Source organism: Cibotium barometz, chromosome 20 (genome assembly GCF_041138505.1).
Source record: "Cibotium barometz isolate CiBa-2024 chromosome 20, ASM4113850v1, whole genome shotgun sequence".
In the NCBI taxonomy this organism is placed as follows: Eukaryota; Viridiplantae; Streptophyta; class Polypodiopsida; order Cyatheales; family Cibotiaceae; genus Cibotium; species Cibotium barometz.
Genome location: NC_141065.1, coordinates 51921453 through 51993541, shown reverse-complemented (window position 1 = coordinate 51993541; position 72089 = coordinate 51921453). Strand labels below are relative to the sequence as shown.

General features: G+C 39.6%; 1 protein-coding gene across 2 annotated transcripts; it reads right to left on the bottom strand.

Moving 5' to 3' along the window:
• Positions 1 to 58285: 58285 nt before the first annotated feature.
• Positions 58286 to 63525, bottom strand: LOC147628010 (uncharacterized). Of its 2 annotated transcripts, XM_086814981.1 has the most exons (5): positions 63122 to 63525; positions 62635 to 62723; positions 62399 to 62537; positions 59208 to 59271; positions 58286 to 58824 (listed from the first exon to the last, which is right to left on the bottom strand). In XM_086814981.1, the coding sequence occupies exons 1-5, from the start codon at positions 63267 to 63269 to the stop codon at positions 58713 to 58715; spliced, it is 552 nt and encodes a 183-aa protein (XP_086671107.1). In that variant the 5' UTR covers positions 63270 to 63525; the 3' UTR covers positions 58286 to 58712. The 2 variants fall into 2 exon arrangements, with proteins under 2 accessions (XP_086671107.1, XP_086671106.1); XM_086814980.1 differs by having other exon boundaries at positions 58286 to 59271.
• Between the last annotated feature and the right edge of the window lie 8564 nt (positions 63526 to 72089).

Sequence of the window (72089 nt, the reverse complement as noted above, 5' to 3'; positions counted from 1 at the left end):
TAAATTAAGGTTCCTATGGGCCAATAGGATCAATCCATGTGTGGGGAGGAGATAAATCCAATTTGTAAAAGAAAATAACCAAAAATGAGTAAATGCCCACATAAGGTGAAGAGTTGACTATGTACAAGGTTTATTAGTAAAAAACTATGAGTATTACTAAAATAATGAGATATTTTAGGTATAATGATTCCATTTTGACACATGTGTAGGAAAGGGGATCCCTTCAAGGAGGCGCCTACTTCACATGCTTGAATGAGTTTTAAACTAAAAAATAATGTGATTTTAGAAAGTTAAAAATTGAAACCGAATCAAAAAGGAACCAAACTAGGTCCAATTCTAGTCCAAATTCAACCAAACTAAATCTAGAAAATTCTAGAAATCAGTTGGTCTTGGTTAGAGCCTCCCTCTCCTATAGATAGAACCTGAGTCCTTTGTAAAAAAATAGGAGAATTATACTATGCCAGAATTATGCTGAAATAATGATAATTTTTACTATTCTCTAAAATTCTCTCCAAATTGAAGAAATTGGAGCTTCCCTCCTTCTTCAATCTCCATTGGTGGCTCCATCAACACACCAAACCAATTGATTGGTTGGGGGCCTCTACCGTGATCAAAGAATCAAGAAATTTGTAAGGTAAAGTATGAATTTTGATCTTTTTCCATAAAATTTTCGCAATGTTTCTCTCTTCTCAACTCCTCTCAAGCTTGAGAAGATTAATTGGAATGGCTATTTAATGCTATTGAAGTTAATTGATGAATGGTAGTAAGGAAATACATAAATTCCCATTTATGCTTAATTTTAATGATTTTTATGATTTTTTTCTTCTTTAAAATGAAAATGATGTTATGCCTCATTGAAAAAGGCATTCCCCTCTCTTCTTTAGTAAATCCAACCATTCTTTATCCTAGATAAATGATTAATGGATAAAATCAAGTTTTTCATAATGTTTCTCTTAAATTAGCAAAAATTGTTTACATTAGAAAGAATTAAATACTCTTGGTGAAATTCTAGTGATTTTAGAAAGTTAAAAATTGAAAAATGGTCAGCCATACAAAGGAGGTTATGGCAAAATTTTCTAAAATTGTGTAAAGATAAGTTTTACTTTTTTATTCTAAAAGTGTAATTCCTAATAAATTGGATTTATGCATGGATAGATGCATAAAGAATTTAAATTAATCCAAAAAGTGTTATTTTTATCAATTTTTATTTTATGCATCAAAAGATGCATAAAGAGTTTTATTTTTAATTCAAAAGAGTGATTTTCATCATAAATGATTTTATGCATAAATTAGATGCATAAAAGAAATTCTTTTATATTAAAAGAGTAATTTTCATCATAAATGATTTGTATGCATAAACCTATGTATAAAAGATATTTTTATATTAAAAGTGTGATTTTTATCATAAATAATTTTATGCATAAATTAGATGCATAAAAGAAATTCTTTTATATTAAAAGAGTGATTTTCATTATAAATGATTTGTATGCATAAACATATGTATAAAAGATATATTTTTTATATTAAAAGAGTGATTTTCATCATAAATGATTCATATGCATAAACATATGCATAAATGATACTTTTTTATATTAAAAGTGTGATTTTCATCATAAATGATTTTATGCATAAATTAGATGCATAAGAGAAATTCTTTTATTCTAAAAGTGTATTTCCTACTAAATTGGATTTATGCATGGAAAGATGCATAAAGAATTTATTTTAACCCAAAAGTGTTATTCTCATCAATTTAAAGAAATCTATTTTTAGTTCAAAAGAGTTATTTTTATCAATTTTGATTTTATGCATGAGAAGATGCATAAAAGATTGAATTTTAATTCAAAAGTGTCATTCTCATTTAAAATGAATTTATGCATAGGAAGATGCATAAAAGATTGATTTTTATTTCGAAAGTGTTATTCTCCTTAAAATGGAATTTTTGCATAAATAGATGCGTAAAGAAATCTTATATCAAAAATAAGAATTCTCTTGTATTCTATAAATAGATATGAGGATGTGAAATGAATCAGATAGATGAAAAAGAACGAAGAATGGATGGAGATGTATGTATGTGAAAGAATGGATGTAGATATATGTATGTGAAAGAATGGATGTATGCATGTGTGGAAGTGGATGCATGGATGTGGATATGGATATGTATGTATGAATGCGGATGTGGAAGCGGATGGATGGATGTGGAAGTACGAATGTGGATGTGTATGTGGAATAATGAATGCGAATGTGTATGTGAAATGATGTGACGTCGATATGAGTGACTGGATGAGATGTGATGGCATGTAAATTTGGATGTGAATAAATGATATGTGATGTGAATGAATCTGATGTGATGAGATGGATAATGATGTGATTGGACAAGAATAAGTACACACATGAATGGAATGTGGAATAAGTAATGTGGACTGATGAGAGATAATGTGGAAAGATGAGAGTTTATTATAGAAACTGTATTTGTAAACTGTTTGTAATTGACTGTATTATGTCAAGAATGCTGGGGAAGCATTTTGATCGTCTTGTGATTAAGGTCGTGGCTGATAAAGTTGCAACTGTTGATGACGGAGAGTCAATGGAGGACGTCTCGCGTAGCAAGGTCGTCGGCCGAGGTCTTGACCTACCTCGGTTCGATTTAAATGGTGAGCTTCCGGTACGGTGGATGAGGGACCAAGGAAGCGGCCTATGAGTGAAGCGCTAGGTGACCTGCGAAGGATCCTAGAGGGTGCTGACCATACGGTGCTCGGGCTTTGGGTCGCCGAAGATACCCACACATGCGTCGTGGAAGATATTGAATCAAGGAGTAAGAGTTGTTTTCTGAAACCGGGCATGGATCTGGTTGATTGACCTTGCTGGTCCTCAATAGATGAGTCCATGGCTCTTTTATATGGATCTATTGGTTGATCTTGCTGATCTTCAACGGAGATTCCATTTGATTTTTATAAGTGATTATATTGCCGGGTACTATGAGCTAGGAACTATTGAAAAGGCCCTTGAGTGGACAAGTGGTGAGCGTTCTGGTTGCCAATGATGTCATAGATACTCCGATGAAGGAATGATTGGAAATAAGGATTCAACCAGGGATTTTGAGGATTGTGATCAGTGACACAATGGTTTCTTTAATGGATTGTTTTAAAGATAGCTGATGTTAAGAAAAAAGGTAATTTCATATTGGGCGTGTAAGTGGTGTGACTAGTTTTATGTTTGCATGAACATCCAGCTAGGGGCCTGGGAACTCTTTTCCCTGGTACCTGGGACAAAACCTAGCCAGATTCTAAATTGGATCCCATCATTCTGCCTGTCTGCATTTTGAGACAAGTCCTTGAGATCTTGTCATGGCCATAACTTCTGATGGCTTCTCCTATTCTTTCCTTGCCTCATTGTCTATTTTCACCATATTCACAGCCGCATCATTTCTTATTGTGTTTTCCTCCCTTATTGGCCTTTCCTCCTACAATTACTACTGATGGTGCTGAAATATGGGATAGTCATTCTGTCTATGCCCTAGATCATTACGATAGAAGCAGGCTCCCCTTGGACCGAACCTTCCACCTCCCCCAAATCTTTCACCTCCTCTTCCATATGGTCTGTTGATTTGAGGTCATGTGGCAACTTGCTTAATGACAGGTGCTTGTTGTGTTGTTGCCTTTCCACCACCCTTGGGTTCTTATTCTGCGAGTTATAGTAACACGTCTCTACAGAGTGATTGTCCCTTCCACAGATGGTGCACACTTTCTGTGTGCCTCTTAATTAGCACCTGTGCCCTTGATTGTTGCACCTCATGCAGTAGACATCTGGTCTGAGTTTGGATCTTGCGTGTTCTCTAGCAATCTTGGCTAGGGCGGCGGCCCTTAGTTCTTCCTAAACTTTCTCTGCTTGCTTCCTACCTTTCTTTTTCCGAGGCTTCCGCTCTTTGGCATCCGAGTCCTGACTGGATTCTGACTTATCTTCTTCGGAATCCAATTCCGAGGTTTCATCCTCTTTCTCCTTCCTCTTGTCCTTCTTTTTATTCTTCTGAGAGTCTTTGCTTGTTTGCTTTAGGACTCCTTTTGCTCTAGCAACTACCACTTGTTTGAAGGTCACGACTTCTAGATCATATGAGGCTAGTTCCATCTCGATCTTCTCCCTCTTACAAACCACTCGCTCAGTGTGGCTGGAGTGGGTTGGTTGGGCTGGTCCACGCGCATCAACATTGCTCTAAATTCAACTGCCTAGTCTTCTGTTGGCCTCTTTTTCTGTGTCATGCTCTGCAGCATTTCTAATACCTGTGTTATGGTCTTTGCTTTCCTAAATCTTTTTAGGAAAGCCTTTTTTAGCTCTTCAAACGTGTGGAAGTGTTCCAGACCATACTGGGCATACCAGCTGTCTCTGGTGGTGGCTTTGCCACCCAATGTTGTGGAAAAATACTCCATCTTTTATCCCACTAGAGATCTATTTGCCTAGAACGTGGTTTCAAAGGTGAAGATGTGGGTGTCTGGATCCTCCTCACTCTCACCTTTGAATTTCATGTACTTGAGAGACATCCTGGCCCAGATGTCAGTTCTTCCCCCTTCTTGAGCTTCCTAACTCTTGTTTGGTAGTTCTCCGGAATCAATCATTCCTAGTGTGGAATTAGTCCTTTTCCTATTGTGGAATTCTATCTGGTTCCTGGTGATCTTCTTCCTGATTCCTTAGTTATTCTGGAATCAGTCTTTCTAGTTGCTATGGAATCCCGTTTGCTAATCTTCTTGGATGGTGTGGTGGTCGGTGCAGTGGTGCTTCTTGTTCTACAGCTTTAGTCTGCCTACGACAGTACTGCATTTCCCTATTTGAGCATCCTTCGTTCTCCATGCCTGCTCCATTGTGATCTTATGACTCTTTATTTAGCATTCCTGATACTAGTTAGTGTGTGCTTTCTTTTTGGGCCTCTTTGACTTGTTTACTCTATTGACGTGTGCAAGACTTAGCCTATACTAGCCTCTATCTCTCTACTCCCCTAACTGGCATACAATTCCCTAGCACGATCACCAAAAGTCTTGGTGTCCAGTCAAGACCTGGCACTTGAGTGGTTCCAAAGTACCTAGTTGACTCCGGAGGAGGCGCAACTAATGCCATTGTGCCCAACACGATAAGCCAATGCTAGCGAGTTGCACTGTTGATTTGCCTATGCTAAGGGAGTTAGTTACGACAATGTAAAGGTTAGTTTCTGCATCTGATGATATTCTTGACGTAGCTTCTAATTTTGTTTACAGATATGAGTCACGTCTAGACAGGAATGACGTTGAACCTAGATTCCAGCTAGAAGACATATCCAAAAAGAAAGCACGAATGCAAACTAAGAATTAGACAGACTTGTATAATACAAAGAATGGATAATCACACCAACAATCATTGTATATTAGAGTGAAGGCTTAGCCCAAAATACAATGCAATAGCCCATAATTGACACTCCCTACTCCCTTCTCTCTCTCGCATCCTACATAGTTCCCCTTTTCCCTTTTACATTTGCCCAGGTCTACCCGTTGGTGGTGGGCAAGATTCAGTTATTACAAGGTTGTTACAAGAAAGTTGTTGAGCACTCAACGGATATACAAGGCGATAAAACTGGCAGCAAGACTGGGCATCGGCCACCACGGTTGGATGACCCCTAACACCAGCCTTTTGTTTGAAAAAAATAGCTCAGGTACCCCTCTCCCTTGCACTTTTGCCTTCTTGTTTTTTTTCTTGCTTACGTTTCTCCGTACTTTTGTTCTTCTTTCTTGCTTACATTTCTCCTTATTTTTGTTCTTCTTGAGAGTTTCAAAGATGGCTCACACAAAGTCTACTGCTTGTATGGTCGACAATCAAAGGAATAGCAAATTTAGAAGGGAGCAGCAAATCGACAAGCATGATGATGCAAGCACACAGACAGAGGAAGCTGTAGAAGTATACCTCTGTCCTTAGAGAGATCAAGTGGGCACAGAAGTACATGCAATCGGCTATTGCAAAATTTCCATTGAAGAGGGTCGTGAGAAAAATCTACGAGGATGCCAGTCTAAACGTTAAATGGAAGGTGTTGGCGGAACGACTGAAGATTGAAGACTTTTTTGTAGAGTTTTTTCTAGACCTTGCTTACATGGCAGCACATGCACACCATGTGATTGTTTTTGATAGGAACTTAAGGTCCATAAGGCAAATTAGGTATAGGTACAATCAGGTCCCCGACATTCTTTCAATTTGAGACCTAAAAATGAAGAGTATCTTTGAGCTGTCACCTCTTTCAAAAAGGCCTTGCAAAATGACGTTATAGTTGAGGAAGTTTTTGAAGGACCCGTTGCCCCGCATGGAAGGGACACTTGTCTCAATTCTTCCAGGGAAGCGAGCCCCAACAGTCAAGCCGGTGAAGTCGGTCCTAGAGCAATAGGCAAAGGAGGAGTGTGAGAGTGCATGTCAAGCAGAGGCGTACTACCAGCGAAGGTTATTCTTGTGGGCCGCTATGAGGCTTGTGTAGAGAAACATAGATCTAACTGTCGGGAGATTACTATTTTTGGCCCCGTTTGGTACGCTGCCTTCACAATGTATCAGGAAAGGCGGTGGTTCAAGCTTGATGCCAGCGACAATATAGTGTTTTTGATTTCTTTGAGGGAGGTGAATGACATTATCATACTTGTGGTAAGTTGGCTTTTTTTTTTGAGTTGTAAGGGATTTTTTTGTTATTGTGTAGGGTGTTGATCTGTTTTTTTTGTTATTGTGTAGTCGACATGTCATTACCACAATAGAATGAAGTTTATATTGTAGATTCCCTATTGTCGAGAAAACTCTTCTTTCTGTGACAATTTCTACCTCGGCATACTTTAGTGGTTTTGATGGGTGAATTTAGACTCTCCGCTTGACTCATTATATTGGGTTACAACGAGGGGTAAGTGTCAATTAATAAATACCATATGAGTAATGTAATGTTTTAGGTTTAGTGATGGGTCTTAGATATTAACTCAAACTTATAGGAGCCATTCGAGTCTCGTGATTGTGGACATGATGCAGATGAAATTCCTACTAGCCAACTCAACTGAAGGGTGCAATGGAACAATACAAAAGTAAGTGTTTGTTTAATTTAGTTCATCTTTAGAATAAACTTTGTAGGTATGTTGACCTATTGTATATTTAGGTGCCTAGAGAAATTGGCCATGGGACTCCAGGTGTTTACATAGGATGTACTCATGGATTACGAAATCGAGGAAATTCGAGTACCTCTACAACCAAATAGCCACACATGTGGATGGAGGGTTTGTCAGAATGCCAAGATACTGGTTCATAGGCTACTGAGGTTACCAAGACATGTATGTGTTCTACAAAGTTGCAATATTCTTACATCATTAAGATACTTTTTATGCAGACTTAACTTATGCCTTGTTGATTCCGTGTAGGTTCCAAACCTAGACTATGAACTAGTGGCATTCCGGGTTTAGGCAATTGAGAGCCTAATCAACAACATAGTCTAGGTTCCAAACCTAGACTATGAACCAGTGGGGACGTAGAGGCATTCCGGGTTTAGGCAATTGAGAGCCTAATCAACAACATGGCAATTGAGAGCCTAATCAACAACATGGCAGAACCCCTAGCCCTAGCCCCACCCCAACTCCATCACCTCCACCTTCACCATTTAATCTCGATGATATGTAGAGTTTGTAATATGGACATGTAGAGTTTATGGATATGAGCTTGTAATTGGGTTTTGATGTAAAGATGTTTTTGGGATTATATATATATATATATAGCTATTGTTCCCAAAAAAAAATCTATTGCTAGTTGAAATGATTGAAATACAATGTAATGTGTCTTTTATTTTGCATATCTCTGTGCTTACATTGAGTTTAAAATTTTAATTTTAACAAAGTAAGTATCAGATTAATCCCCGACTCATCATGATGTGTGCGTGACTCACTACAATGCGAGGAGGCACCTCAGCACACGAAGGGGACGCGTGCTCCTCGTGTTGTTGTGAGTCGGGGGTGTGAATTAGGGGATACATGGAGGGAGTAGGATATTGACATTGTATATTGAAATTAACTGTATATCAAGAAAAGTGAGCTACTAGTTAGTGTGAAGAGTCAACTTCTCAAAATCTAGAGTAGTAGTAGTAGTAGTAGTAGTAGTAGTAGTAGTAGTAGTAGTAGTAGTAGTAGTAGTAGTAGTAGTAGTAGTAGTAGTAGTAGTAGTAGTAGTGTATGCCAAGTTTCAAAAAGATCTTGAAATTCACTATAGATCAAGAAAAGTGAGCTGCTGGTTAGAAGAGTCAACTTCTCAGAATCTAGAGAACCATAGTAGTAGTAGTGTATGCCAAGTTACAAAAAGAGCTTAAAGTTAAAAAAAAGCAAACAGAGGGGCGGTTTGAGGAAGATGTCATGTTGATGAAAGGGATGAAGGACGGGAGAGACTAAACCTGTGAATGTACGAAAGTTGTTAGCTAGGGTTTCGTTAGTTTTCTCCTCCCTCTCCTCATGCCTAGTCCGGTTTGGTTAAAATCTGAGAAGCGAGGAGGGGCCTTCCCATGCCTTGATGGCTACATGGCCAGGGGGACCTCGGTCGGTTCTATTGGGAGCCCTGAAACCAAGCACTGGCTCAAAACCCTCTTCCTTGAGAACCATATGAATGCAAACCAACATCATCAAGGAGTAGCAAGCTAGTCTCATCAACACCGTTCAGTTAACTCTGCACAATCCAGAGCGTCACTTATCAAGCTAATTACATGGATATGCTGCCCCACTCCTTGCCCATCATGAGGAAGAAAGGCTGTAGCACACCAGACATCGGGATTCCTTTTCTCGCATCATGTGAACCACGCGATGGACATCTAAACCGCCCCCCTTTTTAACCTCCGTCTCAACCCACACATTTGTTGCCTATCTCTTTGCATGAGAATAGTCTCTTATCTCCTCTTCCATACGCTATCATCGCACCATAACCAGCCAGAGCTCTAGCGGTGCCATGGAGCATCAAGATGGACCCAGCCAAATCTCCAAAACCAACCAGAGCCCCAAAAGAAGTAGAACCATGGAGAATGCCACATGCCCTTTTTTCAATCTGATGGAGAGAGAAATGCTGCCAGCAGCTGAAGGGAGTCCTCCTCCTGAAGAAGCTTGGCATAGCCCGAGTTGACCTAGACCCCAACATCACCAGACCGAAGGCATTGGAATAGTTGGAGGAGAAACTTCAGCACACCAAAATGGTAAGCTCTCTGTCACTCTACCTGCAAACTCAGTTCAAGAGTGGTAGCAAAATTACCACACCATAGCTCTCATTGGTCTATGCTATGGTCCAAGACCTCCAGTAGAGGCGTTGAAGTCCTTTATTAGGAGTAACTCGAGGCCTCATTGTTGATCACACACAATATTTACTGAATAAGTACTTCTGCTTTTTGTTTAGAGAGGAAGGGCTGGCTCTTGCTCCTTGATTCTCATCTAGTAGTACCCGGATTTGAGATCTATCTTTGTGAACATTTGGGTCCCCAAAGACATCATTCAATACTCGCTATGGGCATTTTTAGTTCACAGTCATGCCGTTTGGATTGACTAATGCCTCGGCGACATTCAATCGTCTTATGCAAGATATTCTTAGAGAATATCTTGCATGATTTTGTTCTTGTCTTCTTTGATGATATCTTGGTATACTCAAAGAATGCTACAGACCATGAAGATCATGTGCGCAAGGTCCTGGAAATCCTAAGAAAACACCAACTCTTTGCAAAGAAGAGCAAATGTTCTTTCTCTATTGACCAGGTGGAATACTTGGGATTCATAGTGTCAAAGGATGGGACTTCTCCTGACCCCCCCGAAAGATCCAAGAAGTAGTTGAATGGCCAGAACCCAAGTCAGTAAAGGAAGTCAGAGGATTCCTAGCGTTAACCGGATGATATAGGATCTTTATACCTACGTTTACTCAGATAGCGTCCCCTTTGACTAACCTTCTCAACAAAAGTACACTTTTTCAGTGGACTGCAATGTGTCAAAGTGCCTTTGACAAGCTAAAGATAGCCTTAGTAACCAACCCTATTCTTAAATTACCAGATTTTACCAATGGTAGTTATTGATGCCAGTGGATTTGCCTTAGGCGGTGCTGTAATGCAGGAAGGTCATGCAGTGGCCTATGAATCCAAAAAACTCAGAACACATGAGAGAAATTATGCCGTCCATGACTTGGAGTTACTCTCAGTAGTGTATGCTTTGAAGTTGTGGAGACATTATCTTTTGGGGGACAAAGGTTCACCTTGATGACAGATCCAAAGTCTAAAGTGGATCTTCACCCAAAGGGATCTCAACATGCGTCAAAGGAGATGGATGCAGGCCTATTCAGGAATTTGATTTTGAAATAAAGTATCGGCCAGGGAAAGAAAATGTGGTTGCAGATGCGCTCAGCAGAAAAGCCTCCTTGCTTGCAACAGTGGTGTCAAATCCATTGATCCAATGAAGCAAAGGAGAAAATCTTGCAGGACAAATTCTTTGCCCCTATTGCTACCCTTCTGATGTAGGAAATCAAGACTCCTCAAGAAATGAGTTGAGTTCTTGGGTACAAATTGGATGAAGGATGCATGTATTATAATAATCGGCTATATGTATCCCCAATAATGAGGGAATAAAGGAAAGAGTTCTGAGAGAAGCCCATGATAGCCTGATAGCTGGACATCCAGGGTTTATAAAAAGCTATATGTCTGTGAAGAAAAGCTTCTTCTGGCCAAGACTCAAAAAGGATGTACTTGATCGTGTGGAAATGCTTGATGTGCCAAAGAGTCAAGGCGGCAGAGAGAGTCAAGATGCCAGGAAAACTACAGCCTTTAGACATTCCACAGATGAAGTGGGAATGCATCAGTATGGACTTTGTCACTTGATTACCTTCAGTGCAATCACGTTACAACTCCATTTTTGTGGTAGTTGACAGGCTAACCAAAGTTGCCCATCTGGTTCCTATGGACCAATAAGATTAATCCAAGTGTTGGGACAAGATAAATCCAAAGAATAAAAAAAATACCCAAAAATGAGTAAATGCCCACATAAGATGAAGAGTTGAGTAAGTACTAGGTTTATTAGTTAAAAATTATGAAGTATTAAACAAAAAATGAGATATTTTGGAATAATCATTCATTTTTGACACATGGGTAAGGAAAAGGGGGCCCTTCAAGGAGGCGCCTATTTCACATGTGTGGATGAGTTTTAAAATAACAAAAAGGATATTTTTATCTCGCCTCTCAAAAAAAAAACCAAATAAAAAAGGGAGCCAAACTGGTCCAAAACTTGTCCAAATTCAGCCAAACTTGTCCAAAACTTGTCCAAAACTTGTCCAAAACTTGTCCAAATTCAGCCAAACTGAAGCTAGAAAATTCTAGAACTCAGTTGGACTCAGTTAGTGGCCTCCCTCACCTACTATAAATAGACCCTTATTCCTTTGTATTCTCATCTGTGAACTAAACTATGCCGGTATTACTCTAAGTTAAGCTTATTTTCTATTATCCTCTAAAAACTCTCTAAAAACCCTCTACAAATTGAAGAGATTGGAGCTTCTCTCTCTCCTCAATCTTCCTTGGAGACTCCAACAACATCTTAAATATCTAAATGTTTCTCTTCTCAACCCCTCTCAAGCTTGAGAAGCATTAATTTGAATGGCTTTTGAATACTACTGAAGCTCTTTAATGTATTGTAATGAAGAAACACATAAATTTTCATTTATGCTTAATTTATAATGGTTTTTAAGCATTTCTCTCTCTCCCCCAAAGAATGGTCATTCCTATGACCTATTCTCAGTTTGAATGAAGCTTCTCATGAAGCATTTCTCTAATCTAAAAGTAATTACTATACTTGTCTAATTGGAGGCCAAAATAATGGCTTTTTAATACTTTTATGCTATTTGACTTATGGTAAAATTAAGAATCAATCCATAATTGGATAATGATCCAATTAATAGTTATTCTAATCACATGAATAATACTAAACTTTATTCTTTCAATTTTATTGAGAATTATCAGTAATAGTAGCGGAGCTATGGTAAAATTTTTGAATAATATACACAAATTATTTTTATTTATATTATGAAAAGAGGACTTCCTACTATATTCTAGTATTAATCATCCTAGATTAATTGAATGATTCTCATTATAATCATGAAAAATTAATTTTTATGTTTATGCATAAATAGTTTATTACAAAAAAGAGGAATTTCTAGTAATCCATTTTTATGTTAAAAGAGTGATTCCCATGACAATGGAAATCCATGTATTCAAATGAAGTAAGAGAAAAATTGTGATGCTAAAATAATGTATATTTTATTTAAAAATTAAAGAAGGATTAGGGTTAAATTTATCTTTTTGCATAGACAAATTTAAAATGATAAAAGAGGAATTCCCACTATATTGGAATTCAAATATTTAAATGAGGAAAGTGTAATTCCTAGTGTAAAGGAATTAATGAAGATTTTTATTTAAATTTTAAGAGAAAATTTAGTTAAATTTATCTTTTTGTATAGATAAGATTAAATGATGAAAGAGGAATTCCCACCATATTGGAATTCAAATGTTTAAATGAGAAAAGTGGAATTTTTAGCTTAATGGAATTAATGGATATTTTTATGTAATTTTTAAGAAGAATTTTAAATAGATTTAATTTATGGTAAAAGAGGAATTCCCACGATAATTGGATTGCTTTCATTGAAATGAGAAAAAGAAGGATTTCAAGTTTATTCAAAAAAAAATAGGTATTGATATTTTAGTTTGAAGAAGAATTTTTATAATATTTAAGAAAAGATGGATTTGAATTAAATTTTAGTGTCAAAAGATGAATTTCCACCATAACTCTACCTAATGAATTAAGGCTGAGAAATTATGTGGCATAAAGAATATCTTTGGATATTTTAATTGGTAAAATCACTAAATTGATATTTACCTAAAATCTAGATGTTTATCTGAAGGGAATCCTTGTAGAACTAGACCGAATGAATTTGGTTAGACTATGTGAGGGACGCACAGTAAACCTAATTGTCCTTCTCTTGATCTGAATCAAACGAAAACTTCGTGACCAATTCCAGTTACTAAATCCAAAGAATAGACTACTGGAACTAAACTTGTTTTTCCTAACCGAACTCACCAAGAATCTAGTTGGACAATCAGACTGAATGATGGGTAGATTACCCTGATGAGAGATCAAGGATCCTCATTATGAAACTGGGAATTATGGAAAAAGGGTTTTTGGAACGAATCTCAAATTGGAATTTTACTTGATTGGAACCTCTGTTTTTTTCATTCAAAAGACTGCTTTATGCTAGAATGGTGGAGGAAGCATTTGGCTTAGGTTTTTCTAAGAGGAGGTTCGTTGGAACAGCTAGCGGGGAGTCGTCAAAGGGGTCGTTGTTTGCCTTGGCAAAGCCTGTCGAGGTCTTTACCAGCCTCGGTACGATTAAAATTGTGCGCTTTCGGTACGATGGACGAAGCGGTCCCTCTCAGTGAAGTGCTAGGAGACCTAAGACCTAAGGAGGATCCTAGAGGGTTCTGACCAGGTGATGCACGGGCTTGCGGTTGCTAGGACACCCATGCGTACGTCGAGGAAGATTTTGGATGGACAAAAAGGAAAGATTTTTGGGAACCAAATTTTGATACTAGATCTCGTTTGGTTGGCCAGCTAGTCTTCAACGGAGAGTTCAGAGGATACATTGTTATAATACAATGGACTCGGAATTTTGGAAAATGATGATTAGAAATATTATGATTTCTATTGAAGGATTGTTTTTAAAGCCAGTCGAATCTGTTATAAATGGCAAGTTCATATTGGGTGTGTACATGGTATGCCTACCTTGATTTTTGCATGAATCGCCGGCTAGGGGGCCTGGGAACTCTCTTCCTCGGTACCCGGGCAAAAACCCAACCAAATCTTTATAAAGGAATCCCACCAATTCAGTGGTCGGCGGGTGGTTGACCCATGGGCCAGATGGGGTTAGGCTAGATCGGAGGATTCGTGAGAAACAACTAGATACGATTAGTTACGATTAGTTAGTTTTAAATCCTGAGAAGACCTTGTTCTGTGGGAGGGGATCATTGATTGTGCCTCGTAAATGAGGAAAAAAGCAGTGATTCCATGGACCAAGTGCAAGTCTCTTCTTGATCTAACCATGTGACTTCAGGTTTGGTCAAATCAGTTTTTCTAGTTAAGACTTGACTTGTTAGAGTAATTTCCCCATTAGAAGATTTTTCCCAATCGGCGGAATCGCCCGTGCCTTCTAAGTGAGGGGAGTCTTCCGGGCCCGGGCCTCAAAAGAGGCTGCCCGGGCTAGCTTCTCGTTCTCAGACATCTACGGGCGAGGCCCCGAGTGTGTGGACCCCGCTCCGCATTGGAAGCCGACGCCGCTTCCGTCTGGCAGGAGCCTCAGAGTGGGCGGGGGACCTCACAGAGCTGGTATATCAGAGCTGTGGCCCCGACAGCCAGACCCTCTCTCTGAAGATGATGAGCTTGTCCCTCTCTCTGAAGATGATGAGCTTGACCTGACATTTGCAAGGCTCTTCATAGAACTCAGACCAGGACCCTTCAAAGGAGAAGGGGAGAACCTCGGCGAGGCTGTGGAGAAATGGGTGGAAGCCATGGAAGAATATTTTGACGTCATCGGCTACAATGAGGAGCGAAGCAAAATGGCTCCTGCCAGGCTGAAGATAGTGGAAACAGCCAGGGTGGCATGGAGGAACCATTGTGACACCAACTGTCTAGACAAAAATACTCAGTCATTTCAAGGAACAACTTTAAAACCTATTTAAGGAAGAGATTTTGTCCCCCTGGATTTTTGGAAACCAAAATGAACCAATTCTTAGAGCTGAAGCAGGGATGCAAAACCATCGAGGAATATCATCAGGCCTTCCCTCTTCTATTCAAATATTCACCACCTCTAGATGAAGAGCAACTCATGGGGCCAAATTCATTCCGGGAATGAACGAACCCTTGGACACACTGGTCAAAAATGCCAAGCCAGTGTCCATGGCAGCTCAAGTTGTCAGAATGGCGGAGGACTTTGCCAAAGCCTTCATCGTAAAAGTCCCGCCGAAGCCAGCTCCCTCATCCTTCAAGAGATTTTAGACTCTGGGAAGTTCTTTCGACTTTCCGCCTCCAAAGAGACACCAAGGTCCTAACCAGAATGTGGAGACGGGAAGCTTCAGAAATGAAGGAAGACCTTTCCCCCACCAAAGTACATTCTTAGGAACTCCGGCTCTCTCCAGAATGCAAAGGGAAGAGCTTCGAAGCAAGAACAGATGCTTCAGATGTCAGGGACTTGGACACAAGCTCAAGGATTGCCCATCTCACTATATTAGAGCAGGGATTTGTGAGACCCAGTGTCTCACCTTGGGGTGCACCCGTTCTCTTTCAAAAAGAAAAAAGATGGAAGTTCGTTAAGACTCTATATTGACTATAGAGGATTGAATCAATTAACAATTAAGAATAAGTATCCTATTCCTAGGATTGATGAACTTTTAGATCGGTTAAGTGGGACGACCCAAATGTTCACAAAGATAGATCTCAAATCGGGGTACTACCAGATCACAATCAAGGAGCAAGACATCCCAAAGACAGCATTCAATACTCACTATGGGCATTATTAGTTCACAGTCATGCCGTTTGGATTGACTAATGCCCCGACGACATTCAATCATCTTATGTAAGATATTCTCAGAGAATACTTGGATGATTTTGTTCTTGTCTTCTTTGATGATATCTTGGTATACTCAAAGAATGCTGCAGACCATGAAGATCATGTGTGCAAAGTCCTGGAAATCCTAAGGAAACACCAACTCTTTGCAAAGAAGAGCAAATGTTCTTTCTCTATTGACCAGGTAGAATACTTGGGATTCATAGTGTCAAAGGATGGGATTTCTCCTGACCCCGCAAAGATCCAAGCAGTAGTTGATTGGCCAGAACCCAAGTCAGTAATGGAAGTTAGAGGATTCTTGCGTTAACCGGATGGTATCGGATCTTTATACCTAGGTATGCTCAGATAGCGTCCCCTTTGACTAACCTTCTCAAGAAAAGTACACTTTTTTAGTGGACTGCAATGTGTCAAAGTGCCTTTGACAAGCTAAAGACAGCCTTGTCAAAGTGCCTTTGACAAGCTAAAGACAGCCTTAGTAACCAACCCTGTTCTTAAATTACCAGATTTTACCAAAACCTTTGAGGTAGTTACTGATGCCAGTGCATTTGCCTTAGGCGGTGGTCTAATGCAAGAAGGTCATGCAGTGGCCTATGAATCCCAAAAACTCAAAACACATGAGATAAATCATGTCGTCCACCATGACTTGGAGTTACTCTTAGTAGTGTATGCTCTGAAGTTGTGGAGACATTATCTTTTGGGACAAAGGTTCACCTTGATGACAGATCATCAAAGTTTGAAGTGGATCTTCACCTAAAGGGATCTCAACATGCATCAAAGGAGATGGATGCAGACCCTATAGGAATTTGATTTTGAAATAAAGTATTGACCAGGGAAAAAAAAATGTGGTTGCAGATGCGCTCAGCAGAAAAGCCTCCTTGCTACAATAACAGTGGAATCCATTGATCAATGAAGCAAAGGAGAAAATCTTGCAGGACAAATTCTTTGCCCCTATTACTACCCTTCTGATGCAGGAAAGCAAGACTCCTCTCAAGAAATGAGTCAAGTTCTTGGGTACAAAAAATTGGATGAAGGATGCATGTATTATAATAATCGGCTATGTATCTCCAATAATGAGGGAATAAAGGGAAGAATTCTGAGAGAAGCCCATGATAGCCTGATAGCTGGACATCCAGGGTTTATAAAAACCTATATGTCTGTGAAGAAAAGCTTCTTCTGACCAGGACTCAAAAAGGATGTACTTGATCATGTGCGGAAATGCTTGATGTGCCAAAGAGTCAAGGCAGAGAGAGTCAAGATGCCAAGGAAACTGCAGTCTCTAGACATTCCACAGATGAAGTGGGAATGCATTAGTATGGACTTTGTCACTTGATTACCTTCAGTGCAATCAGGTTACAACTCCATTTTTGTGGTAGTTGACAAGCTAACCAAAGTTGCCCATCTGATTCTAGTGAAAGAAACATACTCTGCAGTGGATGTTCTTCAAATTGCATGGTTTACCCAGGAGGATAGTAAGTGACAAAGATCCCAAATTCACATCGAAATTTTAGATTGCGTTCTTTGTTGAAGCACTAGGAACTTTCTTGGATCTCAACACAGCTTATCAACCTGAAACAGATGGCTAGACGGAAAGTGTGAATGAAGTAATTGAAGATATCCTTCGGTCATGCTGCAAGGGGGGGGGGAACCCAAGAAGTGGTTAAGTCATCTGCATTTGGTCGAATTTGCTTATAATGCTTCTTATCATCGGAGCATTGGGATGAGCCCTTTCAAAGCTTTGTATGGACAAAATTGGGGGGGGAACCCAAGAAGTGGTTAAGTCATCTGCATTTGGTCGAATTTGCTTACAATGCTTCTTATCATCGGAGCATTGGGATGAGTCCTTTCAAAGCTTTGTATGGACAAAATTGCCTTACACCCGGTGACGTGGTCTGACCCATTGATCAGAGTCGAAATGTCCAGACAAATGCTTGATGACATGGACCAGCAGATGCAATCAATCCGTAAAGATATAAAGGCAGCCCAAGACAGGCAAAAGTAGTATGCAGATTAAAAGAGATGTGAGAGAGAGTTCGAAGAATCAAATATGGTCTTCATTCGAGTACGACCAAAAAGAATTTCCTTATCCTTAGGGAAGTACAAGAAGCTCTCTCCCAGATACTGTGGGCCGTATGCTGTCATAAAGAAAGTGGGCGATCTAGCCTACAAACTTCTTCTGCCTCCCCATCTTAAGGTACATGATGTATTCCATGTCAGTTTGCTTAAGAAGTATGTACCTAGCCCCCCGAGTCACATGCTTGATGATGAACAATTGATCTCTTCAACTCAAGGCTAGATGGTACTCCAACCTGAGGAATTCCTTGACGTTCGGGAGAAGATTCTCAGGAGCTGAGTCCTCAAAGAATTCTTAGAAAAGTGGATGTTCTTCCCTCTAGAAGACGCCACTTGGGAGAAAGAAGAAGAGTTGGCGAAGGATTATCCCCGCCTTGCGAGATGAGGACATCTCGCATTTTTCAAGTGTAAGATTCCTCCTCGGGCTGAATATTGATTAAGCCTCTACTTCAATCCCTTGTAATCATTCTATGTTTCTGAATACAAGAAAATATTTTTTTCCTTGTTTTCCTTAGTGAGATAAAAAATTTCTAGAGAGTGGTAAATCAATATTGAGATATTTTTGGATAAATAAATTCTGCAGATATCAAAAAAATGTTTCCTTGAAATAGAAAATCAAAATAGATTTTCCAAGGTGCAATTGGAATTAATTAAAGATGATTTAGAAGACCGTAGCCTAAGGTTCAAGATTTTTGAATTTTTTTAAATTATGGTTCAATTAAGGTTCCTATGGACCAATAAGATTAATCCAAGTGTTGGGACAATATAAATCCAAAGAATAAAAGAAAATACGTGTGGATTATTATCTTCTTTTTCTTAAATCTCCAAATGTTTCTCTTCTCAACCCCTCTCAAGCTTGAGAAGAGCATTAATTTGAATGGCTTTTGAATACTACTGAAGCTCTTTAATGTATTGTAATGAAGAAACACATAAATTTCCATTTATGCTCAATTTATAATGGTTTTTAAGCATTTCTCTTTCTCCCCGAAAGAATGGTCATTCCTATGACCTATTCTCAATTCGAATAACGCTTCACATGAAGCATTTCTCTAATCTAAAAGTAATTTCTATGCTTGTCTGATTGGAGGCCAAAATAATGGCTTTTTAAAACTTTTATGCTATTTAACTTATGGTAAAATTAAGAATCAATCCATAATTGGATAATGATCCAATTATTGGTTATTGTAATCACATGAATAATACTAAACTTTATTCTTTCAAATTTATTGAGAATTATCAGTAATAGGAGTGGAGCTATGGTAAAATTTCTCAAAAATAAACACATAAATACTCACTTAACCACTCTCGTTCTTTAGCCTTGCATTTTATGTCTATTGGATTCATTTTAACGACATACACAGCTTGCCTCTTTTTGAGCCCTTTTAATAATTTGGAAGCCTTGACTAATTGCAGCACTGGGGATCCGGAAATTCCAATTCCTTGAACTTTATTCCTGTGAAGGTCAAGGAAAGAGATGGTTCCTTTGTGATAATGAATGTCAGCCTGATTCTTTTGGAGCCAATCCATTCCAAGAATTCCATCATATATTCCTAGGGGTAGAAACTTGAAATCCTTCTTCTTCACATTTCAATGAGTGCAATCCAATAATCATGGGAATTCCTCTTTTACCATAAATTAAATCTATTTAAAATTCTTCTTAAAAGTGACATAAAAAATATCCAGTAATCATGGAAAAATGATTTTTATGTTTATGCAGAAATAGTTAATTACAAAAAAGAGAAATTTCTAGTAATCCACCACATGACAATGGAAATCCATGTATTCAAATGAAGTAAGAGAAAAATTGTGATGCTAAAATTATGTATATTTTATTTAAAAATAAAGAAGGATTAGGGTTAAATTTATCTTTTTGCATAGATAATTTTTAAATGATGAAAGAGGAATTTCCAATATATTGGAATTCAAATATTTAAATGATGAAAGTGTATTTCCTGGTGTAAAGTAATTAATGAAGATTTTTATTTAAATTTTAAGAGAAAATTTAGTTAAATTTATCTTTTTGTATAGATAAGATTGAATGATGACAGAGGAATTCAAATGTTTAAATGAGAAAAGTGGAATTTTTAGCTTAATGGATGCAGATGTATTTCCTGATGAGATGCCTCCGTCTCCTGAAGTAGATCATGAGATCGAATTAACCCCCCCCCCCCCCCCCCGAGCTCAGCCAGTAGCCCAGCATGCATACAAAATGCCAGTCCCTGAAGCCATAGAACTTAAGGAACAGTTAAAACAACTATTAGAGCAGGGATTCGTCAGACCCAGTGTCTCACCTTGGGGTGCGCCCGTTCTCTTTCAAAAAGAAGAAAGATGGAACGTTAAGACTCTATATTGACTACAAAGGATTGAATCAATTACCAATGAAGAATAAGTATCCTATTCCTAGGATTGATGAACTTTGGATCGGTTAAGTGGGACCCAAATGTTCACAAAGATAGATCTCAAATCTGGGTACTACCAGATCAGCATTAAGGAGCAGGACATCCCAAAGACAACATTCAATACTCGCTATGGGCATTATTAGTTCACAGTCATGCCGTTTGGATTGACTAATGCCCCGGTGACATTCAATCATCTTATACAAGATATTCTCAGAGAATACTTGGATGATTTTGTTCTTGTCTTCTTTGATGATATCTTGGTATACTCAAAGAATGCTGTAGACCATGAAGATCATGTACGCAAGGTCCTAGAAATCCTAAGGAAACACCAACTCTTTGCAAAGAAGAGCAAATGTTCTTTCTCTATTGACCAGGTGGAATACTTGGGATTCATAGTGTCAAAGGATGGGATTTCTCCTGACCCCGCAAAGATCCAAGCAGTATAGTTAGTAAAGGAAGTCAGAGGATTCCTAGCGTTAACCGGATGGTATAGGATCTTTATACCTAGGTATGCTCAGATAGCATCCCCTTTGACTAACCTTCTCAAGAAAAGTACACTTTTTCAGTGGACTACAATGTGTCAGAGTGACAAGCTAAAGACAGCCTTAGTAACCAACACTGTTCTTAAATTACCAGATTTTACCAAACCCTTTGAGGTAGTTACTGATGCCAATGGATTTGCCTTAGGCGGTGCTCTAATGCAGGAAGGTCATCAAGGTTCACCTTGATGTGACAGATCATCAAAGTTTGAAGTGGATCTTCACCTAAAGGGATCTCAACATGCGTCAAAGGAGATGGATGCAGACCCTGCAGGAATTTGATTTTGAAATGAAGTATCGGCCGGGGAAAGAAAATGTGGTTAGAGATGCGCTTAGCAGAAAAGCCTCCTTGCTTGCAATACATTAGGAAATTTTTGACGTCATTTTGGGGCCCTGTAAGGAAGTTTGATCGGAATATTCCCTCCAAAAAGGGGCACCGGATAAAATTTTTGCAAACGAGCTCCAAATTTGTCGGACCTCACATATTTAGATTCTACTCTTCAAAAGCTATCCATTGATATATAACACGATAGGGTTCGGAGAAGGGACAAGATAGATACCTAGAAGATTCCTTTTTGCCTGGGAAAGATTCACGTTACGTGGGAAAGATTCCTTTTTGCCTGGGAAAGATTCCTTTTTGCCTGGGAAAGATTCACGTTACGTGAATCTTTCCCAGGCAAAAAGGAATCTTCTAGGTATCTATCTTGTCCCTTCTCCGAACCCTATCGTGTTATATATCAATGGATAGCTTTTGAAGAGTAGAATCGTAACGTGAATCTTTCCCAGGCAAAAAGGAATCTTCTAGGTATCTATCTTGTCCCTTCTCCGAACCCTATCGTGTTATATATCAATGGATAGCTTTTGAAGAGTAGAATCTAAATATGTGAGGTCCGACAAATTTGGAGCTCGTTTGCAAAAATTTTATCCGGTGTCCCTTTTTGGAGGGAATATTCCGGTCAAACTTCCTTACAGGGTCCCAAAATGACCTCAAAAATTTCCTAATGACAGTGGTGTCAAATCCATTGATCAATGAAGCAAAGGAGAAAATCTTGCAGGACAAATTCTTTGCCCCTACTATTGCTACCCTTCTGATGTAGGAAAGCAAGACTCCTCAAGAAATGAGTCGAGTTCTTGGGTACAAAAAATTGGATGAAGGATGCATGTATTATAATAATCGGCTATGTATCCCCAATAATGAGGGAATAAAGGGAAGAATTCTGAGAGAAGCCCATGATAGCTTGATATTAGCTGGAAATCCACCAGGGTTTATAAAAACCTATATGTCTGTGAAGAAAAGCTTCTTCTAGCCAGGACTCAAAAAGGATGTACTTGATCATGTGCGGAAATGCTTGATGTGCCAAAGAGTCAAGGCAGAGAGAGTCAAGATGCCAAGGAAACTGCAGCCTCTAGACATTCCACAGATGAAGTGGGAATGCATTAGCATGGACTTTGTCACTTGATTACCTTCAGTGCAATCAGGTTACATGTTGAAATTTGAGCATAATGATGAGCTATGGTGGATCAAACACTAGAATCAACATCATTAACAAAGTGATTAGCAAATGATTAAGACGTAATTAGTGAATAATTAGCAAATAGATTAATGTAGGCATGGATACTCAAAAACCAGCAAATTCTCATTAGGGCTATGCCTCAATTTATAGTGTTTACATCAAGCATCAAATCCCATTGATTTCTCCATGATTTACTCCCAAAATATCTCCACCTCTTGCCTGATTCTCTCCACCTCTTCTCTTTTCCCTGAATATCTCCCAGAATAACTCCACACTCCTAAATTCTCTCATGCTACCCTTTATTCTCTCCCAGTAGATTCTTCTAACCTTTTCACAGGTTCTTTCACAATTACATCTTCTCTTTTACAGCCTCTGTCCAAGAGCTTGTTCCCACACACACCCTATTCACTTGTATTTTCAACACCTCCCCTCAAGTGAATACTCCTAGTACACCTAGACCCTATACCAAGTTTGCCTCCCCTTACTTGGTAGTCCGCGACCAGTGTCTACTCCTCCCCTCAAGTTATCTCAGCACACCTGGACCCTGTATCAAGTTTCTCTCTTACTTGACAGTCCGCGACCAGTGCCTCAAGTCCCTAAACTCCATAGTCCTTGACACTCTCTCTCTCTCTATGTGTCCAAGACTACTATAAGTGCCCGCGACCTTGACTAAAGTGCTCTACCACGTGGCCTACATCATCGGTGGCGCAGAGGTGGTTTTACTTTATTAGGGCAGGTTACATTGGGTTGTGGGGTCTCTCTCTCTCTCTCTCAGAGATTTTCACATGGCTCCTCACTCTTTGGAGCCTCACATCTTCTCTTTTTTTCAGTCTTCTTGTCGTGGGGCAGCTTCTCTCCACACGTCCGTCTCTTCTTTCAGTCTTCTTGGGGCAGCTTCTCTTCTCGTGTCCATGTCTTCCTTTTGATCTTCTTCTCGGTGTGGATCCTCTTCTTGGAAAGAGATATTCTTCTTCTTTCATGGCTGGGGCCATGAGCTCGTCCGTCAGGTCATTTTGCTCCATGTGAGCAACATGTTTCAATGTTTTGTTGATAGTTCCTTTGGGTTTTTGATGTTTATATTTTGTCATTATGCAATGCAAACCCAAAATTATGCGGGAGGTCTTACCTCTTGCCTTATTCTGGACAAGGGCAGTGTCTGTTCCCATTTTTACAATGATGCAATGTGCCCAATACATAATGCGTATAGCATCCATTCTTATGCACATTCCAAATGCAACTCTGGCTGTGAATAATCTTGAATTTGAGTGAGATTTACAGGCATTAACCAAAGGTTAAATGCAAAATGATGATTTTCACAATTTTATCAGCACAATTTTTCCAGAAATTACATTAAATCAAGGGTAACCAATTTGTATGGGATGGTTGGAGTATCAAACCAACTCCGATTTGAAATCTGAAGTTATAGGGATCTGTATCAGATACCTAATGGTTAATTTGAACCCTCAATTGCACCAAAGTATAGTGATTAGCACTGATTAATCATTGATTAGCAAATTAATGCTCTGGTTTGTGTGCAAAAAACAGAGTATGCGGGGAGCCCAGATCTGGTGCCTTCCACTTCAAATGAGCTCAAATGCTTTCAAAGGCATCAATAGCAATGAGTCTAGTAGAGGATTAAGACAAGAAACACAAGATTTGATGAAATAATGAAAGCTTAATCTCTGTTTTACCAAAGTCACCTGCAGATTTGATGAAGAGCTTTGATCTCAATGTAGACTGATGAAATTGAATTCTGTCTTCACCAGCTTGTAGAGCATGCTTGATTACCCCTTGGGCTAAGAGGAATTAGAGACCTTTGATCTGTGGAAGTAGAAATCACCAAATCATCTCAGAAAAACGTAGCTTTTTAGTCAGGGTGTGTGTGGGAACAAGCTCTTGGATAGAGGCTGTAAAAGAGAAGATGTAATTGTGAAAGAACCTGTGAAAAGGTTAGAAGAATCTACTGGGAGAGAATAAAGGGTAGCATGAGAAAATTTAGGAGTGTGGAGTTATTCTGGGAGATATTCAGGGAAAAGAGAAGAGGTGGAGAGAATCAGGCAAGAGGTGGAGATATTTTGGGAGTAAATCATGGAGAAATCAATGGGATTTGATGCTTGATGTAAACACTATAAATTGAGGCATAGCCCTAATGAGAATTTGCTGGTTTTTGAGTATCCATGCCTACATTAATCTATTTGCTAATTATTCACTAATTACGTCTTAATCATTTGCTAATCACTTTGTTAATGATGTTGATTCTAGTGTTTGATCCACCATAGCTCATCATTATGCTCAAATTTCAACATGGTATCAGAGCCATGCCTAGAATCAATTAGATTTATGAGCCCATTAGTTAATTAATTAGGATTAGTAGATAATTAGCAAAAAATCAAATTTTTAGTGAGTTTTCACTTCTCCCCTTCACCCCCAGCCAGTGGAGGATCTCTAGCACCTTGCACACATAGAATTAGGGCATAAGCTTCTAACACAAGCTAGCTAACCCATAGGAGCTCCAGTCCATCGAATCAGAAGCGCAAACCGCCCACGGAAGCTCTCGATCACTTGTATTTTCAACATTACAACTCCATTTTTGTGGTAGTTGACAAGCTAACCAAAGTTGCCCATTTGATTCCAGTGAAAGAAACATACTCTGCAGTGGATGTTGCCAGAATTTTCCTTAAGGAGACCTTCAAATTGCATGGTTTACCCAGGAGGATAGTAAGTGACAGAGATCCCAAATTCACATCGAAATTTTGGATTACGTTCTTTGAAGCAGTAGGAACTTTCTTGGATCTTAACACAGCCTATCACCCCAAATCTGATGGCCAGATAGAAAAGGTGAATCAAGTAATTGAAGATATCCTTCGGTCATTGCTGCGGGGAACCCAAGAAGTGGTTAAGTCATCTGCATTTGGTTAAATTCGCTTACAATGCTTCTTATCATCGGAGCATTGGGATGAGTCCTTTCAAAGCTTTGTATGGACAAGATTGCCTTACACCGTTGACTTGGTCTGACCCATTGATCAGAGTCGAAATGTCCAGACAAATGCTTGACGACATGGACCAGCAGATGCAATCAATCCGTAAAGATATAAAGGCAGCCCAAGATAGGCAAAAGCAGTATGTAGATTGAAAGAGATCTGAGAGAGAGTTCGAAGAAGCAGATATGGTCTTCATTCGAGTACGACCAAAAAGAATTTCCTTATCCTTAGTAGGGAAGTACAAGAAGCTCTCTCCCAAATACTATGGGTCATATGCTATCATAAAGAAAGTGAGCAATCTAGCCTACAAACTTCTTCTGCCTCCCCATCTCAAGGTACATGATGTATTCCATGTCAGTTTACTTAAGAAGTATGTACCTAGCCCGAGTCACATGCTTGATGATGAACAATTGATCTCTCTGACTCAAGGCCAGATGGTACTCCAACCTGAGGAAATCCTTGACGTTCGAGAGAAGATTTTCAGGAGCAGAGTCCTCAGAGAATTCTTAGTAAAGTGGAAGTTCTTCCCTCTAGAAGATGCCACTTGGGAGAAAGAAGAAGAGTTGGCGAAGGATTACCCCCACTTTGCGAGATGAGGACATCTCGCGTTTTTCAACAAGTGGGAGAGGATGTAAGATTCCTCCTTGGGCTGAATATTGATTAAGCCTCTACTTCAATCCCTTGTAATCATTATATGTTTTTGAGTACAATAAAATATTATTTTTCCTTATTTTACCTAGTGAGATAAAAAAATTCTAGAGAGTGGTAAATCAATATTGGGATATTTTTGGATAAATAAATTCTGTAGATATCAAAAAAATGTTTCCTTGAAACAGAAAATCAAAATAGATTTTTCAAGGTGCAATTGGAATTAATTAAAAATAATTTAGAAGACCTTAGCCTAAGGGTCAAGATTTTTGAAATTTTTTTAATTATGGCCCAATTAAGGTTCCTATGGACCAATAAGATTAATCCAAGTGTTGGGACAAGATAAATCCAAAGAATAAAAGAAAATACCCAAAAATGAGTAAATACCCACATAAGATGAAGAGTTGACTAAGTACTAGGTTTATTAGTTAAAAATTATGAAGTATTAATAAAAAAATGAGATATTTTGGAGTAATCACATTCATTTTTGACACATGGGTAAGGAAAAGGGGGCCCTTCAAGGAGGCGCCTATTTCACATGTGTGGATGAGTTTTAAACTAACAAAAAGGATATTTTTATCTCTCCTCTCTCCTAAATCAAACCAAATAAAAAAGGGAGCCAAACTGGTCCAAAACTTTGGAGTTTGAGTAGGCAATAGCCATCCTGCTTGGTTGACAACTCTAGGAGTAGCCACGTACTCGTGTCGTGGGCCGCCTTGATGTCCACTTTCTTTTTCCATACCTTGACGTGAAGCATAAGCAGTGGTAGTGCGACCACCCATCCCGAACTTGCAGCGGCAACTAGCCACTTGTCGTTGCTCGCCCCATCACGTTTGATCTCACGGGCGAGCAGCCAGACTAGCGATAGCCATTCCTAGCCAAACCCTTCATATGGGAGACATACTGTTACATGCCACGCGCATTGAGAATCACACCTGACTATCTCCCCATTCGCTTGACTATCTCCCCATTCGCCTCCGATGGGCCTGGAGTACCTTTCACGTGCGGAGCAGCTGAAGAGACCTAAGATCTAGTTCAACTTCCTGTGGTTTTTGCCCCCATCCACGCAGCATCTCTGCGTCGAAGAGAATATGGTTAGGTCAACTTCCTGTGGTTTTTGCCCCCATCCACGCAGCATCTCTGCATCGAAGAGCATATGGTTAGGTGCTTCAACGAATTTATTTGCTCCGCTCTACGACGACTAGGTTCCCGACCCAACAGTGATCACCACCATCCGATTCTACAACCTTATTATCACACTGCTAGAGTCGCCCCCCAACTAGAACCACTACTACGAAGACGACCAAGGCCTTGCATTTGGCATCAACAAAGGGCCTACACTCAAGCAGCTCCTCGGATATTATAAGTGCGTCATGTGGATGCCTGCTTGGTCGCTTCGAACTTTTGAAGACATGATGGAGACCACTTTTTGGACCAGTTTTACCGGGTCTTCAATCGGGCCCCTCCTGCTCCTACATCCCGTTGAGATTTTGTCCAAACCTACTCCATCTATTATCGATAGATCCAACTAGTTCTGAGGATAGACCTGCTTTAGGGAGGGGGTATGTTAACCACTCTGGTTAACACGACCTTCGTGCGGCTACTACACCCTTTTGTAACTCATCTTTTCGTAATCGTGCAATGCGCTAATTGTAAATGAGACATGGGAGGACCAACGACATGTGTAACACTGGTGATGAGCTAGTAAAACTAGGAAGACTAGTTTTGGCCCCCCACTTATAATTGGGCGGCCAGACATTGTAAATATAAGCTCAAGTATATGACATTTTATGAAATATGAAAAGGGACAATCCCATTTGTCTTAATTGAGTTTGACTTCTCTCTCTTTCTCTCTCTCTCTCTCTCTCTAATTTGAGCTTATGGTTTCTTGCTTGCTTGCTTGCTTTGATTGCTGGTGTATGTGAGTTGGAATGGTAGTGCTCTCCCTTTTCCTCTCTTGTACCTTCTCATTTCTATCTACCATGTTCCATTTGCATATGATTAGTATGAGGTAGAGCTTGAGCTCTCCATAGCTCCTTCCCTCTTGCTCACTACCTTCCATTGAATCTCTCCTTGGTTTACAGAAGGAGAGTGTGGAGTGAGCCCCCCCTAGCAGCTTCACATCGACAAGTTAACCCGTGATTCTATTCTTACTTTGATTCAACACACAACCAAGGCATCTGCTGTGGCTTGGAACATACTAAGAAATCAGTATGAGACTCGAAATCAAACCAAGATTCAAAACCTAGAAAATCAGTTGATGCTGAAAAGTCTGTTGAAGGAGAGGCTGCAAAAGCATTTATCTCTCGTATCAAAAACCTATGAGACTAGATGGCTATTGTGGGAATCATGAAGACTAGCTACAGAAGTATGATGGCTTGGCTATGGCACTAAAAACCTAAGTTAGAGTATCACCTCTTTATTTTAAAGAGTTTAATGCTATGCTATTTGAGGAGGAGATGTGGCTAAAGACCCGTGATGGTGGTGATACCGTATTTATGGCCAATATAAAAGGAAAAGGTGGGGATACTTCTAAAGATAAGAAGAAGAAGTTTTCTAGTGCATGCTACTACTATGACAAGAAGGGTTATGCTATCGCAAAGACTGAAGAAAGAAGCAGGCTGATGAGAAGAACGACACCATGAAGACTTCATGGAAGGGAAAGGAGTCAGCCAACAACGTCCAAGCTGATCTAGAACTCTGGGTCGCTAGAAGAGGTATGCTTATCCGCTCATGCTCCAGTCATCGATTTCTCATGGATTTTGGATACTGGGACATCCCGACATATTACCAACAAAAAGGATTGGTATAGTTCCTAGTAGCCTTTATATGAATCCATTAATGTTATTGTCAAGAATAATGCTAACTGGCTAGCTAAAGGGTCTGGAACCATCTCGTTTGTGGTAGCTATAGGTGAAGAAAAGAAGATGTCTAATGTGATATATGTGTCTCAAGTAAAGAGGAACATGTTCTAAGTTGTTGCAATAATAGATCATGGCCTTGAAGTACACATCAAGAAAATAGTAGCAGAGATTCTAGATGTTAACGGGAAGACATTTGGCAAAGCTATGAGGAATAACAATTTGTACGAGCTCAGTGTAGAAAAGGGCACTGAGAAAACTTTGGCATGAGCAATTTGGTCACATCGTTGTGTTGAAGGAGATGCAAAAAATGGGGATGGTAGAAAATTTACCTACACTTGCAGAATTGCAAGAACCATGTGAAGCTTGTATGATGGGCAAGCAACAATGGGGAAGGCATTTCCATAAGAGAGCAGCATCGAGCAAAGTCTCCTCTAGAACTGGTACATGATGATCTTTGTGGTAAGATGTTTACTACTGCATTGGGAGGATCTTCTTACTTTATGCTATTAGTTAACAATTAGAGTAGGATGCTTTGGGTTTATTTCCTCTGTGATAAGGCTGAAGCTTTTGGAAAGTTTAAATAATGGCATAAATTTGCAGAGAATGATATAGGACAGATGTCAAAGAAGTTATAGATAGATTGAGGAGGAGATTTCACTTTGGGTGAATTTAATGAATACTGCAAGAAGCATGGCATCAAGCGCCAGCTCACTACTGCACAAACACCTCACATTAGGGCCAAAACATTAAAAAAAGGACCACATTTTAATCACTTGTACTAGATTTGGATTAAGCTTTGGACCAATAGAAACGTGACATTCGACCATAAATATGACATTGGGTGTCATATTCACTTTTGGCTATTTTAGTGGTTTATCACCACTTTAATGTGATACAGCGCACAGCTATTTCAACGTCACTTTAGTGGGCTCCAACTTCAAGGGCCTGTCCTCACGTGCCAAATGTCAATACTTCAAAAAGTAAAAATTTGAAATTTAGGTTCCCCCCAAAATGAGTAAATACGTTTGAATTCCCTAATCTACCCGAGGCATCTTTTTGCATCATCCTCTCCTCTATTCATTATCTAACAATGTCAAGACAACAATCTAACCCGAGGTACACTCCTAATGCCATTTCATCATACATTCTTCATAGTGTTAAAAATGATCAGGGTGTGTGGAATGGTATAAACTTTAAATTAAACGATTGGGTGACTATGCAACCATCATGCAAAGGTCCTCATAGGATAAAAAGGCAAAGAAGAGGCTTAGTACAATACCATTGGAAGGGACGTATCTTGGAATTCAAGATAGGAAAAGGTGGATGGAAGGCAAAGGTGTAGCATGTGTACATGACAAGAGAGATGCACCTACATCCTTCTACTCCAGCATCTGCGCATTGCAAGATCATTGTTGTAAGATATTTTTTCGTGTGTTGTATATATAGTAGATGTTTATCCATTAACAAGAATTGAGTGGCAACTTGTAGAGTCATGCACCCAGGACTTTCGAAGTCATGCATGCTGATCTTGGGAAAGTATTATTTTCCTATCAACCATCTTCTTTTCTCAGTAATGAAATAGATATTTTTATACAATGCTAAGTATATTGTCCCTACAAGACCATAAGCTTATGGAAGACTAGACAGTTTGGCTTTACTAATCCTAAATTCATTAGATTGGGACTTTCCAAAAAAAGGTACTCTATTAGCATTTAAATCCAAGATTGTCTTGGATACTCAAAAGTCTATGAAAGCAGTCCTGAAGGATTTTTAAGAGGATTAGGCTATCATGGTTTATAACTCTTCATGTATTTGTGGCATGTTTTCGAGAAGCAAACATGAAGAGGATAAAAGCAATGTGGCTATCTACACATATAGGTGAAAGCATGTGGACTGAAAACCTGGGTCCTGAACAATGGTTTACAACTGGTTGTAAAACACTTTTATGCAGAGTTATAGAATTAAAACATGGTTGTTTAATCTTGTTTCACATTTATTATATCTAAAAGGCACTAGATAAATTGCAAAATATATCTTATGATGATATTAAATACACTAATATTGGTTGTCTTCAAGTGTGGTAGTGTGACACAAAGTTGGGGTTTTGACTTTGGTCACTTCTTAGAATCATAACACACTTGTATGAAACCTCACAGCCTCCTCACCTCCCTTTCTCTCCCTAGGTTAAGATAAAGATAAACACATCAAAGGTGAGATCATAATTCATGGAAGGAAAGATGAAAGGCTCAGGAGAAGCAAGAATTTTTGCCAGTCTTGCAGCTCCAAACAAGAGGGCAATTCTTTTTTGGAAGAAAATCTTCCGACTCAGGATTATGTGAACGGAAACATACAGGGAATGTTGGTAAGGTTCATCCGTTTGAATTGGGTAATTTGGACGGAACATCTTAAAGTAAAAGAATATAACAATCACTTACAAGAGGATACGATACATGGGATTTGCTTTTTGATAAGAGATTAAGAGGAATTAATCATTATTAAGAAGAAATAATGGCCAAAAGCCTATAAAAATAGAGATACACAGAGAATTGCAATTTTAAATCCATATAGACTGTACAAAAGAGGATAACATAGGTATGTAGAGCTTGAGAGCTTCGTGCCTATATAAAAACTTTCAAAAATGGACAACCGAGCGAAAAGTTATGAGCATTCTACTACAAGACTATAAAGCTGCCAAAATTCGCCTAAAAGTTAGCAACTTTGGGAGAAATTATGATCATCAATGAAGTAAAGGATTAAGAAATTAGTTACATGACTGAAAAGAGTATATAAAAAGCTTCCTAGCCATATGATCAATTTTAGAAACCAATACCCGAGTGATGAGTAATTACCGGTTAAAATTTGGGTATTAGACCACAAAAACTGCACTTCCCTCTCTTTGCATGAAACCTCAATTTTCACATAACCTCTTGCCTTTCATCTCCTTCATGATTCAAGCTAGAGGGTAAGGGTTAACACTGCTCAGCGGACAATCGTAAAGATTTACCTATGGTCCCCAAAGTCTTTCCACATGCTCATTACCTCTAAAACCATTGTTACCTGCAAAGGAGGGCGGCAATAAGGCAAGGGCTACCTTGAGAAGTCAAAGGCCCACCAAGATAATAACTCCTTATCCCACTTATCATGAATCATCAAAGAGGTCCAAAATTGGGTGAAGCATGAGGAGCTATTGCTAAATGAGACATTCACATGTAAAGAGAGTGTTTGAATAAGGGTTTGAAGATAAGAGAACGGCAATGACACAAAATGCTCAATTGAGGAGGCTTCATCCCCTTTTTGAAAGGGAGAGGAGGGCTCCTTTTATAGGTGGAGAATCACCCTCCTCTCTTCCATTGTTGTTACAAATTACAACATAAAAATCTTCAATCCTTCAGTGACATAAGGGTAGATGTCACCATCAATTGTCCTCTTAGGCTAAGTCCTCTATTGATTATTAAATTGAACACTTTTTGACTTTAAAATTATAATGAGATAATAGCCAAGTCTAAGTGGCATGTATGGAGATCCCACTTGCAGCGGAATTCTCCTCTTCCATGTAGGCATTCTAGAAGAATCTTTCCCAATTATGCATCTACACACACTCCTCCACATGCCTTCCACACTCCCCAACTTGTAGCCTTATGGTGAATACTATATTAATAATACAATTAAAATCCATGTGAGCATGAAAGCCTACTTTTATTTTACACATCACTAGCCTATCTACCATACCAAAGTATTTATCAAGCTACTTGTGGCATTTACAATGTGTGCACCCTAAATCAAGTAAAACAATTATATTTGAAGATAGAATGCTGTTATTAGGGTAGCCACCAAGCCGCCGCATCACCACGCCGTTATTCCATTGTGGGCGCCGCAATCTTCTTGGACAAGCTTCCACCTTATTACCATGAGAAACCATCAAAATATGTACAAAATTGAAAATGAAAGATATCAATTTTTCATGTCACATCTTCCCCCCCCCCACCAGTAGATCCTCCATGCTTGTCTTGGGGGTCTGCTGGGCCATGGTGCTCGAGGGTAAAATATCTTTAGCCGCTGGTACTCATTGGCATGTCCGGGAACCTCCTGGCCACTTGCATCCTCTAGAAGATAGGTGTTATTTTTGAACTTTTGAGTGAAGGGGCCTTCTCAGCGTCGAAGCTTCCTTGCTTGAGTTCTGGCTTCTTCTTCTTCTTTCGTGAGAGTGTCATGCCTTGCCTTGCACCGTTGTTGTGTAGCCTCCAAATTTTGAAGTGCCTGAAGTCACCTCTCATCCAAGGTCTCCAGTTGTACATTGGGCATGTGTTTCTTCTTCATTATTCAAGTGTGCAAAAGATGTGTGAAGGCTTGTGATTTCCAATTCTATTGGCAAAATAGCCTCCATTCCATAAACTAACTGAAAAGGTGTGAAACCAAGAGAGAGTTTGTGAGTTGTCCTATAGGCCCATAGGACCTCTGGCAAATGCACATCCCACTTTCTCTTCATAGTATCCACTAGCTTAGACAAAGATCCACAAAGTAGTCCATTAGTTTTTTCTACTAAACCATTACATTGGGGATAATAGGGAGTTGACATAGCATGCTTTACTTTTTATTTTTGCACCAAAGCTTCAATCAAGTCATTCCTGAAAGACCTCCCCCCATCCGTAAGGATTTCTAATGGGCACCCAAATCGGCCACATATGTATTCCCTGAGAAAGGATTCCACAGGCAGCCATTGCTATATTATTGACCTTGGCCTTTGCTTCTGCCCACCTTGTTGCATAATCTGTGGCCACCAATATGTAATACTTCCCATGTGAGGAACGAGGAAGTGGGCCCACAAAATCTAATCCCCACCTTTCAAATGGACCATATGCTGGGATAGGGCTTAAGGGTCCGGGAACCAATTGCTTATGCCCATATGCCTGGCATACTTCACAGCTTCTGCACCACTCATAGACATCTTTGCTGAGTCGAGGCCAATAATAACTTGTGTTAAGGATCCTCCCCAAGTTGTGCTGGCTGAGGCAAAGTGACCTGAACATTCATGACATAATTCCATAATCCTTTTAGATTCTTCCAGGCTCACTTCCCTCCTAAGAATCTTATCCTTACCTTGCTTGTAAAGAACATCCCCTAGAATTGTGTAAGGATGAGCTTTCCTTGTAAGCCTTTGCTTTTGTTGAGCATTCAATCCATGAGGGAAGTATCCTGTATCTAAATAGTATTGAACATATTGGAGCTCAGGCCAACAACCTGTATCCATTAATGCAAGAATAGCTACTTTGAAAGAAGCCAAAGTTTTAGTAGCCAATTCATCAACCTTTTGATTATCCTTCCTGTTAATATGCACAAATTTACAAAACTCAAAAGCTTCTTTTAACTCCATTTCCCTTTTATACAATTCTTGGAGATTAGGACTCCTTGCCTTATATTCTCCTTTCATTTGTTGGATGACCAATTGCGAATCCCCTTTAACCTCTACCTCTTTAATTCCATCTTTTATGCAATCTTCTAATCCCCAAATTAATGCATTGTACTCAGCCACATTATTTGATATAGCCTTTGGAAATTCCCTACCCTTGGCCCATACCTCTTTTCCTTCTGGATCAAATAAAACTATCCCCCTAGCCCCACATTGCCTAGAAGGGCTAACGGCTCCATCAAAATGCATAGTGAAAGTAGTTGGTGGTGTCTTGAAATCTTCATATACTTCTTTCTTTGTTCCTGTTCCTTCTTCCTCTTCCTTTCTTGTAAGTAAATCTGCAAGAGAGGCCCTAGTGGTGTTTTCTGTAAATAAAAGTGAAAGAGAATTCTTGAAGCTCACAAATCCACTTTGCAAACTTCCCTCCTACAGGATAGAGATTTTGGACCAAGAATTGTAAAGAAGGTTGAGATGTGAGAAAGAAAAAAGAGTGAGGTAACAAGTATGGCGGCTTGAACTTCTTTACTGCAAAAACAAGAGACAAACCACCTTTCTCCATTTCACCATACCTCTCCTCTTCAGCATGAGTGAGTTGTCGGCTTGCATAATACACTGGTTGCATACGCCCTTGCTCTCCCTTTTGCAAGAGTATAGCACCCACTGAATGTGATGAGACACTTGGGTGCACATAAAAATCCTCCTCCCACTAGGAGGCTACACAATTGGACTTTCACTCATGCATTCCTTGAGCAAACAAAAAGATTGAATTTGCTCGGGCCCCCATTGGAAAGAAACATTCTTCTTTGTCAACAGATTTATAGGATACATCTTCTTAGAGAACATGTCAAACAAAGCGTTGGTAATACTTTGTTTTACCCAAAATCCTCCTTACCTCCCTTACATTGGTAGGTGGTGGGAGAGCCACAATTGCCTGCACCTTCTCACGATCCATCTCTATGCCTTCTTCTGAGATAACATGTCCCAAGAGAACCACCTTCCTTTGTGCCAAGCGGCATTTTCTAGGATTAAGACACCCTTTTGCATCATTAATACTTTGCAAGGCCAACCTCAACTTTTCCAAGTGATCCATGTGGCTTGAATAAATGCAAAAATCATCCAAAAAGACCCTTATAAACTTTCCCAAGTAAGGTGCAAATACATAACTCACATGAAGCATTGAAAAGTTGCTGGTGCATTGGTCAAGCCAAATGGGATCACCCTATAGGCATACACTCCCCAAGGGGTGATAAATGAGGTTTCCTTTGATCTTCTTCACAAATCCGGATTTGAAAGTATCTAGAGTATCCATCACACACTGAATACAACTCATGACCTCCTACAACTTGATCCAAAATCTCATCCTGAAAGGGTAGACGATAACAATCCCTCTTTGTGCATGCATTTAGAGGGTGAAAGTCCACACACACACATGCCATTTTCCACCCTTTTTGTTGGGAGACTCCCTCCACCTCCCCTTCTGAGATGGAATCCTCGGAGCTACCACTTGTCTCCTCTTCATCGGATGATTCTGACTCTTAACTTTTGAAAGTTGAAGGTTCACCTCTTACCACTTTCTTGCGAGACGACGACTCTTGATGTTGTAGTGGACCTTCTTATTCTCACCTTGTAGAATAAGATCACCTGTCTCCCACTTTTGAATTGCCTTCACTTGGCAAAGCCATGGCCTACCCAATATCAATGGGTAAGCCCTAGCATCAGGCTTTGTAGGAATGACCTGGAAAGTTGTAGGCACAGAAATACCACATACATCCAGTCCCAAATTCTTGACAATTTCTAAGGTTTTCACCCTAGTATTATCAGCAAGTTTGATGCGATAGGGAGAGTTAGTAGAAGACAACTTTAAATCGGCATCTTTCATTGTTTTTTCACTCATGACATTGATTGACGCACCTCCATCAATGTATGCATTAGAAATTGTTTGCCCCTCAATGATGACATCAATCATCACAGGCACATCATCTCCTACATCAATATCCACCTTTTGAGCCATAGGAGTCCCATTATCCCTCTTCTTCTTTTTCTTAGATTCCCTTGTGCTATAGCCAGCTTACCCCATTCCTTTTTGAGCTTTAGAGAGAGTGCCAAAAGCTGCCCAAATGTGATTTGTGCCATTTTCTCCCTAAGATCTGTTAAGAGGTCATAACTAAGAGATTCTTGTCCAAGAGGAAAGTTAGATTGTCCAATTTTTCTCCTAGATGACTTCTTCTTCTTCTTATTTTTCTCCTCTTCTTCAGATTTATCTTCTTGTTCTTCTTCTTCTTGGCTCCTAGTTTTACGACCCCTTTTTGCCATTAATGGCAACAATGTTTCCTCTTCTTCTTTTGAGCATGTTTCCTCTAAAAGTGCTAAACTTTTATTCTCTCTTTTCCTCAATTTTGGACACTCAGTACGATAGTGCCCCTTCTCTTAACATTCATAGCATGTGACACTACTTCTATCCCTAGGTTTATCCTTAACTCGTGGAACCCTAGGTGGCCTTGCGTTGACTAAGTGTAACTTCAAATCAGCAAATTATGCCATAAGTTGTGCATTGTTATGATCCAAGGATGGAGCTTGTACCTAAGATGTTGAGGTTATCTCTACTCGTGGTGGGGTTGGCACACTTAGAGAAGATTGGAATGTGGACTCAATATGAACAGTGGCCTCCTTCTTCAAAGCAATATGAAGAGCCTCTTTAAAATTAGTGGGATCTTTGCTAAGAAGTTTTCCATGCAAGTGGGGATCCAAAGCCATGATAAACTTGCTCATCTTAAGGTGCTCCATTGCTCATCTTAAGGTGCTCCATTGCTCATCTTAATGTGCTCCATTGCTAAAGAACTCTTTAAATCTCCCATAGAAGGTGAAAAAGAACTCTTTGAATCTCCCATAGAAGGTGAAAAAGAAGAAGTAACAACATGTAAAGCAGCTTGTTGATATTTGATGAACAAGGCTTCATACCTCACTGAAAAGGCAGAAACTAACTCTCCTTCCTTTTGGAAAATCTGATCCAATTGCAATAGTAAAGCATTTGGTGACTCCACTGTCCCAAATCTCTCATTCATTGCTTTGGTCAATCTTTCCCAATCATTCTTAGACTCCTCTGGTGGCAAAGCCTCATGCCAAGTTAAGGCCACACCCTCTAAGAAATCTGGAAGTATTTCTGCCCTCTCCTTCATTAGACCAACCCGTCAACAAGCGGCATGCTCGGTTAAATTCTCGGAGATAACTCCCCGAGTCTTCTCTTTCCGATCCTTGGAACACCAAAGTGTTGAACATCTCGCAAGATGAGTAGCAACAACAAGGGAAATTTACTTATTTTCAAAATAGCTTTTCTTTAATCATGCCAGACCTTGAGGTTAAAATAAAATAATTCTAAGTAAAACCTGCTCGCCGTCTCGACCAAAAGATGTGACACAAAGTTGGGGTTTTAACTTCGGTCACTTCTTAGAATCAAAACACACTTGTATGAAACCTCACAGCCTCCTCACCTCCCTTTCTCTCCCTAGGTTAAGATAAAGATAAATACATCAAATGTGAGATCATAATTCATGGAAGGAAAGATGAAAGGCTGAGGTCCATAATGTGAACACATTAAAGTGGAGTGGGTAGGTGTGGAGTGGGTAGGTGTGGACTAGTGAGTGTAGTCCAACTGTAGAATCTCTGGCGAAGATATGCCGGTGCCATCTACCAAACCCGCCAGTGATGTAAATTATGTTGAATGGTCATGCATGCGCCTCGTAAGTGTCATGTCATGTTGATCTTGACCTCTCCACACTCCCCCTCAAGCTCAACTCCAGCTCGTGAAATCTAATCATATATCAAAATTTGTAGAGCTTCTTAGCTCCCAAGGCCTTCGTGAAGATGTCAGCAACTTGATCCTGTGTGTTGAAGTAAGCGAAGTCGATGTCACCTGCCAAGACTCTCTTCCTCATGAAGTGGTAGTGTTTTGTCTATGCATGGAAAACTGGGTTTCTAGCCAACTGTATACTACTAAGATTGTCACAATATATGACAACCTTTCTCTCCACATACAACCCCAAATTAGCAAGTACCTTGCGTAACCAAGCTATCTCATATGCTGCCATCGCAGCTCCTTTGTCCTCTACCTCTATACTCGACAAGGCAACTGTGGGCTGCTTCTTGCTACTCCATGTCATAGGAGAACTCCCAAATGAAAACATAAATCCACTGGTAGATCTCCTATCTGAGACGCTACCTGCTCAATTTGCATCTGTGTACCCATATAGCTCCAATGGTACACCTGTTGCATAAAACAATACATAATCAACATTGGCCCTCAAATACCGAAGTGTGCGTCACACAGTGTCAAGATGTGGTTTGTGCGGAACCCGTATAAATTGGCTCTCTAAGGCAACAATATAACTTAAATCTAGCATGTTGACCGTGACATAGATCAAACTCCTCACAATCTTCCTATACATAGTGGGATCCCCCTAATTTCATATGTCCTACACATGGAATATTTGGAATCACCCAAGTGCCATGCTATGAACATAGTGGTAATTAGGTGTCCCCAATTAACCATAGAAAGATGGACGAACAAATTGTGACATCCCTCCAGCCCGGGATAGCAACTATCCTCCTATGAGACCAAAAGTTACATCATGGTGGATCTGATACAATGTCTGGATAAAAAAACCCAGAAAATGAAAAATAAAGATGATACTACAGGCACCTAGAAAATGAAACTAGAAATGGAAGGTAAACAGAAACCCTTATAGGGTGTGAATATAGTGAGGGGGGGGTACGCTATGGAGGTGAGTGGAATATAGTGAGGGGATACAATATCATGTGGGACGGAGGGGTACACTATGGAGGTGCCTCCATCTCATAATATGTGCCGCATCGGACGCTGGCGGATCTCCTCAATATCCTCCCATGTGGTGATAAGAAGCATACCCGTCATACCAAAAGCCCAATATTGTTGTTAAGATATCAACCATTTGATCCATTGACTTATATTCATGCCATATTCACCCTGGCTAATGAGCAACACATGCTCACACTCTCTCCAATTGTACTAGTTGTCCACCATCACACAATGTTAGCAGCTCACAACTACTAACACCGATATCAATCATGAGTACTAACCCATACTCAAGTCCAATTTTCTCTAAGACACGGGTATCCCCAATGACCCCAGAGGGTGATTAAACACATTAGATCAGTGCCTTTTTCTCGAAACTATCGTCCAGTGTGTGGCTGAGAAAACCCTTCTTGGTAATTACTCACACCATATCACCACCATCACGTCCCAGCCATTTCGGCTTATGAGCACAAAGCCCGTCAATCTCACCAACCTACACAAGGTTGTGCATTCAAACACACTACAAGTTAGCAACACATGCTAAAAGTCCACGATAGCACATAAGTAATAAATCCAAAAGCTTGGGCCCTCCTGGCCCCTTGGGGGTGGTTCTACACCTCCCCCATGCCCACACTACAAGTGCAAGTGCAAGTTCTTCTCACTGGGATAGCCCTATGGGCTGGCCCCATCTCTACATGCAAACCTACATGCCTACAGAGGCCTGGCATCCAGTTGCAAACCAAATACACAGAACATCTGACATCATTCCAGAGGGAGACTCACAGCGCGGCTCAAAAATCATGGATTTGGATCACGAAGTTAACTGAATTTACAAGAAACAAAAAACAAGAAAAGATAAAGATTCATATTTGCATTGTTTATATGCATCCTACACCTTTTTTGTTCACTAGCCTACTGTTAGTTTATTGTTTCACTGTCAAAAACCTTGAAAATATAAAAACATTATAAAATTTCCAAAAAAACATAAAATACTTATGAAAAGAACCTCAACAGTGATTATGGCATTAGCTCTGGTGTTGGGACAAGCAAGATATGACATGAAAGATATGGGCACCTAAGTTTTGTAGTCTTAAAAGAGATGTAAACGGCTCATTACTGCTAAAACCATTGGTACCTCCAAACGAGGGCGGCAATAAGGCAAGGGCTACCTTGAGAAGGCACATGCCCACCAAGATAATAACTCCTTATCCCACTTATTATGAATCATCAAAGAGGTCCAAAATTGGGTTAAGCATGAAGAGCTAATGCTAAATGGGACATTCACATGTAAAGAGAGTGTTTAAATATAAGAGAATGGCAATGACACAAAATGCTCAATTGAGGAGGCTTCATTTCCCTTTTTGAAAGGGAGAGGAGGGCTCCTTTTATAGGTGGAGAATCAACCTCTCTTCCATTGTTACAAATTACAACATAAAAATCTTCAACCCTTCAGTGACATAAGGGTAGATGTCACCATCAATTGTCCTCTTAGGCTAAGTCTTCTATTGGTTATATTAAATTGAAAACTTTTTGACTTTGAAAGTGTGATGAGATAATAGCCAAGTCTAAGTGGCATGTAGGTGGAGATCCCACTTACACATGGTGGAATTCTTCTCTTCCATGTAGGCATTCTAGAAGAATCTTTCCCAATTATGCACCTCCACATGCCTTCCACACTCCCCAACTTATAGCCTTATGGTGAATACTATTAATAATACAATTAAAATCCATGTGAGCATGAAGGCCCACTTTTATTTTCCACATCACTAGCCTATCTACCATACCAAAGTATTTATCAAGCTACTTGTGGCATTTACAATGTGTGCACCCTAAATCCAGTAAAACCATTATATTTGAAGATAGAATGTTGTTATCAGGGTAGCCGCCAAGCCATCGCATCACCACGCCGTTATTCCATTGTGTGGGCGTCGCAATCTTCTTGGACAAGATTCCACCTTATTACCATTGAGAAACCATCAAAATATGTACAAAATTGAAAATGAAAGATATCAATTTTTCATGTCACATCTTCCCCCCCCCCAAGCAGATATTCCATGCTTATCTTGGGGGTCTGCTGGGACCATGGTGCTCGAGGGTAAAATATCTTCAGGCGGTACTCATTGGCACGTCTGGGAACCTCCTAGCCACTTGCATCCTCTAGAAGATAGGTGTTATTTTTGAACTTTTGCTTTATCCTAAAGGGGCCTTCCCAGCATCGAAGAAGCTTCTTATCTAGCCGTTTCTCCACACGGCCATCATACCTCATGACTAAGCTTCCTTGCTTGAGTTCTGGCTTCTTCTTCTTCCTCTTCGTGACAGTGTCATGCCTTGCCTTGCACCCTTGTTGTGCAGCCTCCAAATTTTGAAGTGTGTAAAGTCGCCTCTCATCCAAGGTCTCTAGTTGTACTAGGCATTGGGTATGTGTTTCTTCTTCATTATTCAAGCGTGCAAAAGATGTGCAAAGGCTTGTGATTTCCAATTCTATTGGCAAAACAGCCTCCATTCCATAAACTAACTGAAAAGGTTTGAAACCAAGAGAGAGTTTGTGAGTTGTTCTATAGGCCCATAGGACCTCTGGCAAATGCACATCCCACTTTCTCTTCATAGTATCCACTAGCTTAGACAAAGATACACAAAGCAATCCATTAGTTTTTTCTACTAAACCGTTACATTGGGGATAATAGGGAGTTGATATAGCATGCTTTATTTTTAATTTTTGCACCAAAGCTTCAATCAAGTCATTCCTGAAAGACCTCCCCCCATCCATAAGGACCTCTAATGGGCACCCAAATCGGGCACATATGTATTCCCTGAGAAAGGATGCCACAGCCATTGCTTTATTGACCATGGCCTTTGCTTCTGCCCACCTTGTTGCATAATATGTGGCCACCAATATGTAATACTTCCCATGTGAGAAACAAGGAGGTGGGCCCACAAAATGTAATCCCCACCTTTCAAATGGACCATATGCTGGGATAGGGCTTAAGGGTCCGAGAACCAATTGCTTATGCCCATATGCCTGGCATACTTCACAGCTTCTGCACCACTCATAGACATCTTTGCTAAGTCGAGGCCAATAATAACCTGTGTAGTTGTGCTGGTGGCTGAGGCAAAGTGACCTGAACATTCATGACATAATTCCATAATCCTTTTAGATTCTTCCAGGCTCATTACCCTCCTAAGAATCTTATCCTTACCTTGCTTGTAAAGAACATCCCCTAGAATTGTGTAAGGATGAGCTTTCCTTGTAAGCCTTTTCTTATGTTGAGGATTCAATCCAGGAGGGAAGTATCCTGTATCTAAATAGTGTTTAACAACTTGGAGCTCAGGCCAACCTGTATCCATTAATGCAAGAATAGCTACTTTGAAAGAAGCCAAAGTTTTAGTAGCCAATTCATCAACCTTTTGATTATCCTTCCTGTTAACATGCACAAATTTACAAAACTCAAAAGCTTCTTTTAACTCCATTGTCCTTTTATACAATTCTTGGAGATTAGGACTCCTTGCCTTATATTCTCCTTTCATTTGTCGGATGACCAATTGCGAATCCCCTTTAACCTCTACCTCTTTAATTCCATCTTTTATGCAATCTTCTAATCCCCAAATTAATGCATTGTATTCAGCCACATTATTTGATATAGCCTTTGGAAATTTCCTACCCTTGGCCCATACCTCTTTTCCTTCTGGATCAAATAAAACTATCCCCCCAGCCCCACATTGCCTAGAAGGGCTAAAGGCTCCATCAAAATACATAGTGAAAGCAGTTGGTGGTGTCTCCAAATCTTCATATACTTCTTCCTTTGTTCCTGTTCCTTCTTCCTCTTCCTTCCTTTTGTAAGCAAATGTGCAAGAGAGGTCCTAGTGGTGTTTTCTGTAATAAAAGTGAAAGAGAATTCTTGAAGCTCACAAATCCACTTTGCAAACTTCCCTCCTGCAGGATTGGGTTTGCTCACCAAGAATTGTAAAGAAGGTTGAGATGTGAGGAAGAAAAAAGGGCGAGGTAACAAGTATGACCTGAACTTCTTTACTGCAAAAATAAGAGACAAACCACCTTTCTGCATTTCACCATACCTCTCCTCGGCACGAGTGAGTTGTCGGCTTGCATAATACACCTTCTACCTAGTAAGAGTTTTTGCTTCATGTAATTCGTACATTGACTAATTATATGATATAAAATAATTATTAATATGTTTTTTTATATGTGAAGCATATTGTTTTTTGCACATGGCCCATACTTTGTGAGGAACCAAGGGCCTCTTGCTACAAGGAATACTCAAGGCATGGAAAAATCACACTATGCCACACGTATCAATTATTTTTGTACAACTTGACATGGTGGGAGAAAAACAAAAACAAATGCACTATAAGAGCTTTTCAACACATTCTACAAAATGAAAATGCAATGATATAATGAAATTCTTAAAAATCAAGTTAGTTTACACAACACAAAAATAGTCATTGTTATTAACATCAATATATTATAAACACTCATCATGCTAAATAAAGTGTATCTTTATGCACGATGGTGATTGGAGAAGGAGAAAAAGTCAAAGTGATGCAAATTGTAATAAAAATTATTCTCAATACAAGTGGAAAAAGACTATTAAAAAAGTCTTCTTTTTTGCTTCAACTATTTGTCTTCTTCAAAGAGACTACCCTCCTTTTCGGGGCTTTCTTTGGGCAGTTATTTGCCCTCATCTTTTCGGATAACTGCTTAGCCTCGTCTTCTTTGGTGGGTAGTTTGCCTCGTCTTTGGATAACTGCTTAGCCTCGTCTTCTTTGGGTAGTTTGCCTCTATACCTTAATAGCTATTGGCATTGATAGCCTCCAAGAGAATGGGTATTCAAATCAAGAACTGCCTTTACATATGCTGCATAGCACAAAAAATACCCTGCCCTCAATGCCCACAGCTCTAGTGCATATCCAAAAATACGTATAGCGTCCTCCTTCTCTATTAGCATTATCTTTTATGCTTTGTGCTATATCCTTCCATATCCTAAATATGCTGATAAAACCTTTAAGGACATTGATGAAATGCATGGATCATGTGAATATTTTGTGTGGCAAATGATCGGCACGATTGGAGGTATCCTTGAAATATAGTGGCTGAGGGCTGAGTCTCTACCCCAACAAAAACTCGTTTACCTCCACGTCGATTGAGGAATCCATCTTCATCTACTATCTCAAGCTTTAAATAAAGAAAAATTTTACTTTACAATAAAAATCTTTTTAAAAAAATGTAACTTGTGTAAATACCTTTTTGTTCTCATCATCAACAAGTCACCTATTCTCCCATAAATTAATTGAACCTTGTAGAGGCATCTCTTCTTCTTATGAGCATGGAATCCTTGGTTGTTCCTTTCCCATTTTAGAGATTCACATGCTATCTTGAATAGCTTCAAATTCTACCTCTCTGGGAAGAGTGTCTTCTTGTTCTTCAAACTTTTTTATGCACAATTCTATAGCTTTTAGTGCACCGATGAAATTATTGCCTACTGCTTCTGTATCAAGCACTAAAAATGCATCAATGGATGGATCTAAAAAATCCGATGCAACTTGACATCCATCTGCAATCAAACCAATACAATAGTCCTCCCTTATATTCAACAGCTTTTGGATATCTGTTAATAGTACAAAACTTTTATTGTCCTTTAGTGGGAAGGATGGTAGGCATGGGAGAAGTATCTCCTTCTCTGAATCCCCTATAGAAATGTCCTTTTCTTCTGGAAGAATTACACTTGCCTTAAAATCTACAAGATCAAAATCCCTACTCATTATTGCTTCTTGCTCTTTATCCATGACTGTTTCTACATCATGAATTTCTTCTTGATTTTGAATTTTCCCTAGAAATGCTATAGGCTAGACACTGGAACTCTCAAGGCTACTCCTTTTAGCAGCTTCAATTCTTGATTTTACATGAAGATAGAAAAGAAAAGCCACATGATGCTAAAGAAGCTTGCATTTCCTACTATGTAATGTGCAATTCTCCATAGTGACCTTGACATGGTCACAAAGTAGGTCGTACTTTTTCTGTAGTCTTCCCTTTTCTGAAGTTGTCTCCTGTGAGAACATGGTGAGATGATCAAACCTCACACCTTCAATAAGAACTCCACTATCATCTGTCAATGTAGAAAAAGCTTGTATTTCCTCCTCATAATAGTCCTTGAAGTGATCAATCACTCAACTCACTTCAAATCTGACATTAAAAGATTCCCTACAGCAATCAAATACATTTTCTGCACCTCCAAGCTATAAGAAGTCAAAGAGTCTCTCTGTTTGGTGTTTCTTTTGTCACAGGATCACCTCCATCACCTAAAGCCATCTCTTTGCAGTTAACAACCCTGCAATGGTGTAGCTTAGAGAGCACAATAGAAACTAAGGGTTGTACAACCAAGAAGAAAATGTGAGGCTTGGCGGTAGTTGGAGGAAGCTAGGTTATATAATAGGAAATTCTAAGGTCTGTAGCATAGAATGAAGGTAAGAAAGACAACGCGATATGGGGAATCCACTTTGGTTGGATTGATCTTATCGCACCATAGGGGCAAACTTCTATGGTGGGGAAATATCAGGGGACTGAGGGGCAACACAAGGTGCTCAAGGGGTTGGGGGGCAGCTCAATGGTAAAAGACAACATGGGGGAAAAGCTTAAGTTGGAAAGACAATGCGATGGATGCAATCCGGTGGTGTTAGGAGATGGATGCTATTGTGTTGTCTTTCCTAGGCTGGAAGATGGGGAAATCAATGCTATCTCAAGGTGCTGAGGGGAAGGTTAGGGTGCACGGGCAGCTTAGGGGGCCAAGCAAAGGAAGCTTAGAGTGGACTCTAAGGCACGAGGAAGACAAGCTCAGGGGACTACAAGGTAAGGTTATGGGGAAAGGCAGGGGGGAAACACAACCTATGGGCAGCTCGGAGATAGAAATTTGTTTAAATTATCAAGACATTTATAGGCGCGTGATGCCATGTGGCAATGGTATGTATGCCACGTGGCCATGCCACCCATCCACACATGTGAAACCACATGTCATCGTGCGGTCACACATGTGAAGCCACATGCAGATGTATGGTCACACATGTGAGGCTGCTCACAAGTGTGCATACATGTATGCATTAATGCTCACATGTGTGGATACACGTGTAACCATATAGTTCGGTATTCCATATGCCACATGGAACAATTGAGATCATCTATAAATATATTGGCTAGGATAATTATTATTTATATTACTATACATGCGTGCATAGGTGTCCTTTACCCCAACTCCTCCTCTTGGTCTTCACCCACACCTACTGTGCATCTTTACCCTCGCTTCAGTGGTGTTGTCCAGCTAAGCTTGTCTCAACCCATCATGGTATATTGCACCATCTTTCCATATTTTCTTGTGCCTCCCACTAGACTCTCTATCTAGTCAAATTGCATGTTTCTAGGTAGTTGAATTGCATGTACAATTCTTTTTACTTTGCATGTCTGAAGATATAATATGTACATATAATGTTCTACCATATCTGAATCCAAAATGAAGAAAATTATTATATGAGGTCATATTTAATTATGTGTTGGTTTGACAGGCTTAGCTTAGATGGCTAGGACAAAGAAAATAGCAAGGAGTGTTGGACTAAGTCTAGGGTTGGCAGAGAAAGCAACAAGTGAAAGCGCATTATCAAAGGAACAGTTGACAAAGAGAATCAATAAGCATGTGAATTCCCTAAGAAAGATAAGGAAAGCCCATAAACATATCGAGTTACTCATACCCAAGCTTACCTTCATGAGAGTTGTGAGACAGATTTGTGATGAATGGAAGCTTGGGATGAGATGGGCTTGCAATGCAATATATTCCCTTCAAGAGGCTACAAAATATTTCATTATAGACTTCTTTATTGATAGCTACATTTGTTCTGCCCATGCGCATAGGGTCACTCTTATGGACAAATACATGCACACCTACAGGCTAATAAGATATAGATTTAGGAATTTATTGCATCCTATACCATTGAGTGACCCCAGGGCATTCAATATTTTGAATGTCCCACCGGCTAGAAAACCTAAGGATGCAGGTATTAAGATTGAGGATGTTACCCTTGATAGGGATACTAGGTCTGCAGATCAAATAAAGATTGAGGAGGGAAAATAACATGGTTGTTGAGGAACAATGGAGGGTTGATGAAGAGAGAATAATGGGAGATGAGTTGATATACCTTGAAGAGAAGAATCTACAAGATTTAAAGAATGTACCTGGACAACTTGTTGTTCATGTGAAAGATTTTGCTTCTGATGGTGCAGAGTATCTTGATATAGCACCTGAATCAGACATGTATATGCTGTAAGAGAGAAATTGAGAAATAAATGATATTGGGATCTTGATATCTCTCAAGTATGTAAGATATCGTTTTATCTACTGATTTTTTTTTCAAGGTAACTACCTAATTTATCCTCTTATTTGTTTTTTGTAGGCTTCTTTTGTCCACCCTACCCCAAAGGCCTTTTTTTTGCTGGACCCCATAGTCTCTATTTATATAAGAGAAACAAACACAATTTTGCGAGGCTAGAAGAATGGTTGAGGAGATGTGACATTGAAATGTGCAATATGTAATTGTACCTTATAATGAAAAGTAAGTATTTTATTTTAAATATGTTTTACTTTGTTTTATGTCTTTTTATACATCTCTATCAATTGTTGAGGAGATGTGACATTGAAATGTGCAATATGTAATTGTACCTTATAATGAAAAGTAAGTATTTTATTTTAAATATGTTTTACTTTGTTTTATGTCTTTTTATACATCTCTATCAATTGTTTTTTCTTTTCTCTATTTTGTAGGAGCCATTGGAGTGTAATTATCAAGAAAAGAAAGACATATTTCTTGAATTCCATGCTTGTTATGCATGGAGAAGCCAAATTGTAAGTTTTTAATTTTAATAGAGATTGTGTTTAAGATACAATGTGTATTAGATTGAATAATTTATGTGGTTTGTTATTTTACACGGCGTATAAACACATAATAAGCATATTAGAAACACTCAGCCTCCACTCCTTAAAAATACAACTCCACATCAGTTTTTCATTTTGCCTGTAAGTTATAATAACATAAATGATAACTTTTAAGTTTGTAATAAAGCTTTAGTTAAAAGTCTAAACAAGGACTATCATTGCTATAGGTTCCATTACAAATTGATGGGAGCTCATGTGCATACTATTGCTATCCTCTAGAGCAACAATTCACTAGTAGAGTTGTCATTCATACTGGCTTTTGTCAACACCCAGATGAACAGGTTGTGTCACAGTTAAAAACAACTCAAATGGAAACACTTGTTGCAAAACATGCAATGATAAATATAAAGTTCTCTTGCAAGATAGTAGAGTCGAAGGTGATAGAAGATGTGGTCATGAGTATGTTAGCCAAGCTTGGGGGGGGATACTATCTCTACACTTGGAGACTCAAAATTACAAGATATCCTTGAGCCTATCACATCATATTTAAAATTAGCCCTTTTTCAATACAAATCTGTAACATTTTTTCAAAATCCTATTAATGGAACCCTTTTGTAAATAAATTTCTCTCAAAAAAAGAATTAAAAATGTTCTTCTAACACATAACCTGCATTTGCACTGAGCTTGCCATTTTGATCTAATGGAACCAAGATTGGCTTATTGCGAGCCATCCCATACTTGGACAACATGTCCAATACATACTGTCTCTATGATAGTCAAATACCATCAAGTGTGCAAATGACCTCAATGCCCAAAAAGTAGCACAGATCTCCCAAATCCTTCATGTCAAACTTTCTTTTGAGAAGACTTTTCACATGCTCAATCTCTTCCAAGTTGTCACCCCCCAACAATAAGATCATCTACATAGATGTTGATGATCACAATACCCTTATCACTCTTGCACACATACAAAGAGTGATCTGCATCTACCAACCAATAGTGACAAGATAATCAACAATCTTGTCATGCCATGCTTGTGGAGCTTGCTTCAGCCCATACAAGGCCTTACATACATACTCTGGGTGACCTGTATTCTCAAAACCAGGTGACTGATCTATATACGCTTCTTCTTGAAAGTTGCCATGCAAGAACACTTTATTTTTAATCTATCTAATATAAAAACCAGACTTTAGCTGCAGCCACCACAATCACAGCTCTCACAGTTGTTGCCATCTTTGCTATCGGATCAAAGATCTCCTCATAATGAATCCCATGTGCCTGCTCATATCCTTTGGCTACCAATCCAGCCTTGTACTTGCTTATACTACCATTATTGTTATGTTTCATCTTATACACCCACTTACAACCAATAACTTTCTTGCCTTCAGGAAATGGCACCAAATCCCAAGTCTCATTTCCATACAATGCATCCATCTCCTCATCCATAGCTTTCTCCCAATACACATTTCCAATAGCCTTATCAGAACATGTGGGCTCTACAACTTGCATAACTTTTTCCACGTAAGCATAGTGATGTGAGCTCTATAACTTGCACAGCTTGCACAACTTTTTCCACGTAAGCATAGTGATGTGCCACATAACCATTGTAAGTCAACCTCTTCACAGGGTTTTTGACTCTTCTAGATCTTCGTAACTTTGCATTCATGGCTTCCAAAGCCTTCTTTACACCAAGTGTCCTCATTGCTAGAATCCCAAGCTCCTCATCAAGGCTCATCTCTAAGCCACTAGACTCTCCATCTACAAGAGAATGCTCTGCAGAAATATCAAGCATGCCAGGGGCTCAACCACTTTCTCTTTGCCTTTATGTGATGTACCAACTACATTTCCAGGATTGGTATTATGATGCAGCCTACCACTCCATGATCTATCAACAAAACCGTTGCATGAGGACTCTCTTGGTCCACTCAATGACTGTGATTGCTAGCCTGCATTCCGTGCAACCACATTTCCACTTACATCAGCCCCAACAACATCTTTTTCAGCAGCATACTAGCTACTCATCTCATCAAATAAAACATCCCTGCTTACCCTCAATTTATGTGTAGCAAGATTTTAACATCTATATCCCTTTTTTTTCAAGGGAATACCAAATAAACACACATTTTTCTGCCTTTGGATCTTGCTTAGTCCGCAACTCATCTAGCACATGCATATATGCAACATCCAAAAACTTTCAAGTGAGACGAATCAAGTTTCTTGCCAGGAAACTTCTCCTCTAGTGTTACATCATGTATGGCTGGAGTAGGAGTCTTGTTCATGATATAAACTGTTGTAGACATAGCCTCAACACAATAGCTATGCCGCATATTCTTTTGTGCCTTCAATGCTTGTGCTATCTCTACAATGTGCTTGTTTTTCTACTCATCAACTCCATTTTGTTGTGGAGTGTATCTACATGTAAACTATCTCTGAATGCCATTCTTCCGTAAATCAGAGAACTCATTGGAGAAGTATTCTCCCCCTCCATCTGACCTTAGGCACTTCACATGCTTTCATGTCTGCTTTTCAGCCGTCACTCTGAAATTATGAAAATGAGTGAAAACTTCACTGTTCTCCTTCATGAAATACACCCACACTTTCCTCGTGTATTCATCAATGAATGTTACATACTGCAGTCACCCATAGACATAGTCTTTGCAGGACCCCATATATCTAAATGCACAACATCTCTAGTACATTCCTGCTCACATTTCTATCATGTAAAGAAGAGAAGTTTTCATCAAGGCATAGCATTTGAATTTAATTCAAGCAACTATAAAACAAGAAAATCAAGAAAACCATAGATTTAAAATTAAAAAAGTAAGAAAATTTTCTTTTTTCCACGAGGCATTAGCCTATGTGACCAATGCAAATGTATAAGCATAGACTTTTAGTCTTGGAGCAATCTAGAAGAGTAAGGGTAGCTTGGGATTTTTCCTTCTACCTCACCTACCAAGATACCCCAATAGAAAATATTCTAATGCCCAAATACTTTATAACACATAGACATTACAGTTAGCATCCGTTTGCATGGTTGTCCTTGTTCTATGAAAGTTATTATCATGGTACTTCTTTGAGCCTGTAGATGGTAACACACATTCAAAATATTCAGTAGTCCACCACGCATTTTAGGGCTACAAACATGCTCCATTTTCAGTATCCTCGAAGCCTTCTTATCAAAGATAGTTTTCCATAACAGCTCCATTAGCAGATGACATGAATGTGCCGATAGATTTATTTTCAACAATGGCAAGAAGAACTATATATAAGTCATTATGATGGATTGTACTATTCACAGCCTGATATGCAAAGGCCATGTAGACAAGTGCCAGTTAATCAACCTTGAGTTTAAATTTTGTGAGCTTAACTACTTCTTTGAAAGATATGTTCCAACCCAAAGGCTATCCCAAATGCCTAGTGATTTGGCATGGGGGTAGTATATCTCCTGGCTAGTGATTTGACCTGGAGGTAGTATATCTCCTAGCTGGTGTATGTTATGCCAATCCGCATGTTTTAGTGGTAACAACTTTGACTTTCTAAAGTTAATTTTCAGCCCTACTATTATCCTAACCCATTGCAAACTATCCATAATCATTTTCAAATTCCTTGGAAGTATTACGAGAAGAAAAAAGAGACATCACAATATGCTTGTGCAACCATTGATGACATGTTTGGCTACACCAGTCCATCTAATTTTCCTTCCTAATTAAGAATATCCATATACATCATCAGAGGATGAGTGGCATACAACATTACACTTCTAGAGTGATGATAATCCTTTCCCAGTGATACATCTAGCTATGCTACCTACATATAACTTGTAGATGACTTCTATCATTTTCAAACCAAACCTAGACACTTACATTGTATCAAATGCTTGGCAATGTCTACCTACAGTAACAATACCTCCTAACCATTATATTTTACATACTACATTCCCACATAAGCATCACATATATTTTCTATTATTTATCATCAAGGAATGAACCCGTTTGGGCAAGATGCAACCCTTCTAAAGGCTTTAGTGCAAGCCCAAGTATACATTGAGATGGGTAGAGAGTGTTAAGATATTGAGCTAAACTAGTGCTATGGACATTGATGACCCATCTGGGTGATAGCTTTCACACTTACACCATAGGCTAGGTTGGTGAGATTATGGGTGATATGTCATCTTAGTGGTTTATAAGCCACTTTGGTGTACTAAAGTTATGGTATAATTATAGTGCTAGCTCATTATAGTTGAGTTTTACACAATGGGTTGACCTTTGTAAGTTCTAGTAGGAGAGTACTTTCCCATATAGTATCTACTCTTATCTCTTTGTGTTATGGCTATAGAGAAGATAAGAAAATAGAAAAAAAATCAGCCATCCATATAGTATCTACTCTTATCTACTTTCCCATATAGTATCTACTCTTATCTCTTTATGTTATGGTTATAGAGAAGAGAAGAAAATAGAAGAAAATTCAGCCATTCATCTCTCTTAAGTGCTTGTCTGCTCTTGTGCGTGTGTGTGTGTGTGTGTGTGTGTGTGCGTGCTTGCAAAGAGCTCAAGATCATCCCTCATCCTTCTCATGGTATCAAAGTGTCGGTTTGCATGAAATGCTCGAGGCAAGCAAGGAAGGGATACATGGGTAAGGGTAACTTTATCTCTTTTGATTTGCAAGAAAATATTTGCAACTAGGCAAGAGTAGTAGACATACTCAATACTAATGTGCACTATCACATCTTGAGGTGCCCTTCGCAATGCATTGCCACATCTTAAGGTTGTAGTGCATTATCACATCTTGAGGTGCCCTTTACGATGAAGAAAAGGGGCATTATATTGTGTGGATGAGGTCCAAAGGACATGTGACTGATTTCAAAATTTAGATTCGATGCCACTTTGGGCCCTATTTTGGCTCTACAAGTTTTCGTATGCACTCAGTGAAAGTATCAATTTTGATTGTGTATGCTTAATTGGGGCAGAACTTCATTTATAAGATAGTATGTGCAGAGAATCAAAGATTTGCAAGTTATTGGTGAATGAATGTTCATGTGATTGTTCTATGTACATTTATAATATAGCATGTTTACAATACTATTCTATTAGAGATTGCAAGCATAGGTCTATTATAAGTGTAGATGCTTTTGTTAAGCTCTATTTGATAAGTTGCTAGATGTCTGATAGATTGTCACAAATCATGAGCAAGAAGCTAAACAGGAATAATTTCCAAGCTTGGAAATTCAAGATGACCAATTTTCTCAAAGGATATTAGGATTTCATCATATGCTATGAAAAGGAGTCATAGATTTGTTAAAGGAAAATCCCACCCCATAGCAGGTGCAGAAATATAAAGCATGGCATGAGAGAGCCAGAAAGATGCTTTACTAGTTGTCTTGTTATTGCAACAGACTATGATTATACATATACATGATGTAAAAATGCCTACAGGGACTTGGGACACCTTGGTAAACATATATGCAATATAAACACTCAAGCTTAGAAGAAGCATCTACTAAAGCAGGAGCTGCATAATGTGACTAAAGGAAAGCTAAGTATAAATGATGAAGGTTAGAGGGCTTGCAGGTGCCCTTTCTTTGATTGGATCACCACTAGATAATGATGATACGGTATTAGTAACCTTGAATGGTCTTGGCAGCAAAAGGAATACAGTCAGTTTTAGACCTCCATTGGAGTTTGAAAGAACTTTCCTTATTTTCATAAATTGATTGTTCTCTCCTTATTCGTGATGAGGAGATGGATATCAGGGGAGGTTTATTACCTAAAAATTTATATAATTAGGCCTTCTACTCAAATAACAGGTAGAGGTAGGAGGCTGATTGTCATCTAGAGGATTTCATGGTGGTCAATTTGGAAATCAAATCCAAAAATAACAAGGAGAAAAATAGTCTCATACAAGTGAAAGAGGCCGCTATAGAGATTGGGGAAGCTAGAGAGGCCAAATTTGTGGTTGGCAAAGAAATCAAAATACAAATAGCATGGAGTGCTATTATTGTGGAAAACCAAGGCATATTGCAAAGGGCTGATATAAAAGCAAAATGAAACCAAAAGTGAAAAGTCTCATACAAGTGAAAGACGTTGCTCTAGAGATTGGGAAGCTAGAGAGGCCAAATTTGTGGTTGGCAAAGAAATAAAAATACAAATAGTATGGGGTACTATTATTGTGGAAAACCAAGGCACATTTCAAAGGACTGATATAAAAGCAAAATGAAACCAAAAGTGAAAAGGTAACTATGCATCATCAAGTAAACAGGGTGATGACCAAAGTGAGCAAATGTTTTGTGATACAATAGTTTCACGACATGAGTCAGGATTGAAAGATATTTGGTATGTGGATTTTGGCACCTCTAACCACATGATCAGTCATGCGGTGAGTGGTTTAGAAATATAAAGGAAATCAAAAAACCAAGGTATATGAAAACAGGTGATGATGTTGCACACCCCATTGTGCATATTGGTAAAGTGTCATTATCTATGCAGGTGGCAAACTAAAGTACCTGGTAGATATACTTCATGTTTCTAATATTACAAAAAACTTGGTTTCTATTAGATAGATGGTTACACAATGTCTATAAGTGAGATTCAATCCTCAAGGGTGCTTTAAGGAAGACTTCAAAAATTAGTGTTGTTTAAGGTTGTAAAGGGTAACAAAAATAATTTGTTTTGAGCAAGTACTTGGAAATAAAAAATGACTTATGTTGAGTAGGCACTTGGAAATCAAAAATGGAAAGATGCCATGGATGAGGAGATGGCACCATAGATATAAATAAGACATAAAATTAGTGCCTTTTCCTGAGGATAAGAAGGTAATTGAATGTACATAGGTGTACAAGGTCAAGCATAACTCAGATGAATCTATGAAAAGATATAAGGCAAGAGTGGTTGCCAAGGGTTATGAATAAACATATGGCATTGTCTAGAGGAGACATTAAATCCACTTGCAAGAATTATAACAAGGAGAGTTATCATTCCTATGGCTGTAGTAAAGGGTTGGTCTTTACATCAGATAGATGTAAAGAATATGTTCTTATATGTTGATTTATAAGAAGATATTTACATGATGTATCCACTAGGTTATGAGCACGATGCCCATCTAGATTTTATATGCATGTTACGACAAAAAGCCTTATATGCCTTGAAGCAGGCACCCAAAGCATTGTTAAACAAGATTTTTCACTTTATGTGAAAAAAACAAATAGAGAGATCATGTTGTTAGTTATTTATGTGGATACCTTGATTATCATTAGTGATCATGATACTAACATACATGATGTCAGGATGCATTTGAAGCAGAAGTTTAAGATGAAATATTTTGGTGAGAAAAAGTATTTTTTTAGTATAGAGGTGGCGAGATAACCTAATGATATTTTTTTTGTTTACAGAGGTAGTATAGTATGATAGGATGTAAGCGTATTTCTCTGCCATTGGAGCAGAACACTAAGCTTTTCACAGATACATGTGAGCTTTAGCTTGACCTACATGACCATTACAGAGGTAGTATAGCATGATAGGATGTAAGCGTATTTCTCTGCCATTGGAGCAGAACACTAAGCTTTTCACAGATACATGTGAGCTTTAGCTTGACCATGACCATTACTAGGCCACATTTTAGCTATATAGTTGGACTTTTTTAATGCGGGCCCCTAGTAAGTCACACTTGGATGTGGCTAGATGGATTCTTATATACCTAAAGTTCACTATTGATTATAGACTTTTCGGTGAGGTTGGCAGAGAGATACACCTACATGGGTATACATATGCTGATTGGGCTAGTAGTTTCTTAGATATAGCAGATCTACCAGTGGCCTTATATTTTCTTTTAAGAGTGGTGGTGTGAGGTGGAGTAGCAAGAAATAGTTGCTTTGATGAGTACAAAGATAGAGTACAAGGGCAGTGCTAAAATATTTTCTCATATAACTTGGTTTCAAAAATAAGCTACTTGGTGATATGGGTGAGCCCATGGGCCGTTGTCATTTATTATGACAACATGAATAGCATAGAGCTAGCAAGTAACCTAGTCTACCATGCTGGACAAAGAAAATTGAGGTGCACTATCATTTTATGAGGGAGAAGGTCTAGCATGCAATGTGAATTTTTGGTATATTTTAGTACAACGGATCAGGTGTAGTTGTATCTTCACAAATGCATTGAGTATACAAAAGCTTCACACATTTAGGATCTTACTTGAAGTACAGTATGTGGAGTTAAGATCAAAGAGGAGCGTTGAGATATCGAGCTCAACTAGTACTACAGACATTGATGAACTGCCCAGGTGATAGCTTCTGTTCTACATGCCAGATTATGGCCCCCATATGCCACTAGTGATTTATAGGCTAGCACTTTGGTGTACTAAACCTATGGCATAGTTCACTTATATGAATGGTGCATGGTCAGCTAGTCAAATAAAGGCCATACACTTAACACGGCTTTTTTTTTAGCCACTATCCCAATCAACAAATGAATGATTATTGAAAAATTAGGCATTATATTGAAACATCAAAAATTATGAAAGACTGATCCACCTTCTCTTTTTCATTTCATGATACATGTGAATTTGCTAAATTTTTAGTACGTGTAATACCACCAAATGATGTATCAAAATTCCTTACATTCTGCCTCAATCTTCTTGACCAAGTCTTAATAGACCCTCCAAGTCCACTAAGCATATGTGATTTCTTCTCTCCATGTGTTGTTTGCCACATTGTTGTTTACATCAACCTCTACTATGGAATCCTTCACTAGAGTATACCAAACTACTCATGAGATAAAAAATAACATCCCTACTCACTTGTATCTCATGAGTAGTGGGGTATAGCATCTATAGCCTTTTTTCTCAAGGGAGTATCCCCAATACAGGTACATTTTTATACCTTGGGATCTAGTTTTCTTCTCTCTTTATCTGGCATATGTACATAGGTAACGTAGCCAAACACTAGTTTTTTGTCATTAAACTTATGTTCAAGCATCAAGCCATGAACTATTGCAGTGGGGTTCTATTTATTATGTTGACTATAGTTCCTACTACTTTAGCCCAAAAATAACGAGACATTCCTTTCTCATTCATGAACACATAGGCAAGTTCTGCAATATGCATGTTCTTTCTTTTTTGTAACCCATTATTTTGCTATAGCGTGTACCTACATGTGTGAACGACCTCTTTATCCCATGCTCTCTTAGATAATCATTGAACTCATTGGAGAAATATTATCCCCCGCCACCTGATCTTAGGCATTTTATGTGCATGCCTTAATCTTTCTTAACCATAGTCTTAAAACTTTGAAAGTACATAAAATTTCACTTTTCTCTTTCATGAAGTAAACCCATACCTTCCTAGTGTGATCATCAACAATGAATGATACATAATAGTGGTATCTTTTGATTGATGTCGTTTTTGTAGGTTCCCAAACATCAAAATACACCACATCCAATGGTCTTTGACTTATTATGTAGAAATATATGCTTAGATTATTTTCCCAATTAGCATGCTTCACATACATTGTGCATTCCATCCACTTTGAATTTTGGCAAACTTATAACAATATTGGCATAATCAATATGTTTATTCCAAATGTTAATGTTCACTCACACATGTAAACATTACAAATGCAAATCACGAATGAACCAAGGTTTCACCCTCCCAATAGAATTTCCCTAATGCAAATAAACTTCAAATCAAAATCAAACACAACAAACAAACACATCCAATGACTCCAAAACCGTATGTTTTTCACAGTGTCACCTCTTAATCAAGAATGGGTAAAATTGGATAACCCCACTAGCTTGAAATGAACAGATAAACACAACCAAGCCCTTGACTAGTATCCAACAACGATGCCAAATATGTTAAAGTAGAGAGCTTAACTTAGCCTTGCCAAAACAATGTTGCCTTAGAGTCACAAACTATATCTTCCCTATGTGGGTGCGCTAGCTTGTCCGTCACGTCCTCCATTGCTCTATTACTAGTCTCGAGAAACTCCCATAAACTTTCAGTATTTCACATTAAGCACAAGATAAGGCCACTTTATAGATTCTCACCACCTTGCAAAGTAAAAGTGCCCATTCGCTTGGGTAGAATAACAAAACACTTTATGGTAGGTCAAGCGGATGAAACCATGTTAACCTATGGAGTGTTTAACAATATTTCATTAGAAAATGCAAACACACACTTTACTCCTAAACCCCACCTTCATAATTTCTTCTCAATTGACCTCCACACACACATCACCTTGTGCAAAACTAATTTTATGGGTTGGATTCCATAACGATGGGTTGGATTCCATATTTCATGGCTAGTTTGTCTGCACCACACTTAATGATTTAGTTCATCACTACACACAACATGAAACATATGCATCTCAAAGTTAAGAAGAGGATGGGTTATAGTTTCTTTACAGGGTAGTAGTAGGATGTAGTTTGTGCCTATGTATGAATACTAGAATTGTACGTCACATTTAGCATGATAACTCTTGTTGTAAAAAGGACACTTGATTTATTAGGAAAAACGTGTATACATACTCAAGTAACCACCTCTAGACACACTTGGGGGTACAGCCAAGCTCAGTCTAGGAAAGAAGGAAGTAGTATAACAAGTCTCATAGCTGAGAGACTAGATACCACAAGTTGAGAACCACACATTTGGTGCCCTTTTGCTTGAGGGTGCATCCTAGCAAACATTTTCAAGCTCAGGCTCTCTAAGAAGTTGGCCCATTAGGATGAAGCCTTCAAAGTTTATGCATAAAATCTTCTTGGCTCTTTCAAAGGAGTGATCAACTCACTCTGGCAGCTCCACGAAGAGGAAGTGGTCCTCTCAAATAAGTTCTTTTGAAGCCGACTAGCAGATGCAAAGTCAAACCAAACCGACTTCTATTACAACACTTGAAGTGTGAGCAACTTGCATACATCATTGTATAATCGATTCAATGACTAATTGTAGCTTCCCTGTCCAGCATGATCTGATGTGCTTACTACAATCCCTTTCTATACCGATGCCATCACAACCCACGTCTCCATTTGATACATTTCAAAAGATTGTACCAGATCCTCACTCATTCCAACCATTCCAAGCACATGGTATGGCATAATTTGATCCGATGGAAACGAGCACATGGTATGGCATAATTTGATCCGATGGTATGGCATAATTTGATCCGATGGAAATGAGCAGTGAGCAATCTAAATTTATCAGACTGTCAACACTTGTATATGCACAAAATAGTGAGTGGATAAAAATAAATGGTACCCTGTGGATCTGAGGTGCTTCCTGATATTTTCTATTGATCAAAAACAGTTCCCCTCTCTGTTGATGTCAACATCACTCTTATATGCACGTAAGCTTTGCAACTTGCTCCCACTGGCCTCCCATCGCCGAACTGCTTTCTGCTTAAAGAAATCCGTTATGTTTGATCCATACTCCTGCGTTTTGGTAGACTCAAGCTTCTTTTTCTTCCATTCTTCAAGAGCTGCAATTCAAATGCAAAATGCCACACCACTCATTACTCTCTCTCTCTCTCTCTCTCTGCTCCCCACCCCTGCCCCCCGCGGGAAACACCGCTACCATTGTCTCCCTCCCTCTTGGACCAATAATAACATTGTCCCACTCCATAAAGCACCAGACCCCACAGATCCCAATAACTACCCGACTATCATAATTGGCCATGCCTGGGCCAAGATTTATGGTGCAGTGTTGGAGGCAAAGATTAACTCCCTAGCCGAGAGATGAAGAAATAGCGAGCCACAGTTTATTCATAGATCATCTGATCCCCACTCTTGGGGCAGGTAATAGTCAGTCCTTAGATAGTCTTTTGGTCTAGAATTCAGTCCTCTTTAGGAAGGAAGGCCGAAGGCCATGGAAGTTATGTACAGCAGTATACATCTTTTTGTACCGTATCAATATATTGAAAAAAATACAGTTCATATCTCTCTCCTCTCTGCTGTCTACTCATTGTTTTTGCATTAGTGTTCCAAATCAGTAGGCTTAGGGCTGGATCAAGTAAGTCAAGGCTTCTGTGCTTGCAACAGATCCAGAACCAACCACCACAGCACTTCTCAAGCAGGGTAAACACACATCACCCATAGCTGTAAAAAAGAAAATCACTCCCATCATTCTTCTCTCCCTCCTTACTACCCTTTCTTTCTTCCGAGAGCAAGACCCTTCTATTACTGAAGTAAAAAACATCTGGAAGACCAGATTACAACCCTCGTACATAGGTAATGACTAACAGAAGGAACATGGGCTCCCACAAAGGCTGGCCGCACTCATGAGGGAGACCATCGCAGGGCGTGGGGGAGGAGGAGGGGGAGGGGGACAGCCACCCTGGGATCAGTGACTCGGTAGTGCCAGGGCCCAGAAGATGCAACCCTCGCTGCTGGACAAGAAAGGGCCCAAGCTCCAAGAGCAAAGACAAACCTATCACCTCTGCTCCATGTCCCAGGACCTGGGAGCTGCCTGAATGTGCTCCTTCTGGCCACGAAGGGTGTGAAAGCTGGTAGTCCAGATCTCTCGGATGACCTAGCAGAAGATGTCGCTGAGCCATTTATGGTTTCGTGGCACCTTATCCTCTAATCGGCCATGCTGCTTTACTGCTAATTGGCTTTCAACCTTAGTAAGTCCTTTTCACCCTTTCTGGAGTCTCTCTGATTTGTTACAAAGTACATTAGTGCAAATGAGGGTTTACAAACACTATATCCAGTCAAGTCAACTCACAACTCCGCTTTATAATGCATTGAGCCAAAAAAGCAATTGCTTCTGCTTTTGTTTTTGCATAAGCCTCTACATCAGGTGAAGTAGGCAAAAATGTTTGTGGATGGTCTTCCTCTGCAGTTCTTAAATGAGGTGGGTAAGAAGTCCCAAACTATGGCTGATGTCGTCAACATGTCAGCAATCTATGGCAACCGGACTGAAGTGATGGGTGGACAAGGGAAAGAGTGTCCATCTTCTCGCACTAACATTCTAGAAACAAAAGAGGAGGCAGCAAGAGACTTACACACATCAGTCAAATTAATCTAATGTTAGGTTTTTATTGTTGAAATAAATTGAGCATAAAAAGCTGTACAGCAGTTTTAAAGTTTGGCCAAGGCAAGATGCATGCTAACTACACAACTCTAATAAAAGATGGGCTCCTCCCACAGGCTTATGGCTCACTTAAGGAGCAATTGGCAAGTCCACAGTTAGTCAATTGCTTTCTTTGGCAAGTTCAAAAGTTCATCAGCAAAGTTCCCCTAGGCCGTACCTATTGCCTCAGTGTCTACTCCCAGCCATTTCCAGTGTGAACACAACATGGTTGTCTAACAACCCAAATGAGATCTGCAAACTAAATCATGCTTGCTACCCACTTTCAGTCTTTCCGTTTATCTTTTTCATCTGTTCAGCCAGTGGCCCGAATACTAAGAGGCTTCATATGTCACAATCTTCTCCACTACCATCACAGCTCTCCTTTGGCTGCATAGCATCTTAATAGGCATACAGCAAAGAAAGAGATGCCAACTGTTTCGTGCACTAGACTTTGAAAGGACAAAGCTTCCCTTAATATGTGCCGACGCACCATGCGCTCCTTAGAAAGGCATACCTCTTGAAGGCCACTGCTAAAAACGATCTCCAGCTTAGACTTATGAAGGGAACACACCACCTCTCGCCAGTGATACTACCCAAGAATGCTCTCGATAAAACTCACAGTTTAACCTTAAACCTCTTGAAAAAGTAACCTCAAAGCTCTCCCGCTTTTTAGGAGCTCACTTGGCACAAAACTTACCTATCCTTCCATAGAACTTCTCACCTCCAAGAAGCTTGCAGTCCTTTTCTCCTTGTTCAACTGGACCTGCTGAAATAAAGGGATAGCACATAAATGTATCCTGGCATTGGACCCAACAACGAGGGTCCTTTAAGAACACCCACCCATCTCAAACAGTGTGTTGGCTATGGTTGGTTTTCAAAACTCCTTCCAGAAGGCTCACCACTGGTGGCAAACTTGTCCTTGTTGCGACAGAAACTCTTCATCAGCAAGTCTCTTGATTAAGGAACCCAAAACAAGGCAATGTCTCACACTCATAAAGATGATGCCTATTGCTTAAGTTGCTTTGTAATAGCCAATGTGTAAATTCTTGAATTAAGTGTTACCTTGAAAAAACATGAATACAAATGTACCCCGGTACCGTAGTAATCAAACATCCCAGCAGAACAAAAGTGGAAACCCTCAAAATTTGTTGAACTAGTGCACGAACAGGATTGGGAATTGCGAATGCCAAGTGTCATTCAAGAACTTATTTCATCACCAACTTCACTCAACATTAGTAGAATAAGCTACATGCCCTGTCCACATCAACAATAAAGCATACCAAGGCATCACTTGGTAATACATATTCATAGGTGTATCCTTTTTGCAAGTCCACTCACAAAGCATAATGGGATGTCCAAGGCTCAAGCATTGATACTTGATATTTGTACATATACGAAAACTCCTTATGGGAATTCAAAGTTTCATAAGAACGTAAAGCAAAGTGTTGACATTCATTGGGCACTAATGAAAGATTCACCATTGATAAAGTAGCATAGTTCTAAAATGATCAAACACGCTTGAGATATGGACAAACCTTGCTGATTCTTCTTGGAAGCCGTTTTTTTAAACTGCTTCAATCTGCCTGCAAGGCCTACGACATTCTTTTTCCTTTGAGCAGAAGAATTTCTCTCTCTGTAATTTCCATTGTCTGTTTCTTCTTGAATCTCTTTAACCTGTTACATTTAAAAGAGGGAAAGAAATTATCAGCACATACTTTAAGGGGGCAATTTGGTAGTATGTCAAAAATTGAAAATGTGTGAAGCTCTCAACTCTTTTGATGAGCTGCACAGGATCCAAAGCTCTACGCGCCTCAAGCGCTTCTCGGATGCGAGCAGCTTCGACATCTGTGATATTAACACCTGGTTTCCAAGGTGCAACATGTGAACATGACAAAGAGTTCAAAGAACACCATGTACACTTGATAATTAAATACATAAATGCTTGAAAACAAACACACACTTAAAAGAACATGTATGCAGAACCTACATGGGGAATCTACATGTCATATACATCAAAGGGCATGTACATGTGTGATTCAATGCTCATTTAAACACTTCAAAGCACATGTATGCATAGCCAGATGGAATCTATATGTCATATACATGAAAGGGCATGTACATGTATGATTTAATGCTTATACTGCACACACTCACACGTGCGTGTGCGTGCGCGGCTTCGGGGATTCTGCACCTGAAGTGATGTGCGCACAATAACAAAGACTTTTAAGAGTAAAAGGTCAAGGGATGTTCCTACTCACTTGGGGATAGGCGCCGTATAGGCTCCACAGAGTAATGGTAAGCGGGACTCAATAGGGTGTAAAGAATGCATACGATGGCCACGAGGTTGCATGTGCACAGTATCACGGCTGCCTTGTAGTGTATATGAGAGCAGGGTGTGCCGGCCATTGCTCGCAATGAGGAGTGCAAGGGCGGAAACGATAAGCCTATAGCAGGCTTGCGGTGCACAAGGGACAAGGCAGAGTGGCAGGCTGGGTGCGGGCGGGCGTTGCACTTCCGCCATCATCAGGTCCATTTCAGCTTCACCTACTCGCTACTTGAAAGGGCCCGTGCACGGCCTTCGCGCGAGAAAGAGAGCAAGAGAGAGAGAGATTATGCCTACCATCAGTGTGGGGTGTCTTCCTCAGCCAATGATGGCCTAAAGAGAGAGAGAGAGGGAGAGAATTGTTTTTGTCTTAATATTTATTTCCTTTTATGTGAAGAAGAAATGAGAAAATAATCTATGAGATTTGTCCTTCTCTCTTTCTTTTGAAACATGATTAATCTTGATTTCAAATATACATTATAAGAGCATATATAGGTCCTAATTAGCACATAAAATCAAAGAACAAACAAGTAATCTTGGTTTCATGTATATAGCAACATTAAAGCAAAGCTTAATCGTACAGTGTTGTGCAATAATATAATAAGTAAGTATAACCATACACTTTCTCTCCAAAAAGGGGGGTCATGAGCTCCCTAGCTCTGGCTAAGGCTACACCCTTTCCTCGCCCTCCTTTGTGCACCTTGCTTTGCCTGCTTCCTCCGCTCCTCTACTACTCGCCCTCCCTTCTCTGCTAGCCACATTCCCATGTCTTTCCCTCCTTTTTGCGCGCTAGCTTCACCCTCTTCTACCCTCCTGTAAACCCTCCCCCATCTAATGTATGCCATCCCCCTCTGCTACCCACCATTGCCTTTTCTCCCTTCCTGCCTCCTCTTCCTTCTTGTTGACCTACCTTGTCATGTTGCTCGACCTTGGGTTTTGGGCCTTTCCCCTCCTTTTCCCATTTAGCCTCAGTGTCACAAAGTTTTTCCTAGTGTTCAAGTCAAACTTTTTTTGCTCAAATTAGCATTATGGCTAATAAATCCCCCCCGATCAAGCTAACCATTAATTTTACAGAAGACGAGCTTGCACTCTTTGTGGAGATTAAAAAATATGCCAAAACAACCCTTATTGCCAAAATCTTTGGGTCACATCCATTGAGAAGAATGTGAGGGAGAGGGAGAGCTTGAGGTCCTTGCCACACGCAAACACACTCACACACACACACATAAGAGTAGACAAGAGACATGGATGGCTGAATTTTGTTCTCTTCTCTTCTCTACAACCATAACATAACGATAAGAGTACATGCTACAAGAAAAAGTATTGTTTAATGCACCTCAATGTGCTTCATCTTAGCATGATACATTGGGTTACTAGCCACAATTGTATGCTACTCATGTTGTCACAAATGAATGAAAACAACCGTATCCATGGGCTCAACCATATCTGATAGTAGCTTTTGTAACTTAGCTACCTCACATGTTGCTATAACAGTGTCCATGTACTTAGCCGTTATACTTGATAAATGAATCGTTGGTTACTTCTTGTTACTCCAACTAATAGCAGCACTACCAAAAGAAAAAATAAAGCCACTAGTAGACCTTATGTCAGTGTTACTACCTGCCCAATCTGTATCTATGTATCCATGTACCTGTGCCTATACTCCAGCCTCATAGAAAAGTTTATAGTGTATTATGGACTTTATGTACCTAAGTATCCTCCTAGCCGCATCCAAGTGTGGCTTCCTTGGTGGCCTGCATAAAGTGACTCACGAATCTAACAACATAACTCAAATGTGGCCTGGTGGTGATAGTCATATAAATCAAACTCCCTATAATGCATATGTACAATGTGTCTATACATAGTAGGTTCCTCCAAAAGATATATCTGCAACCAATTTCATGTAATGGCATTGATATTAGCTTATATTCTATCATCCCCTACTTTGACACATGTCCAAAGTATATTACCTCTATAAAAGTCAAATCTTATCACATGACCTAATCACCTCTATACCCAGGAAGTATTGCAGCTCACCCAAATCTTTTATTTCAAACTTCCACTTAAGGATATAAATGTCAACATCATTGTCCACTCTGATAATCAAGTCAACAACATAGATGACTATTAGAATAATGCCCATGTTAGTCTTTGTTACATAAAGTGAAAAATCTACTAGATATATAAAATCCAATAGTGATAACATACTCTCCTATTTTGTATGACCATATGCTCTAGGTTCCTACTTTAAGCCATATAAGGCTTTACGCAACCTATAAACAAAATCTGGGCATCCATGGTCCTCATATCTTGGAGGATCGTACCATGTAGACCTCCTCTTATAAATCACCATATAAAAAAACAACCATTTTCTGTAAAGACTATACCTTAGCTCTGCAGCAGCCATAGCAATGATTGCTCTCACGGTTGCCATCCTAGTGATCTTGAAAGTCTCCTCAAAGTCAATGCCATAAGTCTATACATATCCTTTGACTATAATTTTTCCTTATATTTGCTCACAGTCTCATCTGAATTATGCTTTACTTTTTAGACCCATTTAAATCCTTTAACTATAATCTTTCCTTATATCTGCTCTCACAATCTAATCTGAATTATGCTTTACTTTGTAGACCTGTTTAAATCCAATCACCTTCTTCTCCTGAGGCAAAGGCACCAAGTCCCATGTCTTATTTACATCTAATGTAACCATCTCTTCATCCATGGAATCTTCTCAATGCTTATTTCTAAGTGCCTTCTCAAAACATGTGAGCTCTGTCTCTTGCTTTGACCATATATGCATAATGAGTGCATAATGATGGGATGTATATCCATCATATCTTAACCTACCCTCTAGATATCTAACCCACACAGACCTTCATACACCTGGATAACTCCCAGATGTTCTCAACATTGCTTTGGCCCTTTGTACACTAGGTATAACAATAGCCATGATCCTAAATTCCTCATCAAGACTCTTATCGTGAGCCACTATCCCCATCAACAACGAAATGACATGTTGAAACATCTGGAATTATGAAAGGTTGGTCTCTTTTGCCTCTTGGCTACTATCCCCATCAAAAAAGGAATGACATGTGCTGAAATGTTATGCATTATAAAAGGTTGATCTACCTTCTCTCTTTTTTTTGTGAATTTGTTGAATTTTTAGTACCTGTAGTACCACCAAATAATCTACCAAAATTCTTAGTCAACCTTCCTGAATGATAGAGGACTCTCTCACTTCACTAAGCACATGTGATTTGTTGTAGCCACATTATTGTTATTTACATCAGCCTCTATGGAGTCCGAGCTACTCATCTCGTCAAACACAACATCCTTGCTCACTCACATCTCATGCATACTGAGGTTATAACATCTATAACCTTTCTGCTCAAGGGAATATCCAATAAAGACATTTTTTTTGCCTTGGGATCCAGTTTGCCTATCACCTCATCTAGTACATGTATATATGCAATGAACCCAAACACTTTCAAATGTGCCAAATATGTGGTTTTCTTCCATATCGAACGGGCTCACCCATATCACCAAGTAGCTTCTAAAACCAAGCTACCTCACAAGATGCCATAGCAGCACCCTTGTAGTCTACCTTTGTACTCAACAAAGTAATTGTTAGCTATTTCTTACTACTCCAACCCACAATAGCACTCCCAAATAAAAACATAAAGCCACTAGTAGATCTCATGTCTGTTGCAACACTATGAGCCCAATTAGCATTTATGTACCCATGTAGTTATATCTCTATACCAGCCCCATAGGAAAGTCCATAATCAACTATGGACTTTATGTACCTCAGAATTCGTCTGGCCACATCCAAGTGTGGCTTCCTAGGGGCCTGTATAAACTGACTCCCAAGTCCAACAGCATAGCTCAAGCCTAGTAATGGTCATGTAGATCTAGCTACCTACTATGCACCTGTACATAGTGGGGTCCTCCAAAAGCTCACCTGTATCTACAAAAAGCTTTGTGTTCTACTCCAATGGCACTGAAATAGGCTTACAAGCTATTATCCCATACATTAGGAACTCAATGGAGTCTTCTTGGGCCCTTTAATTTGGACGTTTAGTGAAATGCTTAAAATGCTAATCCATCTTTGACCAAGCCTAGAAGCCTAGTCCTAAAAGCATATTTTTGATTTTTCACAAAAACAAAAATAAATAAAAAAAAGGAGATATTCCTAGATCTGGCCACCTAGGTGACTTTAAAGCTTTGTAATGGGCTGTCAGTCAGTAATCATAGCCTGCAGCAACCTTTTCGAACTCCAAACATTCCAAAAATTCGTCACTTTCTTCCCCCCTTTTTTGTGTGTACACCAGATCTCTTTCTCTCTCTAAATCTTCTCTCTAACACGCCCTGCACTCCTTCTCCATGGAAAAAAGCGTCTTTCTCTACTCCAAAAGCCATAGCTAACAGATCTGTACTCCTAAATGAGCCTTCTCTCTCCAAACCCACAGTAGTAGCCATGGCTTGCAGGGAAGAAGCTTACCATGAGCATTCTCTCTACAGAACTTGGTCCTCTCTCCATAGCTAGCAGGTCTGTACTCCTAAATGAGCCTTCTCTCTCCAAACCCACAGTAGTAGCCATGGCTTGCAAGGAAGAAGCTTACCAGGAGCATTCTTTCTACAATACTTTGTTCTCCCTCCAAACCCACAGTTGTAGCACAGAAGAACCTTTTCATGAAGTATTCTCTCTCTATATTGCTTAGCAGCCATAGCTTGCACTAAAGAAGCTTCCCATGATGCATTATCTCCTTTGCATTTTCGTCTCACCATTGCCAACCCTCTCTATGTTTCTTTGGCTCCCTTTCTGGCTTTTTTCTCTATCCACAATGCAGCTCTAGAGAAGCAACCCTCATCTCCATTCTTCCCATTATTTTTTGATACCATATCCTGCTCCTTCCACTCCTATTCAACCCAAGCTTACAAGCCTACTTTCTTGTAGATGGCACTACAAGACATCACCAATAAGCCTTCTAAGATCCGCCTTCAGGTTGATTTGGAGACAGAATACGCAACCCTACGCAGTAGGCATGTTGCACCCAATATTTCATACGATCAGCTTCGAATGCAAGGAGCAAAGGCCATTGATCTTTGGATTGATGGAAATCTTTATCCACCAGATCCAATATCTGGTGCCCCTCCACCATTCAGAAGCATTACAAGTTTTCTTATGTTTGTTGGTGATGGTTTCAATGGGCTTCTTGGCTATTGTAGGAGATTACACATGCTGTGGCTAGATGAGGCAGCTGAAAAGAGGCAAACACAATTTGTCTTCGACCAGCTTCAAGCGGCATCGACTAAGCAGATCAATGGTTTGATGCAGAGGAATAAAGAGCTCTCAGAGGAGCTGGAGGTGCAGAAGAATAATCTAGCGGATCGTGTGCGCACAATAAATCAATTTACCGATAATTATGTTCGTCTTCAACACTCCACTCGTAATCTTCGGCGTCGTGTTCACCATTTCACTCATCTTCCCATGGGATATCACGCAAGGCAAAGAAAACGTAAAGCTGTTGGGTTGCTTTCAAAGACAGCAGGCGCATGCAAGAGGCGTAAACAAACAACCAGGTAAAAATTTTTGTAGGAATTATAGCAGCTTTGAGAAGCAATTAATGAATAAAGCATCTCTCATGGTTGACCATTGTGATTGTAGGGCTTGTGCAACAGCTATACTAGGATGTAACAACGCTGAGGACAATGTTAATGCCTCCCTTCTTCAGCATGTCCTTCAGGAGAAGGATATTATGGAAATGATAACAGGTTCTGGTAATGATAAGCTGCGGGAGACCCTTCGTCAACATTTCTTGAAGGAAATCAAAGAAATTGTCACCCCCAAAGAGATGCTTGATATATGTGACTCAGCAGGTATTAGCCAGAAAGGTTACAGAGCAATGTACAGGTCAATCACTTTAGGGTTGCGAGCAAAGGGAGTTACGCAATCCTTGCTTCCAACACTTTATAGCTTACAGATGGCAAAGAAGTGTGCTAATGGTGATATTGCATCCATGTTCGAGGGTGGGTACAAGTGGGTGGAGGATATTATGCCAATGCCAACAATCAAACCCTTTCAATACAATGCATATAACAATGTCTACATCGACATGGAAGTGCTACAAAAAGCAATGATTCAGTACTATGGCCTCACACTTGAAGAGACAGGTGGAAATGCCGTGTTTGTCTTGAAGCTGGATGAATGTCAAGTGGTTAAAGGTCAAAGACTGGAGCGTGTTAGTTTAACCTTGATGAGCCGAGCACTTAGAGGAAGGCCTTTAGAGACCCAAGAGTTGGATGCAACTGAAGACAGCAACAATAGGGGTCAAGGGCATAAGCAAGACTACTACGGCATTCAATCAGAGAAGAACATCTGGTGGCAAGCAGCATGGGTCCTCCCAAAAGAGAACCATGATACCTTGAGGTGGTATTTTGAACGGTCTGGCATTCAACATGTCGTCTCTTGTCAGGTCAATGGTCAGAAGCTTGATGTTCCCGGAATAGGCTGCTTTAACATTGAATGGCACTTGGGTGGCGATCTAAAAACCTTAAAGTGTATGTTGGGTTGTAAAACAGGTGCGAATACTATATTCTCATGTGTTTACTGTTGTCATTCCAAGACAGCAGTAGACTCAAGAGTAAAAGGGAAACAACCTAGCAAAGGCAAAAGTCAAAAACAGGTGGGTGCAAAAAAAGCAATCGTTTTTGATGCTGAACAGAGGAAAGGATCAAAGGTATGGCATAATGGCATATTAAGTTGTGACCAGAGCAAGCCACCTAGTCGTGACCAGGAGGACAATGCTTGGAACCCAATCTTGGAAATTCCACTATGTCAGGTGCATGTGTGCACATTACATGCAAGACTGAGGATTTTGGATAAGCTTTTGATGCTCCACATAAACTATGTCTGGAACATGGAGCCCGAAGATCGACGAGAAGAGTCAATACGTGCACTAGAGAGTGTACTTTCCTCTATGGGATTACATGCTGGAGCAGTGGTCTTGACAAAGGACAGAAAATCAAACCCTACACAAGACAACCCTAATAAAATTTGCATGGGTGGATCAAAGGCAAGACACTTGCTATCAAACCACTTGGGTTCTCATAGCCACACTGACTTTGAAATTTGGAAGAAGATATGTGATGTCACAACATATCGAGGAAATGATGCCAGGCTTGGCCTAAAACGTGCACATGTATGGGAGGTGTGTAATAAAATGGTCGATCTTCTAGAGCGACCTCACCTGGATGACCATGGTATTGAGGCACTTAAACAAGCCACTTGTAGATTCACAGAAGAAATGGTCGAGGCCTGGGGAGAAACACACATTACTCACTACATGGTAATGTTGTATTTATTGTGTCCTTGTAGTATGTTCTTCATACTGTTTGTTGACTTTTTGTAATTTTCTATGCAGCATATATTGTATGCACATGGGCCATACTTTCTCGATAGATATGGCTCTTTAGCACTTTGGAGCAATCAAGGCATGGAGAAATCACATTACCAAGCAAAGGCCGTGTATTTTAAGGGCACTCGCCATGGTGGTGGCAAAGTCAAGAGTAATGCACTCCATGAAATGTTCAACTGGTTCTATCGCGTTCTGGTTGGTAAAAAAAGGCAGAAAAGTCGCGGTAATTTGTCTCTTAGGCGTCAAATAATGAAAACTGTTAATGCAAGAAGAACTGAAGGATACAACAGATCAAATGCTAGGGAGAGACTACGGCAGTGGGTAGCAAGCAAGCGTCGGTGTGGTTCCTCATGGGCTTAAACTCTCTGATTATAATCTTTTTGTGTTTTTAAATTTTCTAAAAGTTTTAAAAAAGTTTTAAATTTTCTAAAAGTTTTAAATTTATAGACATATTTAAGTCATTTTTCATTTATAGAAACCACATTTCAATTTCTTCTTTGTGCTCTCCTCTCTCTTGCCCTCCCACTATCTCTTGCACTCGTAAATACCTAGGCCATGCCAGAAGAACAGGAGCAAGACTTGCGGTTTTTCGATCAACTCGGCCCACTACCTGCTACAGCAAAAAGGACAAGTCTACCCATCGTAACAGAGCAAGAGGCAAAGGAGATGAGAGAAGAAGAGCGCAGGAAGGAGGCTGAAGAGGCACAACGCAGGAAGGAAGCTGAAGAAGCAGGGCCTAGTAGAGAAGCAGAAGAAGAACGGCGTCGAAAAGAAGCCGAGGAAGGTCAAGGGCAGCCACCGGAGATTGTTATTGAGGCCGACACCCTAGAACAGCTAGAGGTTATCTTACAGAACAGGGAGGTCGAGCTCTTGTCCTACGGCATCACGAAAGATACCATTGACAAAGAGTTTGCTCTTGTGAGGGCAGCTTGGGAGACAGAAATGCAAAAGAGACAGCAGCCCAAAGAGGACGCAAGGAGGGCAAGCCAAGCACAGCCACAGGCAGCCACAACATCCAGGCGGCCAGTCAAGAAGTGTGGTAAAAGAATGGAGGGCAAGTTTCGGGACCAACAAGAAGAGGAAGAGCGTGCACAAAAGAAGAAGAAGTTCAGGTCTGAACGACCACCGTGGGAGAATCAAAGACCACCACCGCCTCCACCAGTTCCAAAGAAGAAGAGAAAATGGAGGCCAGGGACAGTCGCGCTACGAGAGATTAGGAAATATCAGAAAAGCACAGATCTTCTCATCCCCAAGGCACCATTCTCTCGACTGGTGAGAGAAACAATGGAAAAATATTCTGACAGGGTTGACCGCATACAGAGCACAGCTCTTGAAGCTCTTCAAGAAGCTGCTGAAGATATTGTAGTTTCTGTTTTTGAAGACTCAGTGCTGGCAATGGTACATGCCAAGAGAGTTACTTTGAAGCCTGTAGATATGTCCCTAGCCCTGCGTCTACGTTTAGAGCGTAGCCTTCTACCTCAATAG

What these genes read in the sequence shown, in the direction of transcription:
- LOC147628010 (XM_086814980.1), bottom strand. Translation starts at nt 63,269, where the DNA reads ATGGCCGGCACACCCTGCTCTCATATACACTACAAGGCAGCCGTGATA. An exon ending in TATACGGCGCCTATCCCCAA is followed by an intron (nt 62,724 to 63,121) that starts GTGAGTAGGAAC and finishes CTTGGAAACCAG; the next exon opens with GTGTTAATATCACAGATGTC. An exon ending in TTCCAAGAAGAATCAGCAAG is followed by an intron (nt 59,272 to 62,398) that starts GTTTGTCCATAT and finishes TTTGAATTGCAG; the next exon opens with CTCTTGAAGAATGGAAGAAA.